Genomic DNA, 63,117 nt, shown 5'->3' on the forward strand with positions numbered 1-63,117 from the left:
AGTACGGAATGACAACAGTGGATCTGAACAATCTTGGGTACACTGACGAACCGTTCGTCCTAGCCAATGATGTGGCACAGGTTATCTATGTGAAGGACATGTCTACCAGACCGAGAAAAAGAAAAGATAAGGAAGCGAATACATCATACGATGAGCCAAAGCGCCACATAGTTCTTTCAGGAAAAAGGGACATTGTGGGAGTGGAGGGCAAGACAGACATGTCTGAAGATTATGAAAAGTTTCATGAAATTCCTCCCTTCAAAGTCAAGGCTGACCCAAGCATCCTGATAAACGATGAAGATTATCCATGGTTACGGCGCAATAAGCGAATGACACAAGCGAAGAAAAAGTGAAGACTTTCTCCCGCAACTATTATGATGATACCATGCCAACTTTGTAACAGACGAGTATGATACCATTGTCCGTTTTGTACACGAAGTGCATCTAGTTTTTGCCGTAACCCTCTCAACTTTCTTGCACATGCTATGTGGATGAAATGATGATACCATGCCAACTTTCAACCTTTTCAGAGTTCATTTGAAATGCTTTTCAATTTTAGGGTCTTATAGCTCAAAATAATTAGTAAATGCATGAAAAATAACAAATGAAGTCAGAAAGGGTTGAAAATTGATGATGTGGCTTTGAATGGTGCATTTTGAACACACAAACAGTCAGGAGTTCAAATAAGTTTAAAAAAATGAAATCCCTTTGTAACAGACGAGTTTCCGTATGAAATCCTGATACTTCGAAAGAGATTGTCCGTTTTGTACACGAAGTGCATCCAGTTTTTGCCGTAACCCTCTCAACTTTCTTGCACATGCTATGTGGATGAAATGATGATACCATGCCAACTTTCAACCTTTTCAGAGTTCATTTGAAATGCTTTTCAATTTTAGGGTCTTATAGCTCAAAATAATCAGTAAATGCATGAAAAATGGTGCATGAAAAATAACAAATAAAATAAATAAGTAATTAGAAACAAAATAATATAAACTTTAATAAAATATATAAGTAGAAACAAAATAAAATAAACTTTAATAACATAAATAAAATTTATGAAACTAAAATTATCAAAGTATTTTCTGTTCAAAACATTATAAGCAACCTCTAGTATTATTGAAACTAAAATTATATAAAATTGATGCAACTAAAATTATCGAAGTATTTTCTGTTCAAAATCATTGAAAGCAAAAATAATTTTCATAAAGAACTTTTTTTGTTAGAAACTTTAATAGCAAAAAGAATTATCATAAAGTAAAATAAATAAGTAATTAGAAACAAAAAAAATAAAATAAATAAGTTTTTTGTTGTAAGTAGAAACAAAACAAAATAAATAAAGCAAAAAAGAAAACAAAAAAACAGGCAAAAATAAAAATTATGCCACCTACTGGGCCACCACGGCCTGAATACGACTAGAAACCCATCCATGGGCCAGGATTCAGGCCCGCCGAAGGCCCCGTAGGCCCACCGGCATGTACAGAGAGGTTAGGCCCGTAAGCCTGCTTTAGAGAGGAGCTCGACAGCTCAGGCGCACCGCACCTTATAAACAGGTGCGGCTCTCTCTCAGCTAGCGAGGTGGGACTAAACTCCCACCACCACGCCACTGTGCAAGGCCATTGGTCCCGGTTGGTGGCACGAACCGGGACCAATTCCACCCTTTGGTCCCGGTTCGTGGCACCAACCGGGACCAATGCCCCCCTTTAGTCCCGGTTGGTGCCACCAACTGGGACCAAGGGGACCAAAGGCCGCCGCTTCCCGCCCTTTGGGCTGCTGAAAAGAGGCCTTTGGTCCCGGTTGGTGGCACCAACCGGGACTAATGCCCACCTTTAGTCCCGGTTGGTGCCACGAACCGGGACTAAAGGCTTTGCTATATAAGTTCACACTTAGGAAATTTTCACTCTCACCTTGCAGTTGCCGCCCCGACGACGCCGACGCCGCCAGGCTGCCCCGACGCCGCCCGCCGCCCCCGCCATCGCCGTCGCCGTCGCCCGTGCCCGTCGTCGTCGTCGCCTGCGCCCTCACCGTCGCCCACCGTTGCCCGCGCCCTCGCCGTCAGCCGCGCCCCTGCCCCGACGCGCGCCGCCCTGGCCCGTCCCCGTCATCGCCGTCGCCCTGCCCCGCCCTTCGCTGCCTTCGCCCCCTACCCCGAGCGCGCGCCCACTGCCCCGTCGCCATCCTCGCCGCCGACCCCGCGGTCCTCCTCACCTTGGTCCGGCCGGCGCCCTCCCTAGCATTTTTTCATATATATGCTTGTTTTTTTCATATATATGCTTGTTTTATATATATGATGATATATATGCTTGTTATCATAATTGTTTTTGTTCATATATATATGTAATGATTTTTTTATAGAATATGATGTTTTTCTCATAGATGATCACATATATGATGTATGCATGGATGTGGATGAAATATGATGTTTTTTTGTTCATAGAACATGATGAAATATGAACAATGCATTAGGCAAAACCTTTACTTTTTTCGAAATTTTCTATTTGAACATTTTTTTATGAATGAGAGGAAAAAGGAAAATAAGAAGAGGAAGAAAGGAGAAGAAGAGGAGAGGAAGAAGAGGAGAAATAAATAAGAAGAGGAAAAAAGAAGAAAAAGAAGAGGAGAAGAAGAAAGGAATAGAAGAGAAGAAAATAGAAAATTCTATTTTTCTTCTTCTCTCCTCTATTCCTTTCTTCTTCTCCTCTTTTTTTCTTCTTTTTTTTCTTCGATCTTCTCCTCTATTCCTTTTCTTCTTCTCCTCTTTTTATTTCTTCTTCGTTTTCTTATGTTTTATCGGGTCTGTCGTCGTCGATATACCCCTCTCCCGATAACTTCAACACGAGGGGGGTCGATATACCCCCTCCCCGATAATATTATTTTCCCATGTACGTATGTCGTCGTTGTCGATATAACCCCCTCCCGATAACTTCAACACGTGGGGGGGGTCGATATACCCCCTCCCCGATAACATTATTTTCCCATGTATGTATGTCGTCGTTGTCGATATATATAACTCCCTCCCAGATAACTTCGACATGATGGACGGTCGATATTTATACCCCCTCTCGACCGTGATAACTTATACCACGGGAGCACCCCCCGGCCCTCTCGCTCGACCAAAACTCTCGAGGACACCCAAACCCTAGAAAAAACGATGTCGGTCTCCTACCCCCTCCCGCCGCGCCCCTACCCTTGAAGCGTTGCCGAGGCCACCCCAAACCCGGAATAAGCTAGGTCTACGTTTGCACTAATATATCCACCTGCTGTCATGTTTGTGTAATAATTGCCATGTTGTAATATTTGCAGAAACAATGGAGCACGGACGAGACGAGCAAGCAGAAGAGGTGTTGGGGGACATAATCTTAGCCGGAGGTGATATCTTGTCGTATCTTAACGACAATGATGGTCTGGAAGAACAGGGTGAAGAAGCAGGCTACGGTGATCGAAGAGTGGAGGAGGAAAGACATGATTATGATGGCTCCGGTGACCCAATGCTGGTGCAAGAAGGAGCCCGTGGTGACGGCTCCGGTGACCGAACAGAGTCCGGCCAGGTAAATATATTAGTTAAGCCTGTGCTGACTAGCTAATTGATGCATTCATTGTTTTGGTATGTACACATATTAATTAACACTCGTCTTTCTTCTTTTTTCTAGCCCTCCGGATCGAGCACAACTTCGGTAAAGAGACGAGGCCCGAAGAGAAAGTTGCGCTCGGATGAAAGGTTTGAGATCACAGCAATCGCGCGCGACGGCCAACCGATTGAACCCATCCGGACAAAGGATGCATTTGCTGCTCAGTGCGGGGTTCTAGTTAGGGACAAGATCCCGATCAGCATCCACCAATGGTATAAGCCTAAGAAGGAAGACCCTGAGGTGTCTTATGTCAATGATATGCAGAAAGATGATCTTTGGACTGAGCTGAAGGCAAATTTCACCCTACCGCCAGAGGAGGATCCGGAGAAGCCAGTTAAAGAGCAATTAATCAAGTCTCATGCTCTTAAGAAGATGGCAGACCTATTCAGGAGGTGGAAGAATGAGCTGAAAACGTTTGTCGACAAAGAAGAGACACCAGAATTCATCGGCCGGTATGAGAAGATCAGAGATCACTGGCCCGCATTTGTGGCCCACAAGACATCGGAAAAGAGTAAGAAGATGTCAGCGACAAACAAGAAGAATGCTGCGAAGAAGAAGCTTCACCATCGCACGGGGTCAGGTGGCTACCTCAAAGCCCGGCCTAAGTGGGCCAAGGCTGAGAATGATCTGCTTGAAAAAGGGATCGAACCACAGACAATGAACTGGACAGACCGTTGCCGGACTTGGTTCTTCGGGGCTGGCGGAACCTTGGACCCTGTATCAGGGAGGTGCGTTTGGACGAACGAGCTTTTGAGAATACCAGTCAAGAAGATTCAGCAATATATCGATGCAGCGCAGGAAGGGACGTTCGTTCCAGACAGAGAGAACGACGAGCTCACAATGGCCCTCGGGAATCCTGAGCACCCTGGACGGACACGAGGCACGCCAGGCTCCGTTCCGTGGAAGGCTGGTTTTCCGGACGCAGGCGGTTACAAAAGCCAGGAGAGGAGGAAAAAATGGAGCAGACCCAAATTCAGAAGCTGCACGAAAGGGTTCAAGCGCTAGAGGAACGAGACGGCAATCGACATGCCGAAACTACCCCCGAAGCTACCCCGCCATCTCAGCGGAGAAGCAGCGTGGCTTCCACCGAGCTGCTTCAGCCGGAGCATGTCTTGACGGCTCCTGCTAGCTACCCCGTGGATGCTATCACGGAGTCTCAACATTGCCACCTTATGGCGGAATGGCAGAACTTCAAAGTCAAGGCGGCTGTTGGCTCTGTTTTACCTCCTGAACCCGGCGCAACCTACCACTGCCGGCCGATTCCAGAAGGATATGCTAGGGTGATGGTGGATGAAATAACGGAGGGATTTGAGGACCTCCAGCTTGACCACCCTACCGGTGAAGGGGAGACTCGGCTGGGTTTAGCTCTGAAGACTCCATGCCTATGGCGGAAGGAGCTCATTAACCTTCCGAACTGGACGCCTCCGGCGAGTAAGGGCACTCCGCCCGCCTCGCCTCCTCCTCCGGCGAGTGATCAGGGCACTCAGCCTCCTTCTCCGGCGCGTGGCGGCACTCCGCCTCCTCCTCCGGCGAGTGATCAGGGCACTCATCAGCCTCCTTCTCCGGCGCGTGGCGGCACTCCGCCTCCTTCTCCGCCCGCGCCGGCGTGCCAGAGCAGCCAGCCTCCTCCTTCTCCGCCTCGTCAGCAAGGGCGGAAGAGACCCGCCGCCGCTCCGGCTGCTCCGGCGCGTCGTAGTCCTTCTCCTCCGCCTCGTAAGCAAGGAAAGAAGACAGCCGCAGCCGCTCCGTCTGCTCTGCCGGCGTCTAGCAGTACAGCTGCCAGAGGCGGGAGGCAATACAGATTCGGTCCTTCTCTGAAGACTCCAGAGAAGTTACCATACGAGAGGACCGAGGAGGAGAACGCGAAGATCGTGCGAGCCGAAGTGAAGAACTTCTTTGAAGGGGTGAAAGCAAAGAAACATCCACCTCCGGAGGAGAAGGTAGATCCGGTGAAAGCGAAGCGCACTCTGGATGCCCTGACAAAACCACCAAAGTCTCCGCCGAAAGGCAACTATGAGCGCATTATTGCAAAGACATTTGTCGAAGCGGAGCGGTCGGGAAGTACTGTCAGTGATCAAAGGTTAAAAGAACGACGAGCTGGGAAAAAAATTGCCCAGCTCGGCGAACAAGCGAACCAATCGTGCCCCCCGCTCAAGGTGTCTAAAGACATCGTCGCTAATGATCCGAGGATGGTGGCCGGTTATAGCAATCTTGGAGATTACCTGCCCGACGATGTACATTATGAAATCATGGAGGTGGACGAACACAAATACCATTACGGGAAGCCTCTCGTCAAAGATGAAAGATCTCTAACAACGATGATGCGAAGATTACATGATTGGTACATGAAAACCTGCAGAGAGTCTGATGGGATGAATACTTTGACGCTGAGAGTTAAACCGGAGCATGACCTCGTTGGAATTGAACTGCTGAATGTTCCATTTGAGGAGTTCTTCCAGTTTTTCAATCAAAAGGCCCTCGATAAAACAACGATCACTTGCTACTGTCTGTAAGTAGTACTACTTCTGTCATTAAGTCTCTCTATATAGGTCAGCTCTTTCATTGCATGTATTTATAATTATCCTCACTATATTATGCAGATTGAAGATCGCCGAATTGAAGAAAAGACAAATCGGTGATATTGGGTTCATTAACACAAATCTCATAGATGCATATACGGTTGAAAAACATGCCAAAGAAGCCGAGGCCAACTTGCTACGATCGTTGGTATTAAATCAAAACAAAGATATAATACTCTTTCCTTACAACTTCAAGTGAGTGTTACTGTCTTGTGCATATTCGGTTTCCCTTATTAGTCCAGGTTATGGTAATGTAATTGATGACTTATGCATGCATGCGCAGCTTCCACTATATTCTCCTAGAGATTAAGCTTGAGCAGGGAGTAGTAACCGTCTTAGACTCGAGACGAAAAGATCCCCAGGACTATGCGGACATGACTCAAATGCTCGAGAAGTAAGTTAAATCGATCATTATCCACCATATCAGCAACTTTGTTCATTTCCTGATATCAAGTAATTGTTTTCTTTGTCTGGCAGGGTTTGGAGAAAATTCACCACAAAAGCTCCGGGACTGCCGAAGAAGCTGCAATTTAGACACCCGAAAGTAAGTACTATAGTAGCATGTTCCGCACATCTCCTAGTGATTCAAGCGCTAGTTTCATCAATACCATTTAGCATGCTTGCTTATCAGTTAGATTGACCTCTATTTCTTGTAAAGTGGTTGTGGCAGGAACAAGGGAATGATTTCTGTGGATACTACGTTTGCGAGTCTATCCGCCACACGACCTGTGAGCGGGGCTACTCTGACGAACAATATGAAGTGCGTAAGCAATAATATTCACAATTTTATTTTATTACCATCATTTGTGTCGAGTTTCATTTATTCATATATATATGTATTGACCCCCTTCTTCAAATTAGATGTTTCGGATGCGGGATGAACTCCTAGCAGAAGATCGTATGCGAGCAATTCAAGAGGAATTGGCGGCATTCTTCCTTGACCACGTGATCGCTGAAAACGGAGAATACTATGTGGACCCTGTGTTCTTACAATTTAATTAGGAGATTATATTGTAAGAGATAATTATTGTATATATGTAGCCGGTAGTGTCAGATAGATATACGAGAACTTGTTGTTCGACCAATCTCTCGGAGAAGGAGAGGTGGTCGATATCACTTCTCTCTGTATGCATATGTTCATGACGATCTTCTGTTTCCTTCATTTGCTTACTAGCTAGCGTGTCTAGTCCTCTCCATACGTATATAGTACGTAGCGTCGACCAAGCACGGAGATAAGAGAGGACACTTCTCTCTATTAATTAGCTAGCTAACACAATATATGAAACACCTAAATTAACCCCCCAAAACCCCCAACCCCCCCCCCTTTCAAAAAAAAAAAACCCCAGCCCCTGAAATGCTGACGCGTGGATGCCTATTGGTCCCGGTTGGTGACACCAACCGGGACAAAAGGCCCTGCCTATTGGTCCCGGTTGGTGGCACCAACCGGGACCAAAGGCCCCCCTGCCTGGGCTGGCAGCAACGGCCACATGGAGGACCTTCTGTCCCGGTTCGTGTAAGAACCGGGACTAAAGGGTTAGGGCTTTAGTAACGACCCTGTAGTCCCGGTTCGAAAACCGGGACAAAAGGCCCTTACAAACCGGGGTAAAAGCCCTTTTTCCTACTAGTGTTTACAAAACCTGAGGTGAGATGTATCGGTATCCTCTTGAGTCATACACATGCTCACTATACCGGTCTCCTCATTACCTTTTTTGTTCTTCTTTCTCATTGAAATGTTCCGGCACATGTGTGTGGCCAGGCGATGATGGATGCAAATTCCACTCTCGAGCAATATAGTCCCTTGTCAAACTTTACGACGCACATGTAAGTTATCGTTATGATCACCTTGTTACAGATGATATTTGAGCAACCCCAAAGCTCATCATATGGTAAGAGGTGACTACGATTTGCTCATGGTCTAAAGAATTAGAACACATGTTAACACTCCGTGTTATAACAATTCACTTCTGATGATATTATCTCAAAGTATAACAAATAAGTTTGGGTCGATTCAATATAATCGTTCTTGTAACTACATACTCTCAGTGTTGCTTTAGGACTATCGTTACACTTAACATTATCCTAACATCCTGAAAACGTTATCACCAACAACACTTGAGCAAGTCTTAGCCGGAAGACTGGGAACCTAATTTTATTGTTTATCATTCCACGCGTCCATACAAATTTTCCACAGAATCGCATATTCCAGGATCATAAAAGTTATAACATAGAATATAAACTCTTAATTATGAACACGAAAAAATAATAATACAATATTATTGCGTCTAGGTCATATTTCCAATGTAAACGCCGCTTGCTGGTAAGACCGACAGGCCTGTCAGTACTCAGTCTTTCAGCATGTCGCTCTGGTACTTGGATGAAAGATTAATAAGAATGGTTCTACGAGCTGACATGTCAAAATTATTAGTTGTGCCAAGGGAAGATCGGCGCCCCTGTTGCAGGAATTTATTTGCACTTGTTGATTTATGTTAGGAATAAAGAAATCAGGATTTCAATTATGTAAGAAAAGTAATTTCATTGTTTCCAAAAGATATATTTCAATTATTTCAAAAAAGGTTGTTTCAAATATTTTCACAAATCTTCCACATTTAAGAAAACGACTTCAGTTATTTCACAATGGTGGACTTCAATTATTTCAAAATAGTGATTTCAATTATTTCACTAGAGTTGGATTCAAAATGATTGGTATTTCACACAAATAATTACATTTTTTTAAAGAGTGGATTTGATTTATAGCAAACAATGATTTGGATTATTTCCTTACTCACAATAAAAAGATAAATTTTGAGCTATATAAAATATGATTGGAACTATGACATTAAAATGAGTTGCAAATGTATTCAACATTTGTCTTATTCTGAAGGTCATGTGGCACGAATTCAAGTTGTGGTACTTGAAGAGAAAGTCATTTTTACTTTATTACATTCAACTGGGTGAAACAGGTAATATATATTCTACTCAAATGGAGATGCTGGTTGGAACGCCCATCCCCATCACCGTTTTGGCGGCCATAGGATCACCGTCCGATGGCCTTAGCTGCACATACGGCACCATGCCCGGACCACACCGGTTTTTCCGCTCGGGGTCCCTGTTCCACTTGTTGACCTGCACCCCGATCTTCAACATGCTCTCCCTGAAGTCCTCGAACGCCTTGTCGATCTTGCCATTCTGTTGCCACGCCGGCTCTTGGTACGTGCCCAAGTACTCCTCGCCCGACGAGTGCGACGAGAGGACGTCCAGTATCGCCATCACCAGGGCGCTCTGGTACTGGGACGGGAATGTGTCCAGCAGCACCTTGTCCGGCGCCTCCATGAACGCGCGCATGCCATCGGGGCCCATCTCTGACGGCATGTTTATGCGGGCTATGGAGGGCCGGTTTGGGACGTACCCACCATATGGGTACTGGCTGAAGTTCACGGCGGCATGATGCGCCGACGCCACCCACATGATGGTGGATAGGGTCTGGACCAAGCTCTCGTGGCAGTCAAGCTGCGGCCACCATGGCTCATCCTTCTTGTCCGCATGGCCTTTGGTGCGCACCTCCTTCCACCAAGCCTGGAGCTCCACGTCGTCGACGATGTCCGCCGCGCATGCGTAGTAGTGCGCCACGTAGTCGGATGCCCACTGCTTGATGGCATCCCAGACCAGCAGGCCATCATTGGCGTATGGGTAATCCTCTATGGCCAGCTCCAGCTTGCCATCCTCTCCTCTGACCGCCATGCCCCTCCGGATGAGGTCCTCTGGCAGCGCCTCCTTATCGAACCGCCACTGCTCGGCGTAGGCGGCCGAGCTGATCTCCATGGAGTACTTCCCCGGTGAGAAGGTGCTCTCGATGATCCCATCGGCGTTGATGAGCAACTTGCGTGCCTGGGCATTGATCTCCATGGTGAACCGGAAGGACGGGGCGAGCAGCCGGTAGATGGGGTGCATCTGGCTAAGCTGCCGGTTCGCCGCGATGATGTACGGCTCGACACAACAGTGTGTCCTGAGCCAATGGCTGACAAGCTGATGGTAGCCAGTGTCGAGGCACACGACATGGGCCTTGGCGAGTTGCCACTGCCAGGACCCGGTGATGCTGGCTTTGTGTCCTGATGCCGGCGTGAAGACCTCACGCCACTGTGGCTTGCTTGCCGACTTGGGCCTCGTCAGCTCGATGGCGATGGGCCGGAGCGTGCCATCGCCGGCTAGGAAGAAGAGCGCACGTGACCCGTACAAGGTCGTGCCCTCGAGCTGGCGCACCTTGTTGACAAATGGAAGGTACAAGTCGTGGTAGTCCAGCATGAACAGCTTCTTCTTAGCCACGGCCTGCATGCATCAATTGTTACTATGATCTGCTCTTCAACCATATCTTTGGTGATATATTGCTAATTCGATCTCACCTCCTCAGCTGTCATGACACCGTTGATCTGCTCTTCAATCACCTCTTTAGTTATCAAGGAGTCCGCCGGGCCGTAGATTTTCTCGTCCAGCTTGCTCACCAGAGGCAATTCCTGCATACATAGTTTTACTCATGCATACTATAGTGTCAAAAAACGTCTTACATTATGGGACGGAGGGAGTAGATGATATCCAATTGGTTCATATAATATATCATTCGATGAGATTTGCTTGTATATGCATGGCACATAAATATGCAGAATTATAGTATGCATGCTAACTCAAACTGAAAAAGACATATAATGAGTTCGATTATTAAAATAATTATTCGATACAGTGACATAATTGAATGGAAAGGCTTTTATCATGAGGAGCTTTTTCAGGCATTTTTGTAAGTTGAGATGGCATGTTTGTTTGGGTGTTGACAGAAGTACATAGGTGGAGATCATCCACTTAGAGAATACGGTGATGGTCCATCAGATATATAATTCGATGGTGCAGTGAAGGCTAGAAACAAGGTACCTACCCTGACTAGTTGGATGCTCAGTGGGTTCACCCCGGCAAGGGTTTCACGCGCAAACTCCTCGTCTCTGAACCAAGCATACTTGTCCCCTGCATTTTTAGGTCGTGTGAGTATATTCACATTTTTTTGAGACTGCGTGAGCACAAATTAATAAGAGTGGCAGATTCGGGGTCCAAAAATTAACAGTGGCAGCTAAAACTAGTAGCAGCACTCGATCCGTACGTACTGTCGTGAATCTCGGGCGTTTCAAACTCGAAGACTCTGCGTATCCCCTCAAGAAACTCTGCCCCTTCCTTCTCAAAGAGAAGAAGCGCCTCCTTCTCGAGAAATTCGGCGATAAATTTGAACTTTCCACCGTCTGGCTGCAGTGGCTGGTTCCTGAACTCGTCGTCGTACATCGCGTTAATGGCCTCCAAGGTGGGGAAACTCTGGCTACTGTGCTTCGACCGCTTCATAATCCTGCATATCCCGTGGAGCAGCGACATGAACAACTTTGTGTTGAACGCTAACTCCTTGCGCTCCGTGAAATTTTCGTCCTCGGGAACATAAATGGATACCCCCTTGGGTGGTATTGTCTCCGACAACGGATCTGCACAATAGATTCCTTCATTCATCTACTGATAGTATATAGTAAAGCGGTTGCGGCTTCGAGGGGCAGTAATACTAATAATACTGTACATTTCCGGCAGTGCGGACGTCCTGTGCGGCAGCGTCGTGGGTAGGGGTGCTCCTTGCCGCCGAGTACAGGCCGATTGGTGCTTTTGTCTTTGCAGGGGTCCCCAAGGTCGTTGTACACATCGTAGTCGTAGATGCGGTCGTATGCCTTGCGTTCGCCGTAGCCGGTGCCACGAAGGGCCACCAGCTCGCTCTCGCGCAGCCTCTCCACGCCCTTGGGAGTCTGCGACGGGAGGTACGAGTTCTGCACCGCGGCACCCGCATGTAAATGGTAAGGTAAGCTAAGCGCTCGCCGCACGTATTTGCTTCCTACCTAGTAGTGTGTATTTGTGAAGTAAATCCGGTCATGGCGAAGTGTAATGAACACCAACCGACCTCGAGAGGGAAGAAACTACGCTTTTCAGGGCTGTACTGTGAGGGGTTGATCCAGGAGTTGCAGTGGAATAATGCAACGGCGGACGACCCAGAGTTCTCCCCGGCTGGGAAGACCTTAATGTCCCCTAACAACATCTCCGTGTAGTGGTAGTTCTTCACTTGCACGGCGCCGATGGGGCCGAACGATGCCGGCACCATGAAGCTAGCATCGTACATGTGCCAGTCCTCCTCCAGGCTCCGTGAGTGCTGGACTTTGCCGGAGACTACATCCCACTCCTGTCCTGTTTCTGCACAGATATAGCCCTGACTTGTTTAAATTTCACCAAGTCTACGGAAAAATACACCAATACCTACAAACGCGTTCACAGAGAGAGAGAGAGAGAGAGAGAGAGAGAGAGAGAGAGAGAGAGATCACGTAATAGAAGGGAGAGGGGAGGTTTCTCACTTGGATCCAATTCGGAGCTAACGAGCTCGAGGTACAACCAATTTTGTGTAAAGAGATTGTGGAAAACATCAAGCGCCTGATCAAGCATATCCTCTTTTAACCAGAAATTTTTCATGTTTACCGTCACAGTGGCCCTCAGCTCGACGGCCTGGTTAAGGTCAAAGTGGAGGTCAGGGCGGGCAACCGTGCTGGTGGCCGGCCCATTGGCTTCGGATAAATTGGTGGTGGTGGTGGTGGTGGAGCTGGTGCTGCTGCTGCCTATTTTTGAGGTGCGGCGAGGGCTGCCCGGTTGCCGGCGAGCCTTTGGAACCAGCGCCGCCCGCCGAGCAAACGGAGCACCATGTGCACCTACGAGAGGCCTTGTTGCCGTTTGCATGATAACCATGCGTACTTTCTGGTGTGCAAGAGATTGTGGAAGGCATGTTGTATTTATAGAGATGGAAGACGTGTGATGTTTGTATGTAGCAGGGGAGCACATATATAGATTTCCTTAAATAAATAGATAAAAAAATTCTGGGCCCCCCCGGACGTGGAGAACATTTCTATGGACGGTAGTAGTAGTATCTTGCATTATTGTGTGCGAATGCACTCATGCAGCATATATATGTAGTCCATGCAAAATGTCGTGTGGTGTGTGTCTCGGATCGATAAGGTCCGTGTGGCCTAGATACGTGAGTGCATGTACGTCCAGTATTGTTCTTTTGGCTGGGTTCCAGCGTCGATGCAGACCTAACAGCTGGAGGCGTGCATTTGGCATGCAGCCCTTGGCATCCCCACAACGACAAGGGAATGCATGTATGGTTCCAAACATTTTGAAGTGCTTGAGCATATCTAGCAGTTCTTTGATAACAATTCCCTATTATGGCCCTCGCAGTATATTTATTGAGATTTGTAGGTATGATGTTGTCCCAGATCCCCAATAAACGCATAACCAATACCAAATTTAACATATGGGTCTCACTTTTCAATGAGATATCTTTCCCCGCCGCTACCATGCGGTCTATCCCCGTTGGCGGGGTGTGAGAGGCCGATGGCCTGGAGGTGAAGTCGGCGCACGAGTCGCGCGGCAACAAGGTGAGCTTGACGCCGATGAATGGAGCTAGTTGGTCTGTATCAATGAGAGAAAGATACACATACGGTTTCAACACAAGTTGAGTTATTTGAAACAAGTTGAATTATATGATCACAGTTATCATAGAAGATAGCGGAAAGCGAGAGCTTTCCTGGAGGCTACCAAACGTATTGGATTATTTTTTCCAAATTGAACTGGACATTTCATTTTGGCAATGAACCAAAATGTGAAAGAATAATACTTGACCATTCAAATTCAAAAAAAAAATCTACTCCCTCCGTTCCTAAACATAAGCCTTTTGGAGATTTTAGAATGTAGATTCACTCACTTTGCTCTGTACGTAGTCCATATAGAAACCTTTAAAAAGACTTATATTTAGAAACGGAGGAAGTGCAAGATAATCTACATTTTGGTGCTCTATGCATTTCCTATTTGATGACTCATAGCGAGCTTTGCGAACAGCGTGTAGCTCAGATGATTATGTTGCTTGTGGTCGAACCAGCGCAGCAGGGTTAAATTAAGTCCAAGACTTGAGATTGGTACTGGCATTTTTCTGGATTTTTTTTAACTTTCTGGCCATGTTCACTTAGTGGGACGGGACATTCGAGTCAACTATGAATATGCATGTGATAGCTTCATCAGTCTCAATATATTATGCCGGCTCAGTATTTTAAAGGTTCTTAAAGATAGTGTGTGCATGCGTCCGTTCCTAGGGGTGAGTGTATGTATAAGTATGTGGACAGCTACCTTTATACAGTGTTAAATAGAAGACACATGGGGATCTTTTTTAGTAGCATGTCAATTGTTTGGTTACGTGTATCTTTTGACCGATCAATCTCTACTCCAGCACACAGAAGATTCCTTCGTTTGGTTTACTTGTCTTCGGTTCTCCGTTAGCCTGTGTTGTATAATGTATAGCACATTAGATATTTGATTTGATGAAAGACAAGATTTTTTTTTTGAGGTCAGCAAGCGGTGGCCATTTGTGGTCTGTACATTTTTTTTCAAAAAAAATTTAGATATAAAAGATCATGAAGTACAAAGCACCTCAAGCATAATAATAATTACATCCAAATTTCTAGACCACAAAACGGTAACTATCACCGCATGAACGAGCCATTGTCGCCGCTTCCCTACCGGAGCTGGTTTGGCCTTGTCAATGACAACCAGGAAGTCTTCGTACACACGTTCCTAAGAACTAGCGCCCTGGGGATGCAGTCGTCGTCATTGAACCCTTGAGTATATCCGAAGCAAATGACCCAAAATCTCACCGCCGTGAACACATGATGAGAAGACCTAACCTCGCCGCCCCAAGGAGACAAAAAGAATCTATGCTAGAGCTCCGTCGACTACGTCTAGATGGACGAACTCGATGTGAACGGAGTCTGGATGGAAAACTCGAAGAAGTTCTGCTCTCCGCCCAAGCGCCACACTTGTGAGGACTAAAAAACCGTAACATATACTACTAGCCCGAGCGAACGCATCAACATTCCCCTCCCTACCACCAGCCGCTAATACAGTAGGCAGAGGGGAGGCGAATCCACGGACGCACCATTGATGCTTTGAGGGGAATGTTTTCCCTAACCGCCAAATGGTAGGGGAGAAAACCAGCGACTGGGACTCGATCGGGTGTTAACACGTCTATATGAGTTACAGATCAAAAGGATTGGTCCCTCATGTAGATGATGGTTCACACTACTATTGAAATTGCATTTATCTTGTTGTACTTTTCACAGTTGGTTATGTACACTAAGCTTACATTATACTAAAAAATATTTTCAACACTTGCTTGTCGTTATGTTTCTCTTTTCTTATTTCTATATTGCCTTCTATCTTTTCTTGCAATTTTCCAGTGCATTATTGGATGTTTGTCTGCTTTCCTCAATACCTAGTTTTCTTTTTTCCTTTTTTGTGTTTAAAAAATTAGTTTTTTCCCTTTAGTTCCTTTCAAGTCTAAACAGCTCGAGCCTGGAGGTACATGGAAGAATGTTTCACTTTCTGCCTGTTGTACGTAGTGGACAAATATTTGGACAAACCGACCTCCTGCCCTACAATGAAAGCAGCCTTGCCTCTCCCCCACTGCTAAGGGAATGCAGTGTTTCAAACATCTCGGATTACCTTATATTTATTAAGGGCCGGTCCTGAGAATTCAGGGGCCCGGGGCCAAACTCTAACTTGGGGGCCCTTTAATGTAGACATCAAAATCATGGTTAACATATGCATAGGTGAAATATTACCAATAAACACTAAAAATGAAGAGGCCGGGGTACACTCCCTTTTTGAAATACAACACTGAAAATGCAAAATTAAATAAGTATATATGTATATATTACCATGAAATTTTCTCTTAAATGGGACGCAATACGCAAACCGAAAACCTTGTAGATAATAGTTCTGCAGCATCAAAACCATGACATTGATCATTAAGTTGAACAAACAAGTATATATAGAATTCGACACAATTTACTAGTTGATCTTGCTTCATTAGACATTGTCCTATACTCTATCGTGGAACACAACTACGTAAACTCTTCGTCTTCATTCAGATTTAGTAGGCGTTCTATCCACCACCACATTTTTGTCATGTACTGATTTTGGTAATTTTTGAATGTCCACTGTCGCATATACTCTGCCTCCATGTCCTCTGTCATTCCTTTTGCTGCTGCTGCCATCGGTGATACCACCACGTCCCCCGCGTACACGGTTGACGAGGGAGCAGGCCTTCGAAACCCCGCCTCTCTACATCCTTTATGGGAGAGGGGCAATTAGTTTTTTCAAGAGTGTCTCCTACGCAACTGCTTGCCACCGTTCGTCTGCGTTCTCTACTTCCGCGTCACCTTCTTTATCACCATGTCCACCACCAACGAAGTTGACCGTCTCGCCGCCGAGAAACTTGAAGCCAAAATGAAGGCTGCCTAAGAGATCATTGCCACCGCTGCGGCTTCTGCCTAGCCTACTGGAAGATATAGTACGTTTATCCCTCGCCTATTTATTTCTGTCATAGCAGTGTTAGGTATGTGCGCGTAGTACGTGCTTATCTAGATCGTAATCAGCATGTGTGATCAATTCTGTCAATGCCATGCTTATGATTTATTCATGGATTAAATTAATAAAAATATTGCTAATATACTCAGCAAGAAAAAGAAAAGAACATATACGCGGCACCAGCAAAGAAAAAGGGAAGAGACTGAGAAAGAGCAAACATGTCTGGGCGTCTTGTAAAGTTGTAATATCGTCTCGTTTGAAAAAGATATTTGCAGCGGCCTGGACCTGATCCCCCAAAATGCAACACACGGCGCACAGAAATACAGATGCAGCGTGTGGTCTCTCCGGCGCGTGGGCTGAAATGGAAACATTATATCGCTCAAAAAGGGAATAAAGTAGTGCATATTGTCCATGATGAAAAATGGCTTTTGGCACGATACAGGGTCGATGCAGACCCAGCACCTGGAGGCACGCATATATGGCCCAGGTTGTACGACGTACTCCCTCCTTACCTGGCATGCAGCCGTCGGCATCCCCACTGCGAAAGGGAATCCACGCATAGTTCCAAACATTTTAGATTGCATGAGCATCCATAACAGTTCCTCGATAGCACTTTTCTAAAATGGTTATGGGGGTTCTTCTAATAAATTTATTATTAGTTTTTGTAGGTGTCGTACTGTGGCAGATCCTCGGTAAAGACATCAATCCACCATACTGGGCTTATCATACAGGTGGCACTTTCCAATATCATGTGTTTCTCTCTAGACCACGGCGGAGAACACTTGAGGCGCCGGCGTGTCGACGGTGATGACAGCGTAGACTACGGCCAGGGTGGTAGTGGGGAGCATCGGCGACCATGCGATAACATCGCATGTATTAGAGAAAGAATTAGGAGAAGCCAAAACTCCCTCCATATTGAGGGAGTTGTGTTGTTTTAGTGGGGCATGCCAATAAAATATTGGGGATTGGGGATCCATTGGAGCAAATTTCTTGGCATAACTCCCCCAATATCTGGGTTTACTGGGGGTTTAGGATCCGTTGAAGATACTTGTATCGCCTCACTTTTTGTTTCATATATCTATGTCATTATAAAGATACACATCGTAGTACAAAGCCTCTGCTTAGGGCATCACCATCACCGCCAAACATCGTCGCATGACCTGATCAGCTGGTGCAAGCCATCTATTTACCGCAATGGGCTAGAAAGCAGGGCACAAGCATGACACAGAAATGGATATGGGCTGAGCTCGAGCAAAGTGGAAGGCGAAGGCCACCAGCGGCTATAAGAAGGTGTTTCCATGGCAGATCTGTGATCCACGGAAAACAGGGGACTAGCTATGGCGTAGTTGCGGCTACCAACTGGCACGCGCACCACTGCGCACTACCACACCGGGGGAGCTCTAACAGAAACCACCCCATGTGCAGGGGAAATCCATGGAACCCCCCCCCCCCCCACCCCCCAGTGTGGGAGGCCAATAGCTATGAGGTGAAGTCTACATTCGAGTCGTGCCTGCTGGGGGAGCGGTATGAGTCCTTGTCGTCCCCCCACCCCCCTTCTCTAAAGTAGCTGTATGGTTGTTGTGTGATCACATGGTTATTTTAAACAAAGAAACTGAACACAAGCTATTGGAGTTGCTTAAATTTATACAAGCTATCATGTAAAGTTATTTGGTCAGAATCAATAAGAGCAACATATACCTTTGTTGACAAAGGGGATATATTAATATCATGAAGATATCAATTACACCCAGCATCTACACCAACAAAATGCCATCTAGACATTAAGGATGCACACAACGTTCTAAAAGAAAAAGAGAAAGAAGAATAGATAAATAAAAGCACCGCCACAGTGGTTAATCACTCACAACAGCAACACACAAACCACCCCCAAACACAGCACCCGAACTATATACGAGGTTCTGCAAAACCGACGCCTCCAACAAGGGAACAGTGCAGCACCGTTGTCGCTCGGCCAACTGATCTTGGGTTTTCATCCTGAAGATAGTCCGAGTTCTCAAAACAATGCCTTCGACAAGGCCATTGTCAGGTACAATCAATGAATGTCAGACCTTGGGCTTTCACCGTGAGAAGTGAGAACCGGCACTTGGGGAGTACCACCAACATGAAGTCCTCCAGTGTTGTCGCCCCCACTTTCCAAGGCCGCTACTGCAAGTCACGAAGCACCAGGCTCACATGATTATGTGTCGAAGATGGACAGGAACACAGCCCCGCATGCCATGCTCGAGCAACAGCCTATGAAGCAACTTCATCGCATCCAAGACACCTCTCTGTCCCATCTTCATGTCCTCCAATCTCAGCCACCATGACATTCCCCTTCTCTGTCCTTACCACAAAAATCTAGAGGAAGGCATGTCCCATAGTATAGACATAAAGCTGAGCTTCGCGTCGCGCCCTCTTGAAGCCGACAGACAAATGTATGCACGCACACACAACCGGAACCCCTCCGATCCAGAAATCCACGGGCATTCACCAAACCAATTAGATCTCCCCTGGAAACTTCCGGAACTCGTCGACGGCCAGATCGATGAGGATTGATACCAGGAATATCGATGAATTGACCTGAGAAGAAAAACTAGGGCCACGCCACCGCCGGGCTGCCGATGAGAAGTTGCGCCTCCGCGCTGCCCTGACAGGACCTCATCGCCGCCCCGCCCATGCGACCACCTCGGCAGCACCACCACCAGCACCCGGATCCGCCACTCTGGCTTCGATGCTCCGCCTCCTAAGCCGCGTCGTCTAGGGCCGTAGCGCCGCGCAGCGTTGGAGTGCTCCCCGCGCGAGAGGTCTCAATGTGAGAAGGCATCCCCGCAAGCACCGTCGGCCAAGCAGGCTTTGCCTACCGGCGTCCTACAGCAGCGGTAGGGGAGAGGATGGAGAAGATGGCGGCGGCGGCTAGGGTCCCCCCCCCCCCGAGCCCCCCCCCCCCCCCCCCCTGCGGGAGCAAGATATACCTGCAGTCTCAACACAAGTAGAGTTATCTGTAACAAGGCACTTGTCAAGTGCTATCTACGATCACAATTATCTTAGATGATGGCACGATAAGGAAAGCTATAGCAGAGACCAAGAGCTTTTGTGGAGGCTGTCAAAAGTATTGAATTTTGATTGAAATTGTAGTGTGAGAATTTGTTTTAGCAACGAACTAAAATGTCAAAGAATAATAATTGACTGTTGAAAATTGATTAAAAAACTCTACAAGTTAATCTACATTTGGTGCTCTATATTTTTTTTGTTAGATTATTCTTGGGGAGGTTTTCGAGTAGCATATCAAGGGTTTGATTACATGTGACTTTTGACCAACATCTTTTTGAATATTACACCTTTTATATCTATGTGAGGTGTACTTGTATACTCCTTTACATCTTCATCTGTCTCATATATGCAAAAATGACCATATATAAGGGTTTGATTATGTCACATCCAGATGTGAGATAATACCTCACATCTAGGTTGCCCTTTGTTTGTTTTTCGTCTATTTTTTCTTTGTTGAGCGACATTTTTTTTTTGCCTGTTGTGTCAGTTCAAACCTTAAAAATCCCAAAAATGTGTTGGTGCTTGGGATCAAACACAAGAGTAACTGCACTTGACATGATTAAACCTCGTGGCTATTAATCGACCGGAACCTAATGAAGTCATCAGCAGTGACAGACGTGAGACTATATTTTGAAACTTCAAAACATGAGTTTTTTTACAAGAAACCTAGTACATTTTAAAATGTGAAACTTTTTTAATAATTCAAATAATTTTTAAAAACTAGAACTTTTTTTGAAAACGTAAACCTTTTTGAATCTTTGAATAATTTTTTAGCATCAACCCTTTTTAAAATATGAACATCTTTTGTACATAACTACTTTTTAAAAAAAAATAGGAACATTTTTTCATTTGGAAACGATCAAATTTCACATCCCCTGTTCCCGAGCTTAACAAGGAAGTTAGCCGCGGTCAACCACATGACACTAGGCAACAGTCACACCAAACACACACACACGCCCAGGTATGGAGTTGCCGCGCCGGCATGAACCATAACATCCCACGACACAGATGCCTTGTAGCTCCTGGTGCTCGTATTTCTTCCTGATTTATTTTAGGATACTCGGCGATGCGCGTTCAGTGTGAGGAGACGTTCCTGTTGACTACGAGAGGCACCTTTAGTGACTTCATCAATCTCAAGATGATATACCGGCTCAGTCTCTCAAAGATGCTCATAGGGGTAGGGTGTGCGTGCGTTGACCTGAACGATTGTGACGCCGAATGCAACTAACAACCATCATAGTGGAAGAGAAACAATATTGTCTCGCAGTCCCCAATCTCAAAAGAGCTATGCAGTTCAGTTACGAGAAATATAATTGGCTAGTTCTTACTTCATCATGGGTGAATTGGCTGAAAAGCGTTTGGTGTGGTAAGTTGTGAAATTTTTCTTGTTGGATTACTCGTTGCTGAAGTTGGTAGGCTAACATCGGCTGGTCTTTGGAGACCAACGGTGAATAAATTTATCGCAGAAAAAAAAAACAGTAGACGGGATCCACCCAGCTCGCTTCATCTGGGCCTGAACTGGGCCGGATGTGTGGATCTTCCGGAAGGAAACTGCTGAGACCGACTCGAGAACCCACGGACGCCAGCCGCCGCCCGTCCCACATCCCACCGGCGGCGACTCGGGGTTCCAGCCGTCAGCACGCAGCCGTCGACTGTGTGACGGTGGAGCCACAGGGGTGGTGGTAATAAGGGCGATCCCACGCCAGGCGCCACATCGGGCCTGGATCGATGAGCCGCCGTTCCTCGCCAGCGCCGCTGGATGACGGCGACCTCCTGGAGGAGATCCTGCTCCGCCTGCCTCCTAAGCCGTCGTCCCTCCGCAGCGCCTCCCTTGTCTGCAAGCGCTGGCGTGGCATCCTCGCCGACCGTCGATTCGTCCAACGCTTCCGCAAGCACCACCGGAAGCCTCCTCTGTTGGGCTACTTCGTCAAAAAATATAAAGGGGCTAGCTTCACTTCGATGTCAGACTTCACCCTCATTACGAGCTCCATCCCTCGTCTTCGCCACCTCAACCTCGTCTACTGCCGCCACGGTGTTGCCCTTTTTCTTGATGCACTCTGCGAGATCCTCGTGTGGAACCCCATCACCAATGTCCAGTGCCACGTGGCTTTTCCGCGGGGGCTCAACCATGACCCGGTTTGCCGTGTCGAGACTGCCGCGGTGCTCTGCTCCGCCTCTGACAATCTTCTGGTGCAGGGCGAATTTATGCTAGTATTAGTTGGGTACTATCCTAACCAAGCAAAGGCATTCACATGTCTCTACCAATCCAAGTCTGGTTTATGGGGAGAAATTATGTCAACACCGGCTCGATGTTCAGTTTACAGGAACAGGACCAGCGTCCACGTTGGAAATACACTTTGTTGGTTGCTTTATACCACCGAAATTTTTCAGTTTGATTTTGAAAGGCAGACATTTGCCGTGATTGAAAAGCCGTCAGGCGCCTATGCTGGCGTCAACTGCTGGCATTTTCAGCCTTTACAAACAGAGGATGGTGGCCTTGGCCTAGCCGTTTGCTCAAAAACCATAAACATTCAACTTTGGGCGAGGAAATCCAACTGCGATGACATCGTTTCGTGGGTGCTACAGAAAACCATTCAATTAGATGACCAAATTTCACATCCGGTGTTCCTGACTAAAGCAAGATGTGTTGTGATGATGGGGTATGACGAGGACACAAATGTGATCTTCCTATGTTTCGAATCTTGTCATTACTTCATGCTCCAGCTTGACTCAATGCAGTTTAGGCATATTGGTACCGAAACAGACTGGTGTTACAAAATGTGTTATCCATATAGAAATTTCTATACTAAAGGTAATACAAGTTCTCTTCATTGCATACATAACAAAGTCCGGTCAATTATTTTGCTAAGAGTCATTCATAGTACTTTTGATAACTGTTTGAATTGATATCGTTGTTCTTCACAAGGGTTAACTGGACATTTAAAAATAAGTGAAGTTGCTTGTTTCTTTGTCTGGATGGTGATGATATTGACAATTTAATTTTACTATATCATTATTTGTTACCAAAGTAGTTAATGGTATAATAACAACAAATAGATAGAACTGTAGCTATTGATATCGAATTGCTTGTTTCTTTGTCTCGATTGTCATGACGTTGAGTTGCTTGGCCATCACTATCTGTGTAAAATTGTTGATACCATTATGTCCTTGTATTTATCCAATATTTGAAGTAGTCTTTTGATTCCCACTTCAAAATCTGAAAGTGTGTTACGTTTATTTAATAAAAGTTTTTCTCGTGGAATAGTTACTCGATTGGCACACTTTGTACTCCGTAGTATTTATCTTGGTTGACCCTACTAATAACCAATTTTGACATTCGAGGATCGTGCAACAGTTGATTTTCGTGCTTAACCTGTACGGCTAGTTGTCTAGATCTTGTCATGCTTAATTATTTCTCTATCTTGATCTTTGTTCTGCTTTTCTTCGAACAGAGGCGCCACAAGAAGATGAAGGTCTTGGATCAAAGAAGTGACCCCTGCTACACTGCTGATGCTACAGACTGGTCTGTTTGGCGTATGCGGCAGGAGGAACTGTCTTAGGGAAGCAAGTACAATAGTATGGTATTTATAGGGTGAGTTTTGAGTCAGTGGCAGGTTTTGTACCGGTTTAGGATGTTAGACGTAACTAGACCAGATGCTGCTATGATGTACTGCATCTGAACTGTTTGTTACAGTCCTGGTATCTTTTATTTGAAAAGAGTTGCTTCTAGTGTTGCCGACTTAGCGCACATCTGCAAGTTGCTAATAGTTATGTTATTTGCTTTCATTTGCAAATACTGTTCTGGTTACCAATGTGGAGTTCCTCTTTAAAATGAGTTGCTAATTTGAGGACACAATCCCACTACGTACTTTGACGACCATGGATGTAACAAGGTCGCATGGACAGTGAAAATCGCAAAATTTGACACTGCTGTACACTAGACAACCTGATCCTCTCTCTGTTCGATGGACAAGGAATTTTAAATGCAATACAAATCTGATGAACATTTTAGACACTTGTTGTTTCCGTTCAGGTGATCATTGGCATCAAACCGTTTAAAGAGAGAACCTCAATGCTGCTACAAGGAATGGCAATTGGTAACCCAGTTCGGTACTTTCAAGAGTTCAGCTTCTTATTCCAACGTGAATTGCATCTACACTGTTTATTTGGAACCACACATTGATACAATAGATACAAGAATTGCTGTGTTCTTGAAAATTATTGAGCTAGTTTGTATGTTCATCAGGTCTGTATTGCATTTAAAATTATTCTGCTGCCGGTAGCGGACCCTGATGGGAAGTGAGGGCAGCTCAAGGCACGACCCATCGATGGCCGGCCGGTGATGGCAGGGGCATTCCGGGGCCTCCTGGCCTTACATCTGGTGAGGTCAGATCGGTCGTGACAGTGACCCTGGTCCCCGGTGGAGTGGTGGGGTGGCTGCCGGTGACCTTCCCCTGCGTGAATCTTGCCGGCTGGGCCCCCTTCCTGGGCTCGTTCTGGGGTGGAAGAAGGGGTCTACTTCCCTGCACCGGTCGGTGGCATACTTGTGCCGCGGCTGGGGCCCTGGTGGTAGGAGTCCCCAGGTGCTCGTGGGTGGAGCTCGCGAGTTGGGTGTAGGCTGGCTGCCATGGCCGTGCGGCCAGCGTTGTGGCTGCTGTTCGGCGTGCGATGGCAATGTTGTGTTTGTGTTCGTCGACAGCGGTGTAGGCCGACAGCGGTGGCGGGCGTCGTCTCCTTCGTAGCGATGCCATTGCGGCTGCTCTATCCTTCGTGTTGCACGGGGGGAAAACCATCATCCTTTGGATTGGGAGGTGGTGGTATTTTGATGGCGTACCCTTCCTGGAGGTGCCGCATTGGAGTCCATGGTTCCTCAAGTGCGGCTTCATCTCTGCGCCGTGACTCGGTCATGGTGGAGCACTACGACAACTTCAAGCAGTGCTTTTATTGCATACCTTTAGATTCTTTGGACTGGATTGCGGGGTGTAGTTGTTCCGCACCATTGTATCCTGCCTTAGGTGTGTGTGGCTTGGTGCTGTGTTCTATGCTTTGGGTTCTATGGTCGTTAACTTATCTATAAAGCAGGGAGATAGAACTTTTCTGTAAACTCAAATTTTTACAACTGGTGTACATTAGACAACTTGATTCCTCCTTGGCTGGATGGACATGGAAATTTTTACAACTGGTGTACATTAGACAACTTGTATTGTGTTTCATGTACTTATTTAACTATGCACAGTTCGAATTATTCAAGGTACTATATCCTTCATTTGCACTACAAAGAGTTTTATGGGTAAATAGTATGGAAAGACCTTGCTCATACTACTAAAGTTTGTTACTTTTTTTAAGACTGTCACCGTGGGAGCACTCCCCCACCTGAATTTGTTCTCGTTTCAAAAGGAAATTTGATCAGATTTGTATGGAAACTGAATCAAAAACCAAACAAAGTGACCCGTTTTATCAGGAAAACAGGGCCAAAAATCTGCACAAGCAAGTTAGCCTCGGTCGACCAGACGACACTGGGAAACAGTCGCACCAAACACACACACACACGGGTACGGAGCTGCCACTCTGACGTCCCCCGCTCCTGCACTAGCTTTAACGTCGCACGGCACGAACGCCTTTTAGCTCTTGCTACATGAGACGGCCTCTTGCAGACCACGACCGTCGCGCCAAACATCCGGGGCCACCACCCCGAAATACCAGCCAGGCCAACCCCAAAGATCTCGTCGACTGCACAAACAAGGTGGTGTGCCGGAGTTGGAGTCTAGCTAGTCATGAGGAAGACGCACTATTCCGAGATCTCTTTGTTGAAGACCGCTCTACTAGGCCTATTCAACTAGCTGCTGAATTATATATGCTTTATTATGAAAACATGCATCTTACCGAGTTCTGTGAAACTCTTCCTTGTGCCTTTCATCAGGAAACTTGTCTGAAGGCGTTTCATTCAACCATCGGTCCGGAGAGAAATGAAGAATTATCCACCTGGCAAAACTGCATCTGGGCACACAAGATGGGTATTTTTTTTATCCTTCAAGACTTTTGCTGGCGGCATATTTTGTTATATCCACCAACACGCCCAACATCGTTGTTAATGAGTTTAAGACCATGATGCAGGACGTCCAAGTGAAGGAAGAGCAGCTACGTTCCGTGAATGATTGCTCGCTATCCTTAACAAATTCTACTGTCGAGGGTATACTGTCAAGGAGTATATTCTGATTGATGGTTGTTCTTGCAATTGATTTATGTCTCCCTCATGCTAACATCTAATTTGGTACGTGTGTTATCGGAGTTTTAGGCTTGAAACCATTTCGTACTTGGTTGTTGGAGGGATATGAAACAACCCTCTCTACGGGAGCGCAATTCAGCGCTTGGGCGACAACCTCCAGGACTGCAGCGCGAGCCCCCTCTTGGCTCCCGATGATGATGGTGGTCTGTGTATAGAAACAAATTGATCGATTCTTAAGAAAACATTATCTCTTCATCATTGTTTCATTTTAGTTCTTTCATTCTCTGATATCCACGAAAATGTCCCCGTAATTTTTATTTAACCCCTCGGGTTATCCAAGCTTTACGGTCAGCCCTCTGGCTTACTGTATTTTACATTCTAGTCTGTATTCCTTTGATATTTCGCCAGATACTACACTTGGGAAAAAACCATCTTTTCAAATCTAACTTGACACGGTTAGTACCAAAAATTGGCAAAAGTTTCATAGTAGAAAAAAATAGACCGAGTGCCATATATGGAATAAAAATTATTTGAGGGCCAAATAGAGAACCATATTTCTATCTACGGCCAAATAAGAAACTCTCTCTTCTGTTTATTTATATGTGCCCCCATCCCCCTCTTCTTGTCGTATGAACCCTAACTTCACGGATGGATGGATCTGGGTTGATGATGGATCCAACACCACGGATACTAGCGGGTGAGTCTCAATCAAAACCATGGATCTTGAATCTTGTGTTATTAATCAAGGGAGAATTTTTAATCCGTGTGCAGATCGAAGATGGTTCGCTTGGATGAACCGCCGCCAATCCTCATCAACGATGCATCCGCTGGAAGATGAGGACCTCCTCCAAGAGATCCTCCTCCGTCTCCCTCCTCAGCCATCCTCCCTCCCCCGTGCCTCCCTTGTCTGCACACGCTGGCACCGCATCCTCTCTGACCCCAAGTTCCCCCACCGCTTTCGCAAGCACCACCAGAAACCTCCTCTGCTCGGCTTCTTTTTGGTTGTGCCCTTGGGCAACCGCACCTTTACTCCCATCCTGGATAGGCCTGACCGCATCCCAGCAACGCGATTTGCTCTTCCACAGGGCCACGACCTCCCCCAAGACCAATGGCACTTCATGGGATGCCGCCACGGCCTCACTGTCCTAATCAACGCGTGGCAACGCCAGATTGTCATGTGGAATCCTCTCACTGGACAACTGCGGCGTGTGACATTTCCACAGTCGATCAGGTACAAACATGAGATATTTTGTCATGCTACGGTGCTCTGCGCTGACCCCGAAGATGGGCATGTGCACGGCGATTGCTTCTTGAGCCCTTTTAAATTGGTTATGGTCAGTGTCAGAGACAGGGAAACATGTGCTTGTGTTTATGACTCAACATCTGGTGTATGGGGCAATATTTTATCGATTGTGACTATGAGTACAAATATTTTCATAAGGCACAACATCCTGGTCGAAAATGCAATTTACTTTCATGGAGGTGAGATCCTTGCCTTTGATCTGGAAAAGCAGAGTCTTGGTGTGATTGACATGCCAAGTGATGTGGATCTTCGTGACTTCGGGACTTCTCAGCTCTTACGGATGGAAGATGGTGGACTTGGACTCGTTGTTTTGTCATTTTTAACCATTCAATTATGGCAGAGAAAGTCAGATTGTGGAGTTGTCAGATGGGTGTTGCTACAGAAAACCATTGAATTGGAGGATCATCTCGTTCCACGTAGAATGGGCCATGATTGCATAATTGTAATGGTACTGATAGCGGGGTATGATGAGGAGAAAATTTTGATTGTACTATCTACGACGGGTGGCAACTTCATGCTCCAGGTTGGGTCAATGAAGACCAGAAATATTTGTGAAGGAAATCTCATAAGTGATGAGACCTTTTATCCCTACACAAATTTCTATACTACAGGTAATATCTACATTGCACAAGCAACAAATATCCTATCTGTTTTCTTTGTCTGAGTATCATATCAATTTCTTTAGGGTCATAAAGGGGCACATGATTGTTGTATTACTGTTCCCGTAGTTAAAAATTGAATAGGTATATAAGTACAAAATTTAGTTGTTTGTTTTTTTTGCCGGTCCAGTGATCTTACAATGATAGAATTACTTAGTTTACTACTAGGATGTGTTCATTATTTCCACTAAACATTATCAATTTTAGCATATTTGTTTGGTACAAAAACTATATCAACACCACCCCAGAGATAAAATGTACTAATACTACCAGTCCTACACCATGATTTCCGGGTGTTCACATACATAGTATGAATTAATTGACGCAACCACCTAAGGCTTATGCGCCACCAACATTAGAACCTTCAGTTAAACAAATAGAAGGTAGTGTGACACATGTATCAAAAGTTTCCCTTTTCTCACATTTAACCCATGGACATTTCAGTTCAACTGATACCTTACAACATTTAATTTACAGTCTGAGGAACGGGTATGTTGGCGCTAGTTTCCTATCTACAGAATACACCATCTCAGCTGGCTTCAGAGTCACAAAATGCACCATCAGGCAAGCAGGCAACAAGGTGTTGGCAAATAAGCATGTAGGTACCTACCAAGAGTACAAGACCTCGGAGAAGGATTCGGCTTGCAAAAGAAATTTTGGGAAGTTTACCATTGGTGCACAACTATGATAATGCTTTCTCACATTCCCTATCAGATTCATATAGAATTAATGCAATGGAATGAGCTTTTAAAAGTGTCTTGATACTTCTTTTTTGTTTTGAGTGTGTATACATTGTGCCATATTATAGATGCGAGTACTTAATTCAAGAATTGATTTATACATTTTCAAGTCAGTCTAATTCTAGATCTACCATCGCAATTTTCTTGTTCTGAATTGCATTAAAATTTGCTCTTTGAGTTTAGGATTACCATTTCCAACACTTGTGTTAAGTAAGTTTTTCAAGAAAGATCACCTTGCAGATAGTATAGAAAAAACACCTTGCAAGTAAGATCTTCTTATACATACCATTTTAACATCTTCCAGAAGAACACTTCAATTACAAGTGCATAACTTTCGTATTTAAGTTCAAAACTCCTTGACCTGGACATAAGCCAACACCGTGTGGTAGCGGTGGATAAGTTGGTGGGCAACGCATGGCTAGTGTTTGTTTGCATGGGTTATGTGCAACAGGTCATAACCATGTCTCCTCCAATCTCGGTCACCTTGCCATGTGCAAAAGGCCTTATGCACCTTTCTTGATGGACATGGAATATTAAATAACAATACAAATATATTGTACATTTTAGAGGCTTGTTGTTTCGGTTCAGGTGATCATTGGCTTCAATCCGATCGAAGCGAGAACCTTGTTACTACTGTAACGAAAGCAATGGCATTAGGTAACCCACTTTGTTACTATTGAGGGTTCGGTTGCTTATCCCGATGTGTAGTGCATCAAAACTATTTATTTTGGAATAAAACACTGCTATAATAGGCACACAAGAATTGTAGTGTTCTTGAAAAGTATTGAGCTAGTCTGTATGTTCATCAAGTTCCTGTACTTGCGTAACTCTGCACAATTTGAATTATTCCAGGTACTAAACTTGATGTGCACCTCAAAGAGTTTTCTGGGTCGGTAATACTATATAGAAAGACACTTATAGTCGAAAGCTCTTAGTTTGCCGTATGTATGTATCTACAATTTATCTTTCCTTCAGAAAAACAATGGTTGAGTCATTTGGTGCATTTCAACTTTCTCCTGCATGGACTAAAATCAACGACCACACTTGACAAACCGTGGTTAGTATAAGTTCCAGAAAACAATCCAATGTGTCAGAGTTGGAGTTTGTGGTAATCATGCATGAGGAAGACACACTATTTGGAGATCTCACTGCTGAAGCCCGCTCTACCAGGGCTATTCAGCTAGCAAATGATTTGATATGCTTTATGAAAACACGCATCTTAATGATGTTCTGTGAAACTTTGTCTTGTGCCTTTCATTTTAAACTTATTTTTGTGTCTTTAAACCACCGGGTCAGAAAAAAAAACACTTTCAACCTAGGAAAAATGCATTTGTAGTTTTAGACACACATGATGGGTTTCTGTCCTTTCAAGACTTTTGCTCATGTTGTACCATGTTTTGTAATGTCCACCAGTATGCCAAACATGGTTTTTGCGGTGCAGGACATATAGGTGAAGGGAGAGCAGCTATGTTTCATTTATGACTTCCTCGTATCGATTGCAACTGGGGGTATGCTTGTGGGCACTGTCAAGGAGAATACTACAACTGGTACAATTTAATTTTTGGTTGTTCTTGTAGTTGATTGATGTGACAATTACTCATGCTGATTTATAATTTGATAAGTGCGCTGATGGAGCTTTAGGCTTGAAAGAATTTCAGAAATACTTGGTTTTCTTTTGCGAGGCAGAACTACTTGGTCGTTGAAGGGATGCCCTCTTGGCTCCTGACAACGACAATGGCCTATTAGAAACAAATGGATCGATTTGTAACACAAAGAGGGAGTGGATTGGAAACCTCATCTTGTCATTATTGTTTCATTATAGTCCTTTCATTCCTTTTTATCCACAAAATTGGCCCCATAGTTTCCATTTTCAGCCCTCCGGTTATCCAAACTTTACAGTTCAGCCCTCTAGCTTACTGCATTCTATTGGTCACACAAATGCACTAAGGGCAAAAACGTATTTCCAAGTCACACTCAACACAGTTAGTATCCAAAAACGGGAACGAGATCCTCTGACTTAGATCAATCTATTGCCGAGGGAAGTAGTACGCGTTGCATCGTCCGTTGGCGATCTGACGACTCGCTGTGAGGTGCGCTCTTTCCTTCTCTCCCGTTCGTGTCCACACGAACACAAGCAGCCCATCCGGCCCAACACGACGACACCCATCGATTCATCGCCTGAGCTCTCGTCTCGTTAAAAAAAAGGAACTCTCGCCTTGCCTTAGAGTTCGCCGGCGGGGAGGAGCCGCCTAGCCGTGGAGGCGGCAGACAGCCGCCGCTTCGTCCAGGTGACAGGCCGCCTAGCAGTGGAGGTAGCGGAGCCAGCAGCTGCCTCGTCCAGGGCGCGATGCATCGGAGCCATCGAGCTGCGGAGCCGGCGCCGTCGACGCCGCCGAGCTGCCGAGGCCACGAAGCCAACCTCGTCAAGGCTTCTGCGGGGCATCTGCTCTGCTGCTTGTATTGTGTCCTGATGTACGAATGTTTCCAGAGTAAAAAGAGAGAAGCTACAGCAGCATTTTGAATGAATGTTATGATTGAATTACTCTTCTAGTTTGTACTTCTACATTTGCAGAATGTGTCCGACTTGAGTGGTACTTGTACATGTGCACAGTTGAACAGATTTGTATGGAAAATGTTCCTGCTTTCTTGAATGTTTGTTATGGCTGAAGAATTATTCCAGTAATTAAACAGAGTGTGTGTGCAAAATCGGACAGAACTGATAGAAATGCACTGAATTGAACTGTTGTGATATAAGGTTGTCAATTTGAAAGCATATAGCAGGTGTTGTTATTTAGAGAGGATAGCACCTGCTATTGACAATTTGTGAGCATGTCCTTCCAAGAATAAAATGATTTGCAAGTCATGTGCCTGCTTTGGCTGCTGAATGTAAATGAGCATGCATACAAAAATTGCAGGTGCATTGAACAAAATAGATGCCAACCCAGGGAGTATATCTCTGAAATGCATGAAAAAACTGATTGATCAACTAGAACCTAAACTGAACTGAATGGCCAAATTTCACAAAACCATGCTTGTTTGTGCTCTCATTCAAGTAAAGAGCACATGGTTGCCCAAAAACAGTAGCACTTCACCACGACCCAGTAAATAGATCATCTGTAATTGGTCCCTGGAAATTAAATTAAATAAGTAAGTATTTATAAGAATAATTGCCATCCCCTAAATTTCTAGACTAATTATATGGGCAAGATTACCATCAAAAGTTGAGTAAAGCTAAGTTTGTCCTTGTAATCTTGAGACTCCTTCATATTGTCCTTGTAAACTATAACATCTGCAACTTGTCCAACACCACTACATGCCTCTTCCCCAACCTCTTGTTTCTTCTAATGAAAGAAAATTTGAGGGTTATGAGAATTAATGGGCAGAATATTAACACTTGAAAGACAATAGTTATTTAGAAACATACCTCTTCCTTGAACTGTGATGTAGTTTTGTTTTCTCTCTTTTTCCTAGCCTTGTGCTTCATCTCAAGCCAATTTCTTTTTTGTTTTGCACTTTTTGTTTTGATATCCTTTTTCTTTAGGCGTGCATTAGCCAACAAGTCATTTGGTGGGCTAGCATTTTTGGGAATAGTACATGGGTGCCCTGATGTGCTTGTGCATGCACTAATTTTTTCTTCAATCTGCTTACCAAGGATGTCAAGTGTGCTATCTACTAACATGATGCATTCTTGAAAGTTGGCTGCTCGATGTGCCAAATTTTGAAATTTGAGGGACATATATCGGTAGCCAAGAATGGCATCCATATTTGGATTTGCGATTATATTTCTTCCCATGTTGTCTTGTACAGTTCCGCTTCGTGCTTCTCGTGACCATCGCTTTAACACATAATGTGCCGGTAGTGACTTGATACTCATCAAATCAAGAATTTTCAGGGCATGGCCACATAATATCCCAATTCTATCAAACTGCCGGCAGCTGCACTCAACTGTTTTCTTCAAAGGATCGCCGATAACTTTATACTCCTCCTCATAGGTAAAATCTCCAACAAGATATTCATTACAATCATCCAATTCTTTGGCACAAGCTGATAAAGATATTTCATATTCGCCTTGAAAATCTTCAAATATACATGGTGTATACAACTTGCTAGCTTGCACCAATATAAGTGGTGGTCTCTTCATAAATAATTTAGGCAACTTTTTCCTTGATTCAAATTCTGAATTCAGTTCATTATTTCTTTTACCTTGCACAACCCTTTCAAAATGCTTAAAGAACCGGATGATATCAAAATCAGATTTTAAATGGATTTTCAAGTCGTTGTTCAAACTCTCACTCAATTGTGTACCTCTCATTCCTAATGTGAAGATGTCCTTCATATAACATTCAATCCATTTTTCTTTTAAATTATATATACTATCCAACCAGGTTTGCTTACTCACCTTTTTCCTCATGAGGTCAAACTTCTGTTCAAATTCCGCAATGTCTTCATACTCAAACATGCACGCGCTAAAATCAAATAGAATACTTGTTTCTTCATCCTCCTCTTCATTCTTCTCTTCATTTTTCTCTTTCGTCTTCCCTTTCTTCTTCCCCATTTTTTCTCTTTTTTCTTCTCTTCATTCAGCTCTTCATCCTTCTCTTCATGTAGATGTTTGACAACATTTTGCATAATGTGAAAGGTGCATAATCCATGCCATGCTTCTGTAAACACTTCCCCAACTGCCTTTCCCATTGCAACATCTTGATCGGTACAGAATGTTTTAGGCCCCTTTCCTTTATGAGCTATTAGAAAGGCCTCAAACAACCACTTGAAGGATGCAAATGTTTCATCATACATGAGAGCGGCACCAAAAACTACAGTTTCTCTAAAATGGTTGAAATCGACAAACACACCAAAGGGTCTGCTCTCCTTATTTGTTCCAAAAGTAGTGTCAAAACTGACAACATCACCAAAATGTGCATAGTCCATGATCATCTTTGCATCAGCCCAAAATATGTTTGATATTTGTTCTTCACAATCCATTTGCAATGCATATTGGAATGACGGGTTTTCATCAATTTTGTCTTGAAAATATTTAAGCATGCTACCATCTTGACCATATGCCATTTCTCGTTGGCGCTTGGTATGCAAGTAGTTCTTGTGATCACGGAGGGTATAATTAAGATTGAGTGATCCACCAACTTGACGACTAGCCAATTCATGTGCAGCTTTTGGCCCAATTCCTGCATCATCGGCCGTTTTAATTTCAAATGCTTGCAACTATGAAATTTTCCTTTGTGATACCATTAGGTGTAAGGTTTCTGGCAGGTGTAGTGTGTGATTGTGTTCCAAAACCAACTTAGACACTTTCAGATTTTCCTTCTTTCGATCCATTTTAAGATTCATGTAGACTTGATAATCGGTTCTAGTTTCAGCTCGAGGGCATTTTGTTAAATAATCCCTTTTATCTTGTGTTCAATGACCCTCATTTGCGCAAACAAATCTACAAGATGTGTGTTGGGAAACGTAGTAATTTCAAAAAAATTCCTACGCACACGCAAGATCATGGTGATGCATAGCAACGGGAGGAGAGAGTGTTGTCCACGTACCCTCGTAGACCGAAAGCGGAAGCGTTAGCACAACGCGGTTGATGTAGTCGTACGTCTTCACGATCCGACCGATCAAGTACCGAACGCACGGCACCTCCGAGTTCAGCACACGTTCAGCCCGATGACGTCCCTCGAACTCCGATCCAGCCGAGTGTTAAGGGAGAGTTTCGTCAGCACGACGGCGTGGTGACGATGATGATGTTCTACCGACCCAGGGCTTCACCTAAGCACCGCTACAGTATTATCAAGGTGGATTATGGTGGAGGGGGGCACCGCACACGGCTAAAAGATCAAATCAATTGTTGTGTCTCTAGGGTGCCCCCTGCCCCCGTATATAAAGGAGCAAGGGGGGGAGGTGCGGCCGGCCAGGAGGAGGCGCGCCAGGAGGAGTCCTACTCCCACCGGGAGTAGGACTCCCTCCCTTCCTTGTTGGATTAGGAGAAGGGGGGAAAGAGGAGGAAGAGAGGAAGGAAAAAGGGGGGGCGCCGGCCCTCTCTCCTTGTCCTATTTGGACTAGAGGGGGAGGGGCGCGCGGCCCTGCCCTAGCCGCCTCTCCTCTTCTCCACTATGGCCCATTAAGCCCCCGGGGGATTCCGGTAACCCCTCGGTACTCCGGTAAAATCCCGATTTCACCCGGAACACTTCCGATATCCAAATATAGGCTTTCAATATATCAATCTTCATGTCTCGACCATTTCGAGACACCTCGTCATGTCCGTGATCACATCCGGGACTCCAAACAACCTTCGGTACATCAAAACTCATAAACTCATAATATAACCGTCATCGAAACTTTAAGCGTGCGGACCATACGGGTTCGAGAACTATGCAGACATGACCGAGACACGTCTCCGGTCAATAACCAATAGCGGAACCTGGATGCTCATATTGGCTCCCACATATTCTACGAAGATCTTTATCGGCCAGACCGCATAACAACATACGTTGTTCACTTTGTCATCGGTATGTTACTTGCCAGAGATTCGATCGTCGGTATTTTAATACCTAGTTCAATCTCGTTATCGGCAAGTCTCTTTACTCGTTCCGTAATACATCATCCCGCAACTAACTCATTAGTTGTAATGCTTGCAAGGCTTAAGTGATGTGCATTACCGAGTGGGCCTAGAGATACCTCTCCGACAATCGGAGTGACAAATCCTAATCTCGAAATACGCCAACCCAACAAGTATCTTCGGAGACACCTGTAGAACACCTTTATAATCACCCAGTTACGTTGTGACGTTTGGTAGCACACAAAGTGTTCCTCCGGTAAACGGGAGTTGCATAATCTCATAGTCATAGGAACATGTATAAGTCATGAAGAAAGCAATAGCAACATACTAAACGATCGAGTGCTAAGCTAACGGAATGGGTCAAGTCAATCACATCATTCTCCTAATGATGTGATCCCGTTAATCAAATGACAACTCATGTCAATGGCTAGGAAACATAATCATCTTTGATCAACGAGCTAGTCAAGTAGAGGCATACTAGTGACACTCTGTTTGTCTATGTATTCACACAAGTATTATGTTTCCGGTTAATACAATTCTAGCATGAATAATAAACATTTATCATGATATAAGGGAATAAATAATAACTTTATTATTGCCTCTAGGGCATATTTCCTTCAATGTGACCTTGCCATTTGTTGGCCTTTTGTTTGTGTACCTTTTTCTGACCTCAAATCCTTTTTGTCCAATGTAGGTAAGCCAAAATGCCCAAGCGTCATTTGAATCTCTGAATTCCATGCCAACATGAGGTACCAAACTAGGCAATACAACTCTGTAATGTAAAAGCAACATGAACATTAGACTTGTGGAAGTGCATAGAAAATGTTGGGGCTAATAGTACTGGAAAATGATTTCTATAAGAGAATAAGCAAAGAGTAGCGACAATTGGGATAGGAAAATTACTTATTGAAATTAGAATCATGCTGCACTGTATTAGCCTCTTCTTCCATCTCAGTTGCTTCTTCCATCAGAAAAAGGGATGTCTAATTAGAGCTCAGCAGGCCGCTTCTTCCATCAGAAAAGGGATGCCTGATCACAGTTCAAGAGGTTGCTTCTTCCATCAGAAAATGGATATTTGAAATAATCTGATGGTGAAAGTCAGTGTTTTATTCACGTGTTAGATGTCAGAGGAAGGACTATGGAGACTTACTGAGATTGACGAGCAGAGCAGCCGTTCCCGTTGGGCGTCGGGGAACTCCTTCCAATCAACTTGTAGGTTGCTTCTTCCAATCAATTAGAAAAGGGAAATTTGATCAATTTCTATAGTAATCTGATGGTGAAAGTTCAATCAATTTCAGAGTTTCATTTTTTTTAGAACGAAGGCTCAAGAAGAGCCCGGCTTTGAATTAACAAAGCCATCAACCGGCCAGGATTACAAGAACACCAACTAACAAGAAAAGCAAAAAGAGAAACAAGCGGCTGATACAAGGAGCAAAGCGAAATAGACTCTAAGGCAGCAGCGATAGCAAGCACGCCATGCTGCCGCCATCACCCTACAGGACGACCTACACCAACCGGACAAGCTACGGACTTGGGAGGATGCACCACCGCGCAAGCTTCGTGATCGTAGCCAAACTCGAAGACAGAACAGACACTCCTCTGGAACTGCCACTGCAAAGGGCCCCTGCCCTCTCATCCTGGCTCGAAGGATGCCGCACCGGCAGGCGGCAGCTCGGTTCACCCTAGAACCCAGAGGAAGACGTCCAAGCTGCGCATGAGGAAGGAACTAGGAGCAGACCTGCTAGCACAGAGCACACCATCCGAGCACCGTCGTCGTCCGCGGTTAAGCCACACCGAAGGGCTAGAGCTGTCGGCCACAGTCACAGCAACATGGGTAACAGTGATGAGCCACCGAAAAAAGGCAGTGAAGCGCCGAGCCAAGCTGCCACCCGCCACCATCACACCCACAACCCGACTCTCTCGCCGCCCCTGCGATCCCCGGACTGCGCCTCCAAGAAGGAACACGACACGGATGTGTCGTCGCCGCCCGAAACAGGGGACCTAGGCTTTCACCTAGCAGGGAACGGAAGGAGGGGAAGAAGGATCCTCACCACAGCCTCCAAGGAGGGGAACGACGCCCATGGCGTCGCCTGCGATGTGGCTGCGCCGGCCAGGGGTTTCCCCCGGATCCAACCCCACTCGACGAGATCCGCACTGCCGGCGCCCGGGAAGAACGGCCAAAGCCACTAGGACCCGGATCCGGCGATGGAAGGAGCAGATCGGGGCGGAGAGGATGAGATGCATCTGGCGGCCGCAACCGCGCAGGGGAGGCCGCACACCGGCGCCCGTGGACCGACGCCTCCTCGCCCCTCGCGAGACCGAGGGAGGCGCCTCACTAGCTCCGGCCGGAATGGCCCGCCGCCCGGGCCACCCGGCGCTCTCCGCCCGGGGCCGCCGCCCCGGATGCCGAGGCCCCCCACGCGATGTGGAGCCGCCAGATCCCCCGCCGCCACCTTCATCGGTGTCGAGCGCACGCCGGCGCACACCTTTGGCGGCGGCGGAGGGGAAGGGGAGGGGGGGAGGAGGGGTGCGGCGGCGGCGGTTAGGGTTTCCCCCGAGTTTCATTCATGTGTTAGATTTAAGAGAAAGGGGACTTACTGAGATTGACGAGTCGTGCACAGCAGCAGTCCCAGCCAGCCGCCGGATCACCTTCCGATTAACTTTGTCGCCGTTTTGTACTCCTCGCTGCTGCTGGCGCCCTTTTTCTGTGGCATCTCGCGCCTTTTTCCCTGGCTTCCCTCGCTAGAGTCAGACTGAGCCGCGTGGGCCGTTATTTCTGAGCGGGAAGGATACCGCAGGCGGTGAACGAGAGAGAAGGAAAGAGCACACCTCACAGCGAGTCGTCAGATCACCAACAGACGGCGCAAGGCGTACTACTTCCCTCGGCAGTAGATCGATCTAAGTCAGAGGATCTCGTTCCCAAAATCGATGGAAGTGCCATAGTATATAGGAAATAAATGGACGAGTGTCATGTATATGAAAGAACAATAATTTGAGGAACACTTTGGGAAACCTGAAAAAAAAGTGACACTCTAATCGCAAACAGAAAAGACCATCCTACCCCTTTGTGGCATTAGAGCATCTCCAGCCGCGCCCCCGACAGGCCCCCCAGGCGACTTTTTCGGCGCCGGCGCCGAAAAAACGCTCCAGTCACGCCCCCAGAACGCAGAAATCCGCCGGCTCGGCCTGTTTTTGGGCCCGGCGATCGCAGGCCGAACCCGGCGCACTGGGACGCTCGGGAGCTCCGGCGCAAGGGAAAAGCACGTCTGGCCCACACCGTCAGGCGAAAAGTCAAGTCTTTCTTCCAGATTCGCCTCCCAACCCCCCGAGCGCTCGGCCGCCAACCGGCTGAACCCGGCGCCGCCCACCGCCCGCCACCGCTAGATAGCCCATCCCGGCCGGAAAAAGAGCACATGTGTGGCCGAGGCAGCCCCTCCACCAGCAGTTGGGCGATTTTTCTGGCGTTTCTGGCTGCGGAGGGGCAGTGTAGCGGCGGGTACGCGCCCACCGCGTCCGCAAGGTGTTCGGCGATTTGCCTGCCTCGGCAATGGACTCGGACGACGAGGAAGCGCTCGCCGCGCTGCTGGAGGAGGAAGCCGAGGCCGACGTCCAGGAAGAGGAACATCTCATGGTCCTCGCCGCCCTCGCCGGCCTGTTGGCGAGCAATGAAATTAAAAGCCGCGGTGAGGTGGCTCGGCGCCGGGGCGGATGAAAGCAAAGAACCGGCATCGTCTCGAAGGCTACTGCATGCTCTACTCCGACTACTTCGCCGACGTTCCACTTTACGGCGACAAAACATTTCGGCGCCGTTATCGGATGAGCCGAAAGCTTTTGCTCAGGATTGTGAATTCCATCCGGGAGTTCGACAGCTACTTCAAGTGCAAGAAGGACTGCACCGGCAAACTTGGATTCACCTCGATTCAGAAGTGCACGACAGCGATGAGGATGCTTGCATACGGAGCTCCCAGTGATTCACTCGACGACTATGGGCGCATGACCGAGTCCACCATCATTGAGTGTTTCTGCAAGTCCTATCGGGCAGTGGCGGCAGTGTTTGGACCGCAATACTTGCGAGCACCCAATGCAGAAGACACTGCTCGGATCCTAGCACATAATGCAGCAAGAGGATTTCCTGGGATGCTTGGAAGCATCGACTGCATGCATTGAAAATGGAAGAACTGCCCATTTGCTTGGCAGGGGATGTACAAAGGCGCCAAAGGCGGTTGCAGTGTGGTACTTGAGGCGGTGGCCACACAGGACCTCTGGATTTGGCACTCCTTCTTTGGTATGCCAGGAACTCACAATGACATCAACGTGCTGCAGTGCTCCCCTGTCTTTGCCAAGCTTGTTGAAGGTCATTCTCCTCCGGTGAACTTCGAGGTCAATGGGCGGCACTACAACAAGGGGTACTACCTAGCTGATGGCATCTATCCCAGATGGTCTATATTTGTGAAGACTATCTCAAACGCTGTGCCAGGAGGCAAGAAGTCCCACTTTGCCAAGGTGCAGGAGGCTTGCAGGAAGGATGTCGAGCGGGCATTTGGTGTGCTCCAATCTCGATTTGCTGTTGTCCGGTACCCTGCTCAGACCTGGTCGAAAGATCAAATGTGGGAGATCATGACTTGCTATGTCATCTTGCACAACATGATCATCGAGAGCGAGCAGGAAGAGCTAGTGTTTGACACTGAACCATACTACAGGTAGGGTCCTCTGGCCGAAGTTGATCACCAGCTACCGGCAACCTGGACTGCCTACCTCAGTATGTGTCAGGAGATCCGAGACCCACAAGTGCATCATCAACTGCAGCAGGATCTGGTGGAGCACCTATGGAGGATCAAGGGCGACGCATAGCTCGACGTGTGATGAGTTTTTATTTGTTGAACTATATAATTTGTATTGAACTATTTGTTGTTGCACTATTTAGTTTAATTATTTGATTTTCTGTGATGAACTATGTGATAAAAAATTATTTATGTTGAGAATTCAACGCCGAACTACACTGAACCACGCCGAATATGTGCCGTTTCTCGCTGATATTAGGCCATTTTTCTGTTTATCCGAGCCGAAAAGCGGCCGAAATTGGCCGATATCGGCGCCTAGGGGCGACGGCTGGATGCCCAACCGCCTCCCGCGCTGATTCTACCCCAGGCAGCGATTTTTATGTCTTCTTGGGGCCAATGGCTAGAGATGCTCTTAGTATTCTTTACATTGGAAACGAAAAAAAGGAAAAAGAAAACCCGTACCCGTCCCCCGCTGCCCGGACGCGCCGGCGGCGGTCGCCCTCCTCGCCCCTACCGGCGCCCGGCCGGCCGCCTTTCGCTCCGACCTCCCACCGCCCCACGCGCCTGCTCCCTCTGCCCCTCCCCCCGGCCTGCCTCGCGTCCGCCATCTGCACCAGCACCCGCGCGGGGCCGATCCCGCCGTCCGCAGGAGCGCGTCGCCGGTGCCCGCGCCGGCGGAGCTCGGGGAGGCCGCGTCCAGGAGCAGAGAGGCGGCGTTGGGCGTAGTTTCGCGCAGGGATCCCCGCGGCCTTAGCTACTGTCAGAAAGAGAAAGCTCCAGATTTTGCTCAGATGAGCCGGCGCCGGCGCCGCCATTCCTCGCCCGCGCCGGCGCTCCCGCTGGAGGACGAGGACCTCCTACAGGAGATCCTCCTCCGCCTCCCTCGTCTGCAAGCGCTGCGCTGGCGCGGTGTCCTCTCCGACGCCCGCTTCCTCGGCCGGTACCGCAGGCACCACCGAAGGCCCCCACTCCTCCGCTTCAAGAAGCCCGACCGCATCCCCCCGGCGCGCTTCGCCGTGCCCAAAAGCTGCGCCCTTCATGGCCGCTGGCAATTCCTCGGCTACCGCCACGGCCTTGCCGGCATGCTCAATGTGTGTCGGCGCGAGGTCGTCGAGTCGGATCCCCTCGCCGGCCAGCAGCACCGCGTGCCTTTTCCACCGGGGATCTGCAACTCCAAGGGGGAGGGTTTGTGGATATGGCACGCCGCGGTGCTGTGGGCTGATGCTGATGTCAAATGTGGTTGTTCTGGCTACGTTTTTTGGCGACTTAGTGCTCCTACTTGAGTCAATGCGGTTCAGACGAATTTCTGAAAGAAATGGCTGGGATAATACCATCCATTATGCCTACAGAAACTTCTATACTGCAGGTAATACATCTGTACCTTGTGCGTAACATGATTCATCCAAACACCATCAGTATGTGCTTCTGTATTAATGTGTATGCGATTAAGGGCTTCAGTATTTTCTTTTCTGAACTATGTTAAAGGATTATTGCCATTCTTTCTTCCACTTGGCAATAGATTTGGCTTCATTTATTGGCCTTGTCACAAAAACCGTAACGTTCCTTGAATTTTCATTGGTTTATTTGCCTCATTTTGCTTGTTGGCAGAGGAGTTGGGTGGAAATGGTTGGATCTGAAACTCTGAGCACGTGAGATCTGCTAATGTGCTATGTTGGTTGACCAGGTGAGGTGAAAATTTATGATTTTACCGTGTGTATTTTTTTTTGCTTGGTTACTTAATTTATAAGATGATGTAGTGCAAGAATATGATTAATTTCTGAACTGTTTATTTCTTAACATTTCCAAAAAGCATACCTTTGAGTAACATACCAGATGTTTCTTTGTTGTATTCCTTGAGCCTCTCATGTGCACATGATACACCAAGTGAATCTCAAATAATTGGAAAATCTTGGAGGTTCAGTTTTTTGCCTCTGATCGCAGACATTTGAGTCACTGACTGCGATCATGTGTAGCAAAAAAAAAAAACTTGACAGAATGTCAGTGTTACATTGTGAAGGTGTGCCTGTAGAACTAATTGTTCTTCGATCACTAGGATGATGTTTGTTTTGTGTTGTTTCAATAATTTTTTTTATTTGACGAGAAACATTCATAATAGGGGTGTCCCCTGTGCATGAGTGTATGATCGGCAAGTTGTGGAGCATGGTGGGGGAATCGGCCTTTGAACTGGGCCCCTTAAGCTAATATACCTTAGAGTGTCAATCATTTGTATTTTCAGAATGCTGTTGTATAACAGAATCAATGTTTCATGGCAGTATGCTGAAGCACGCTGCCTATCGCATGAATCGTATGCTCATGGTTATGCATCCTTTTCAGCATACTGCCTCTCACATGATTCGTATGCTCATGGTTATGAATGCTTTCTCATTCAGATATGTGTGAGTGAAGATTTTCCTCTTATATGACAAGTAGTGTATAATAAATCCAATCTGACAAAAAGTACGGTACCTGGGTGAGGGACCCCCTAAGACCAGTTTGTATCTTTGGAGGGATATCAAGGCATTTATTATATATATGTTCTGCATGCACTGTTCTATCGTTTTGGCTTTTGGGTGCTGCGTAGTGTTGCCTGCGTTGGTCTTCCGTTTGTAAAACCACTTTTTAAAATCTCTCCAGATCCTTGTTCGTGCTCAGTTACGCCCATCCTGATCCTTGTTCTCTTTTGCTTGAAACAGGGACGCCATGTGAGGAACAGGGGATATTGGGAAGGTCTTTAGATCAGAGAACTTTCCTCGGACAGCCTATCTTAGAGTATGTGCGAACTTTTGTTTTGAGCCAGTCATAAGTTTGTTGGGTACTACTGGATTAGGATGTTAGGTGCTCCTCTGCCCTGCTTTTGAGAACCCTTGTATGCTTATGTTCGAAAAGGCCTATCTGTATGTTCAGAGTCCAATCTACCTGTGTTGCGACACATCCTCTCCTTCTGCTAGTTGTGTTCTAGTTAGCAATATGCAGCTCTTCGTTGGAACATACAAACTGGTAGTGCCGTTCTTCTTCAACACGGCAACTCTGCTCACCGTTCCTCATCCACAGTGCTTCCTCTGCCGCGCACATAAAGCTAGTAGGTGATCTGACTGCAGTGCAGTAACCCTGTATGTAGGCACCCAGCATCTAGTGCCCTCAACTATTCCTTGTTTATTCCAGGCACCATCTAAACCAGTAGTCATGCATGCACTTTGTACCATTCCTCCACTCACCTTGCCTTTATGTATCCCCCCTGCCTGCTCCAGTTACCAATGCTTGGCATTAACATTAGTAGTAGAATTATCATTGCTCTCTCACATATAAAGCTAGTGACAAGGCACCTGATAATGCTCTCTCACATCACCACATGCATAGGAATTGTCCCACATGCACCTGATAATGCTCTCACATGTAGTATATATTATGTATACTACAGGACAGATAGGATCAAGTCTGCTGCCTGGATAGTTAGAGCCCACCACCTAAGACCAGTGACAAGATACCTCTCTGGTTTGTGCAGAATCAATGGGGTGGATTGAGCTGCTGAAGCCGGTGGCGGCCATGATTGCCTTCGACACGCTCTTTGCGGTGATGACAGTGCTTGTGAAGAAGGCGCTCGATGGCGGCCTCAACCCCGTCGTTCTTATCGCTCTTCGGCAGCTTGTCGGTGCAGCTTTCCTGGCGCCGATTGCCTACTTCAAAGAAAGGTTTGTGGAGAAGATCTTAGCCTTCAGAGTTCAGTTGCTGAATTGTTTTTGTATAATGTTTAGCACCTGGAAACTCATGCTGATGATATGCTGCTACATGCATGATCCTCTCCTCTGCATGTTTATCTGAAAAGCTCCCGCTAAGCTGATGTTGCACTGCATGATGTTTTCAGAACCTTGAGAAGTATCTCTTCCTTTGTGTTCTAAATGTTTAGTTGTTGTATACTACTGTATATTTCAGTATCTAGAAAATTGCCGCTGAAATTTCTCCTAATTATTTTTAGTTGATTTCAGGAATGCAAGACCAAGATTCACAAAGGAGATCTTTGCCTACTTGTTCATGAGTGCGCTACTTGGGTAATGTTTTTGTTCTTTTGGAGAATCCTAATTGGGTAATGGTACTTCTGTCTAGGTTCAATGGAGGAGACAATTCAAAAGAGTGCTGTAAATTAATAGTGTTTTCCTTTTTTTTTGTCCGAATGTGCGTATAACTGTATACAGGGCACTATTCGCTCAGTATCTGTTCTTCTTGGGCTTGAGCTACACCACTGCAACACTGGCTGCAACTGTCTCCAATATGACCCCAATCTTCACCTTCCTGATCGCCGTCCCTCTTCGGTCAGTTTCTTAATAATTGACATATAGCTTCAAGTCACAAACTGTTCATCCAGACTGAAACTAGTTACACAGGTCGGAGACAGTAGATGTGAGGAGCAAGGCGGGTCTGGCGAAGATTGCAGGAACACTAGCGTCTGTCAGTGGTGCGATACTGCTGAGCCTGTACAAGGGTGCTGCCCTGACTCACACAGCATCTTCGACCCAAGAACACGGTGAAAATGGCACAACGGGCAACAGTGGCAGCAAGGGAAGATGGTTGCTGGGCTCGGCGTTGCTGCTGCTGAACTGCATCACGTTCTCATTATGGATGCTGCTGCAAGGGAAGCTCACCAAGAAGTACCCTGCAGTCATCTCCAGCACTGCATTCATGGCCTTGATCAGCTCACTGCAAGCAGGGGCACTGGCAGTCACCACCCAAAGGCACCTCTCAGTTTGGCTGCTCCGAGGAAGCATACAGATTGCAACCGTTCTTTTCGCGGTACGTAAGATATAGCTCAGATACCACCAACCTGTCAAGAATGAATAAAATCTTCTGTTATCTATAAAAAGATCACCAAGTAATCTTTTATTTTTTCGAGTACAGCTATTTGATCCCACTTGTCTGGACAAAATGGTTTAACAGTCTAGCAGTCTTGCTTATATTATCCTATATGTTTGGGGTTGGATTTGGTAATGTAAGGAGACCTTACAATTCTTCATGACTCTGATAGTTATGAACACATGGCCCCACGAATTTCCGACACAAAGAATTGTAAATTCAGTTAGAACAGGAATTTCCGACACAAAGAATGGTTCAGGTTCAGCGTAATGTACACTGAAACTTTGCACTTTTGCTTTACAGGGAGTGGGAGTATCGGGGATAGGGTATGTGCTGATGACCTGGTGCATCGAGAAGAGAGGGCCGGTGTTCACTGCAGGCTTCTTGCCTCTCATTCAGATCATTGCTGGAGTCCTTGATCTCCTCGTCCTTCATGAACAGCTTTACGTGGGAAGGTATTGGCTTTTACTGAAGTTTAGGAGAGAAACTGCATGACAGAGAAATGTGCAAAATAAGAATAAACTCTATTTAGTTGTTCGGTAGCACATCATGTGAAATATCATGCATATTAAATTAGCCTTTTACTTTCTCAAAGTCTAGTACAGATCATATGTCCAATTAGATAGAAAAAATCTCTGAAATAAAATTCTGATCCAGATATCGTTGTACACTTTTACTATGACTTATCTCACCTACAAGGACTAAGAATTGACATGTTTCATAAATGTTGCAAGTGTAAAAATACCTATCAACATCGACTCTCACCAACGGACTAACAATTGACATATTGCTAAGTTGCATACAGAACTATCGGCCAAACAACAACTTTGCTTTTAAGACATAGAACTTCGGCAAAACAACAGAAAAGTCACACTTTTGTTTCTCTTTTTGTCCTTGAAGTGTGGTAGGTGCTGCTCTTGTCATTGGAGGCCTCTATCTTCTGCTCTGGGGGAAGAGCAAGGAAGCATCGTCAGCTGCCATTTTATCAGAGAAAGGACTGGAAGAAGATAAGGAGACACAGGAAAATTTGTGAAGTATAGAAAGGGCATTCTTAGTAGTTAGTGGGGATGTCAAGAATGACCCTAAATGTTCCATCTATCTGCCCTGGCCCATGCTCTATGTACGTTGCTACAACTTTGAATAAGTCAGTGTCATATTTGTGATCATTGTGCACTTTACTTTCTGGTAGTGTGGTGCCTGGTGAGGTTGCCTTCCTTGCCTGGTATTCAACAGTGTACCAAATGATTACAGAAAACACTCGTTGGTGGGTTTTACCGCCTTCATTGGAATGCAAAACTAGCCCTAATTTGTCATTGAAAATGACAGTTGGGCAGGAGCAAAATCACACTAACAAGCGCAAAGGTGAATGGTCAGTAGTGGTGTTTGAGTTGAGCAATTCACTGCATCTTGTCATAGTATTGCTGACTCAAGGATAGCATTGCTGGTTGACATATACCAGGTCACCTTTTTTACTAATGGCAAGTATTAGGTTCTTTTGGAAGTTTTCTTTATGTTAGGAAGTGAGACGACTAGTCCACATACATAAAAAGGAGTTTCTGCAGTCTCAGTGCTTCCATCTTTTCTCCACTTTCTTGGCATCTTATGTAATTTTGGTCGGGGCACCAGAAAAGGTAAGGGGCTGAATCAGGACATATATTTTACTTTCACGTTTGCACTACCAATTTGATTCGTACTGTCTACTGATATGCCATTTTATAGATTATTATTAAAAATCTTCAGTAGTACTAGTAAGTTGTCACAAGAGTAGCAAAGGAAATAATTTATTATGTTGATAGCATATTAGCATTTACTTTTTTGCCCCCCTTGCATGAATGACCGCCGTCACTTTTGGTCAGTGAGTAGCATTGCAGGGCTATATATATATATATATATATATATAATCAGACAGTTGATGAGCGTATCAGTCATCTTGTAGCGGCAATCTTACAATGTGGGTGCAGGAGTGGAAGCTGGTGATGGGAATGCTGGCCTTCGACCTCATCTCTGCTGTGATGACGGCGCTGGTGAAGAAGGCTCTGGAGCAAGGGCTGAACCGCCTGGTCCTCGTCACGCTCCGGCAGCTGGTCGCCACCATCTTTCTTGCCCCAATAGCCTTTTTCAAAGAACGGTATGCAAACACATGCATCCTTGTACATACAATCTGCGTTCATTCCCTGGGTGACTGAAACTGCATAGCGCCATGGCATTCCTGCAGGAGCACGAGGCCCAAGCTCACACTGGAGGTCCTGGCGTACCTCTTCTTCAGCGCCGTGTTTGGCGCGGCGCTCTCGCAGTACACCTTCTTCTACGGCCTGCAGTACACCACCGCCACCTTCGCCATAACCTTCATCAACCTCTCTCCTGTGCTCACCTTCCTCATCGCCGTCGTGATGAGGATGGAGCCGCTCAAGTTGAAGAGCATGGCGGGAGCCGCAAAGATCACCGGGACGCTCACGTCGCTGGCCGGCCTGCTGCTGCTGAGTCTCTACAAGGGTGTGCCGCTGACGGACCAGGCTGCCACTGACGCACCTAGCCCAGCTGCTCTTCACCATGCAGCACCCTCCGACAGCAGTGGCAACCGGAGCTGGATGCTGGGCACCATGGCGTTGCTGTTCAACTGCCTGTGCTTCTCCTTCTGGCTGCTGCTGCAGACAAAGCTGACCAAGAAGTACCCGGCCATCTACTCCAGCACCGCCATCATGTTCTTCATCAGCACTCTGCAGGGCGGGGCGGTGACGTTGGCGATGGAGAGACACGTGTCGCCGTGGATGCTGACCAGCAAGCTGGAGATCGTTACCGTCTTGTATGCAGTAAGCTAATTAAACATCACCATCATCTTCTTCATCTCCTTGACTTGTACCACCTTCACAAAGAGAAGAGAACAGGAACTGCTTATCCAAAAGGGGCAACTACTTATAAAAGCCATTGCTTTAGCTTGCAGCTAACACTAGTCTTCTATGCAATCAATACACCCCAGCTACTTGACCAACTTGAACAACTGAAACCAAAAATAGTTGTGAAAATATACAATGAAATTGCACATGCAGGGGATAGTCGGATCTGGAGCTGGGTACCTGATAATGACGTGGTGTGTGGAGAAGAAGGGTCCGGTCTTCACCGCAGCCTTCATCCCCATGATGCAGATCATGGTAGCCATCATCGATTTCTTCTTCCTCCATGAACAAATCTACCTTGGAAGGTAATACATATATAGTTCCTCTCAGTTTCATGCCGAAGTTTCATGTATACATTGTTGTTGCTGCTGGAGATAAACAAAGTTAATTGTTTCCGCAATCGAGTTTTAATGACAAAATTTATTTCTGCTTGTTAATCATCGGCGTGCATGTACAGCGTGCTAGGATCTGTACTGATGATACTGGGGCTCTATCTTTTGCTGTGGGGAAAGAAGAGGGATGAATCATCTGTATCTTGTACCACTACCACTGACAAGCAAGTCGACGAACAAGCTGACGACAAGCCGTGAAACTGCAGAGATTACATCCTTTGATTCGGTCATTGCACTGCAACACATAATATGTAGTTTTTCTTCCCATTTTACTTGCCGCTGGATGCAGCTAGCTATATATGTTATATATAAGGTTGTTCCTAGCTGGTACTGTTGACATATGTCCAAGCTACTGAAATAATGGGATTTAGTAACTGAGCAGAGAGCTCATTTACCATACAGCTGCGCCAATGCCCTTCGGTAGCTGCATATGGGAAAATTATATGCGATTACTGTTCAAATGGTACTTCTTACTTCTCAAACACTTTGTAGTTTTGAACATTTTCTTACGTAGTACCGATGCCTTGTAATTTCGTCTGCATTTCATGGAAATATTCTTGGTGATATTATTTTGCTTATGATTTGTCGGCAAAGACAGCAAAGTAATAACGACTTTATTTACTGTTATATTACTTCTCCAACAGCAATAAGGAACATATTCTTTAAAAAAATGAATAAGAAACTTATTGTGCCGTAGCTAATTAGCATATTGTGCTTGTGCTGGCGAGTTGAGGCTGAGCTATGCAATTCTGGTGCTGCTGACGTAGCTAACTAGCCATCAGTTAAAGTACACTTTTTATCTTTTATATATAGACAGATTGTGTCCTCAGATTGCAGTAGTGGAACACATCATAATATTTATTTATTTTCTTGTCATTTTCCTACTGGTGGAGCTAGCTATATATATGATGTAGATAAAGTTGTTCCTAGCTGATACTTGTTCTCTCCTGTCCCTCATTTATCACAGATTTTGAAACTTACAGTAATCTTAGAATGTATCATTTGGTTGATAGAGACAACAAAGTTATGAAGACTTTATGGACGTGGAGTTTCTACACCCAGGAGCAAACGCTCTTGATGTGAACAGTGAAATAAACAAAATCCATAAAGTTCTGAATTTTTGTGTGGCATACTTTCATAAATGTTTGTTGTGCATGCAATATTTTATCGCAAAATCACAGTGGTGGAAGGCGTGGTAAAAAAAGTCAATGCTCTGGAAATGTTACTTACAAAAGCATTTTGAAGCTCTGATTATGTTTTTTTGGCACGACTTCCACCAATGTGATTTCATGATGAATTTTTGCATGCACAACAAACATTTGCGAAAATATGTCACAAAAAACATTCAATTTGTTTTGATTTTTTTTCCTATTTTACTGTTCATACCAAGAGCATTTGCTCCTGGGTGTAGAAAGGTACTTTCGAGACTTTATTGTTTATTTGTTGTTTTATTATTCTATGAAAATCAATTTAAAAACTTATTCTATCATAAGAATGACAAGAAATATATTCTGCTGTACATATCATACAATGACAAAGCCTGCTGAGCAAAGCAATTTGGGTGCTGCTGACGTATCCATCCTAACTAAAGTGTATTTCCTAATCGTGTCCTCAGATCCCACCAGAGTTCAAGTCCTAGACTGATATTGGTGTTCGCATTTTTCTGTATTTATTCCAGGCTTTCCGGCGATGTGCGTTTAGTGGGAGAAGACGTTTCTGTCGACCGCGAAGGCGTCTGTGGCAATTTCATCAATCCAAGATGATGTGCCACTCAGTCACTCGAAGGTGCTTAGGCCAACTCCAACGCTAGACCCTATCCAGCCGTGTCTGTTTTCGCCTAAACGGACAGAAGCGACGTCTCAACGCGTGACCCCATCCGCAAAAAAATGTCCGTTAGGTTTCGGGGTCCACCCATTTCCAGCGCGAACTTGCGCATGGTTTGCATCCATGCGGACATCGAACGGACGCGCATGCACCCGCTCCTCGTCTTCTTCGCGCCCGCGTGTCGGCCGCCCACCTACCTCCCACCGCCCACATTTATGGGCACGAGTGGACGACCCACCTGCCAGCCACCCATGGAAGCCATGGACCGGCCAGTCCACGCTTCCACTCCCATCCTAGCGTGCCTCCTCGAGCCCTGACACCAAACCCTAGTTCATCCTCGCCGCTCCTCCTCCTTGTCTCGCCCATCTTCTTGCCGGCCACCATGGTCTGGTGGAACTCCGGCCGCAAGAGGAGGCACGCCCACGAAGCCGGGTCCTCCTCCGGTCGTCGACGCCCCTCCCGTGGAGCGATGTCCACATCCCAAACAACTGACATCTCTCCGCGGATCGGGTGTCGATCCCACCGGTCTCAGCCAGCGGCCGCGCACGACATGAGGAGATCGGCCAGCGCCGCGCCCGCCTGCCACCGGACCTACACTACGACCGTAGGTATGCCGTAGATTCACCGCCGTGGGATACGTGGCTCCGCAACGAGCACAACCTATGGTGGCAATCTGTTTACCGCCGGTCGTCCTCCGAGCCTGCGGTGGCCGCGTCCTGTCTGCCTTGCGCATGCTCTGAGCCTGCCCTAGCCGCACGGGCGTACGCCATTCCGCGGCCTCACATCGACGCCATCTCCATCCCCATCCCCGTCCCCGCCACGTCGTTACCGTTTTGTATGCAGTAAGTTAAACATCACCATCATCTTCTTCATTTCCTTTACTTGTACCACCTTCACAAAGAGAAGAAAAAAGGAACTTATCCAAAAGGGGCAAGTACTTATAAAAGCCATTGCTTTAGTTTGCAACTAACACTAGTCCATGCAATCAATACACGCCAGCTACTTTGACCAACTAGAACAACTGAAACCCAAAGTGGTGGTGAAAATAATAATAGTAATTAAGTACTTAACTGGTTAATCATACAATGAAATTACATGTGCAGGGGATAGTCGGATCTGGAGCTGGGTACCTGATAATGACGTGGTGTGTGGAGAAGAAGGGCCCGGTCTTCACCGCAGCCTTCATCCCCATGATGCAGATCATGGTAGCCATCATCGATTTCTTCTTCCTCCATGAACAAATCTACCTTGGAAGGTAAAAAATATATAGTCCTTCTCAGTTTCATGCCTCCCTGTCCTTTTGTGATGATCATTGTCATTGCCGAAGTTTCATGTATACATTGTTGCCAACTGAATTGTTGTTGCTGCTGGAGATAATCAAAGTTAATTGTTCCACAGTCGAGTTTTAATGAAAATATATACATATTTATGCCTGTTGATTATCGTTACATCGGCATGCATGTACAGCGTGCTAGGATCTGTACTGATGATACTGGGGCTCTATCTTGTGCTCTGGGGAAAGAAGAGGGATGAAGCATCTGTTTCTTGTACCACAATCACTACCAAGCAAGTCGACGAACCAGCTGACGACAAGCCGTGAAACTGTAGAGAGATAACACCCTTGGATTCGGTTACTGCAATGCAACATATAATATGTAGTTTTTCTTCCCATTTTACTTAACCACTGGATGCAGCTAGCTATATATGCTATATATATAAGGTTGTTCCTATCTGGTACTGCTGGCTTATGTCCAAGCTACTGAAATAGTGGGATTTAGTCAATGAGCAGAGAGCTCATTTAGCATACAGCTGCCAATGCTCTTTGGTAGCTGCATACGGGAAAATTATAAGCGATTACGGGTCGAATGGCACTTCTTCCTTCTCAGGAACTTTGTAATCTTGGACATTTTCTTTCTTAGTACCGATGCCTTGCAATTTCGTTTGCATTTCATCGAAAATTTCTCGGCGATCTTATTTTGCCTATGATTTCTTCGCGAAGATAGCAAAAGGTAATAACGGCTTTATTTACCGTTATATTACTTCTCCAGGAACACATATTTTTTTTTAGAAAAAATGAATAAGAAACATATTCTGCTGGCATATTGTGCTGGTGCTGGCGAGTTGAGGGTGACGTAGCTAACTAGCCATCATGTATGTGGACAGATTATGTCCTCAGATGGTAGTAGTGGAACACATACTAATATGTTATTTTCTTCTCATTTTTCTCACTTTGCGATTTTGACAATATATTCTTCCGTAGTAATATCGACACGTTGCAATTTTGTTCATATTTTCTCAAACTCTCCGTAGTCTTAAAAATGAATGATTTGGTTGGCAGAGACAATAAAGTTATTAATTATGACTTTATTCGTTGTTATATTATTCTGTCAAAAGCAATTGAACAACATATGCCCTCATTAGAATGACAAAGTAGATAAATAAACAAGCAAAAAATATATTCTGATGTCTAGTTGAGGCCGCTGAGCTAAGCAATTTGGATGCTGCTGACATAAGCAATTCCGATGTCTAGTTGAGGCCTCTTTCTTTTGTTGTATGTAGACGGATTGTGTCCTCAGATCAACGCAACATAAATATTTGCTATTGCTGCACACTGCTACACTTGTCAAGTAAAATATTACTAATATAACTAATGTGCCAGGCAGTGGACCAGCTGAGTTGCAACACAGGCCTTTTCAAACATAAAACACACAAGGGTTCTTGCAAGTGGAGCACCTGATCCAGTTACATGTATATAGTAAAATCTAAATCTATTGCCCGATAAACTTGCCATTGACTCCAAAAGTTTTTCTATTGGAAAATAAGTGCGTCTCATGATCTTCGCAATCTTCACACGGCATATCAGTTGCATGCAAGACACAGCGAGCATCAGGATGGAGATAATTAAGCTTGGTAAGATCTGGACACAATTGGATGAATGGACAATGAGTTGCATAGCAGAGAATCAAATACCACTACGCACACTAAAAAAGTTAAAAATGATGCAACTATCCACAACGGACAACTTAACGGTACCCCCAAATAGTTAATAGATTGGGATCTTCATTGTTTCATACCAGAATGAGAAAGCATGCATAACCCACAGGCATGCCCGTGTAACTATCGTGACTCATAATTGAAATCGCTCGCAAAATTCATTCTATCACACAATATCATACAGTAATATTCTAAAGGTACTAAATAATAACAACCCCCTATCCCTCCAATTTAGTTCTTCTCAACACGGACTGTGCACTCATGTCAGGGTACGCCCTCCCTCATCATAGCATGCAACACTAGCCAAATAGCAGTGCGCTACTCCAGAGTGAAAAGCACAGCTCGAGGCATCAGCGTGGAGATAATACTGTTACGAGCATGAACATGAAGCTAAATTTTCCTTTCTTCCTTTTATTGTCATGTTTCAAATTTATTTATTTGACCCTATGTCTACAAATCATGGAGGGCCTATAGCTTGAATCATATGTTCAAAATGAGATGAAATGAGACGTAGGGAAGTACCATCATCACCCCCACCCCCCTAGATAGTCAAGAAGAATATTTGTCCTCTATAGTAACACACATAAGCACCTTCTATTATGACCACAAATAAAAACAAATTATGTTAAAAAAAATCATCCAAAGGACAATAGGCAAACCTTATATGATCATCCTTGAGTGCAGGGAATGTGGGTGACCAAATCATCATAAAAGGTTGAATTTGATGCCTAAAACTTTGAGCTTCAGCTGTCATCTCATATGCTTTATGCAGCGTCCTGCACTTAATATCCAAGTATAGAATGAAATTTCCCATTTGCAAGAACACGAACTCAGCGTTGGCCCCAACTTGGCTAATCCTCACATCAGTGTTATGCGCAACCGCAAGAATGTGATCTAACATGCTCGAATAGGGATACATCCCACGCAAATAAATGGTGTCCACCAGCAACCAATTATCTCCCATGTGGAGCCAGATGTCAAGTTGAAACTCCTCAGCATGAACGAGTTATACACCAGAATCATCATCAGCCCGTGACAACATGACTGCTTCATGAAACCCCACCCCTAGTGGGTACTGAATTTTTGAGAAACTTGCGGTCTTCAGATCGAAGACAAGAACGTAGCTTCCGGAACAAATATATGCTTTACTGTCGACCAACACAAGTTTCGTGCTCCGTGGTATACCATGGACCTCTGTCGTGCCCGAGGCATGCATGCACCACACACCATCTTGTAACATGTTTACGCGCACCATGGCTTTCTCGTGGGTAGACTCCATCCATAAGTAGCACAAGTTGTCGCTTTTTTCTCTAAAGAAAGTTGCTCTGGAGTTGGTGGCATGGGAGTGGTGGGAAGATGGTCATGCTGCTCTGGACGCACAATAATGGCCTATGCACTGCAAATGGGTATTCAATTTTCCCAGTGTCGTACTTGTGCAAGGTAACAAAGACGTTGCCGCCCCAGCAGTCCACGATGGAGAGCCCTATGCTGTGGTACTTGTAGGTGTTGAACTGGAAGCTCGCTCGGTGGGTGACATCGGCGAACTCCGACGTCTGCGGCATCGGCGTCGGCACGAAGCGTGGGCTCTGCTCCAAACAATTGCTTAGGTAGAAACCGAGGAGGCGCGGCGGGTGGAGCTTGCGGAAGCGGCGGAGGAAGACAGGGTCGGAGGCTTGCCGGAGCCATTGCCTGCAGACCGTGGCGGTGCGGACGAGGGTGGTGAGAAAGTCGACGCGTAGGAGGATCTCGCCGAGGAGGTTGTCATCGTCGAGCACCCGGGTTATGGCACCCGACACCGCCGTCACGGAATCTCGCCGCCTCTTGCTACCCCCAGAAGGCGCGTCGGGAACATAATCAACTCTCGAACAACTACACCCACGAAAAGAATCCAATAAATTGGCTGATGCTTCCAACAAATCTGGTTGGCAAAATACCCAACATATGCAAACGGCTGAAAATTATAAGCTGACTGGTACGTACCCTGTGCTAATCTCATCAGGATCCATCATCTGTCGATCTCCTCTAGCTACTCTCCACTGTCGCGGCAAGTAGCAGACCTAACTAGGGTTTAATACTAGTTACGATTCCTTTCTCTCCGGCCACCGTACGTAGCGGTGGAGAGAGTAAAGTTTGGAGTCGTGTTTCACCTTGACACCAACGAAACAAAAATCGTGTCGGCGTACGTGCAGCCGGACAAAAATTGGCCTAATATAAGTCTAGCAGGACTTTACACAAGAAAGCCCAGCTAACATTGCAAGCACAAACAGCAGCTTCATTGGCATCGGACTGGAAAACAAATCGAAGTTTATTTTCCTGCGATTCCAGAATAAGACGGAGAGACGGAACGAAAGGGCTATATTTACTTCTCGTGATCTCGTGTCGTAGCCAAAATGTACAACCTCCATCGGGACGGATCGGAACTTTTTTCCACCTATTCTCGTCCCTCGACAATGGCTGGCGGTGGCGGCAGTGCCGCCGCCAGATCGCGGACACAACCTGCAAGAGGGCGGCAGCAGACGACAGCCTCGCTGCCGTTGGACGTGCTGCTGGACATCGCGACGCGCACCGACCCGGCCACCTACGTGCGCTGTGCCGCCACTTGCGTGGACATGCGCTGCCGCGTCAAGGAACACATCAGCCTCTGTGGCCCCCTCCGCCTCCAGCACGGCGACCGCTTCGTGCTCCCCCTCCTGCGCGGCCACCTGATCCGCGGGCATCAGTACGACGACCGCGGGCGCTATCCCAAGAAGGAGCTGTTCCTAGTGGACACCGCCGCTGCGGACGACACCACAATGCACAGGGCCACCACCATCAGCAGCTTCCCGCTCGCGTCGCGCGATGGCCTCGTCCTCTTCCGCGTTGACAAAGAGCTCCGCGTTTGCGACCAGGCCACGGGCAGCACCCACACCCTGCCACCTGAACCAGCCTTCCCTGTGCGTGTGAGCCGTGGGGCGGCTAGAGAGATAAGTTATGTCTTGCTCGTCGGCGGCCATAACGATGATGGTACGATCGCCGCTGGCTCGCATTTTCAAGTGGTCATGGCATATCTAGACGTGTCACAGCACCGCCGCTGCCTACAGCTCCAAACTTTCTCGTCGGAGCATGGCACGTGGGGCCACTACACTGAGATCCGGGCTCACAACCTGCAGGGCAGCCGCTTGGCAGGAGGCCTCGGCAGGACCCTAATCGTCGGTGGTGCTATGCACTGGTTGTGCACGACCAACACCGGGGCCTATGTCCTCAAGCTCCATGTCAAAACGGCACACGTGTCGGCGATGCTGCTCCCCGATAGCTTTCCTCGGGGTGGGTCACACTGTCAGTTATTGGACCAATGTTGGCGGCAGGCGGGAGCCCGATTGTACTCCTTGCGTGTGTCCTGTGTTTTGGCTTTCGTTTGTGAATTTCCTCGGGGTGAATTTTCCGACGGCGACGAGACATGGACGCGCGGCTGCTGTGCGGCTGTGCCCAGTGCGCAGCGCCGCCACCGCACAACACAGGAGGAGAAAATAAGATTGTTTGGGGTTTGGGTGTTCGTTTCGGTCGTTGCGGCTGAGGCAAAGCGTAACTGGAAGCCTCCAGAAGCTGGGTTGGGCCAAAAGAATTCAAATTGGGCCGAAAAATTCAGCCGACAAAGACTTCTACCGGGCCCAAGCGAGATGGCGATTCGATTTTCTCGGCCGAAAATCAAAACCGTGCGTGTATCCACAAGATATTGGCTTGGGTGCAGTCGAAGCAAACGGCCAAATGGCAACAACAACCACATGTGGTGATCGAGATGAAGACACACTTGCAATTCCTTGACAAAGCAAGCGCGAGCAGGCCACCACCGAGGGGAGTCCAGCCTAATGTACTGTGGTTTGCCGAGAGAAGCGGCACTATGCTCATCAATTCATGCTGGGTTTTTTTCTGGCTCGACCTCCGGTCCATGAAGATTGTGAGGTGGTTCTGGGATCGTGAGATCCTGTGCACGAACGAGAATATCGGGTATGAGATGAATTTGGCGGATTGGGTTCCAACATTCGGTAGCACTTTGTGATTCATTCATTTTCATTTCTGTTTCCAGTCTCGGCTTCAGTTTGTGATTGTTCAACAACTATGGATCACTAGTAGAAAACAGGGCTTTCGTTCGGGCATGGCAAGCCCATTAGTCCCGGTTCAGTCACGAACCGGGACCCATGGGGCATTCGTCCCGGTTCGTGAGCCCAGGGGGCCGGCCGGGGCCTCGTGGGCATTGGTCCCGGTTCGTATGGAACCATTTGTCCCGGTTCGAGCCACGAACCGGAACTAATGGTTCTCGCTCCTGGCCCACAACCATTGGTCCTGGTTCTTGGCATGAACCGGGACAGAAGGCCCGGCTTTAGTACCGGTTCATGCCATGAACCGGGACCAATGAGGTGCCTATATATACCCCTCGCCCGCGAGCAGAGCACTCCAGTGCTCTGTTTTTCTCTGGCCGGCGAGGGGAGGGCTTTGTGGTGCTCTAACTCACCTCCTATGCACATGAGGTGTTCGATGAAATGCCCGAGCCACACTAGTTAAGCTTTGTCCTCTCGAAGCTCGACCTCAAAGCTCCATTTTCCTCGAGATTTGTCTAGGTTTAGCGGCCCGACACGTCCCATTCCCGTCTTCACCGCCGTCGACCGCCCGCGCCGATCTCGTCGCCGGCACCACCGTGGTGAGCCTCTTGTTCTTATCTTCTTTTTGAAAGAAAAAAATTCTTACTTTAGATAGATACTTGTCTAATTTTCTTACTATTTTATTCCTTCTTATTACATAGTGCGATGGTTTTGGTATCCGCCCCCGTCGGCCCTCGTCCTGTCTATGATTCGGATGTGGTATATATTATCTTTTTATAACTATTTGATTCATTTATTGTTTATGACAAATATACCGACCAGCGTGACATAGATTTTATTTATCTAGGAGGTGGTTGAACCGGAAATTCTAACCGACCCTATTGTCGAGAGGTTAAATTTAGTTGAAGAAGAAAACAATTACTTGAAGGAAAAAATAAAAAAAATTGAGGAGGAGAAGATGATATTGGAGTTGCATGTTGCGGATGTTGTCGATGATCACAAGATCAAGATGGATGCAATGCGCTTGAAGATTAGAAAGATTAGAAAATATGCCATTCATACCGAGGCTTGGTATCATTATGCCGTTGGATCAATTGTTACCTTGGTTCCGATTATGATCGCATTTGTTTTCGCATTGAAATGCTTTACATAGTTTCAATGTATGGTTTAATTAATTAGATGCTCTGGAGAGCTATATATATGTTGTTAGATGAGAACTATGTATGTACTTTGGTTCTAATGTGATGATGAACTTCTATTAATTTGGTCACTTAATTATCTATTCATGATGTTCTGTAATGGTTTTTGACACACTTAATTATATATAATGCACGCAGATGAACCGGCAATGGATGTACGGTGACAGACACACCTCCGAGTACATTAAGGGCGTGCATGATTTTCTCGAAGTGGCTGAGGCAAACAAGCAGAATGGTTTTATGTGTTGTCCATGCCTTATATGTGGGAATACGAAGTCTTACTCTGACCGGAAAATCCTTCACGCCCACCTGCTTTACAAGGGTTTCATGCCACACTATAATGTTTGGACGAGGCACGGAGAAATGGGGGTTATGACGGAATACGGCGAAGAAGAAGAGGATGATGACAACTATGTGCCCCCTGAATACGGTGATGCTGCAACGGGGGAAGCTACTGAAGATCAAGAGGAACCAGACGATGTGCCCAATGATGCTGCAAGGGGGGAAGCTGCTGAAGATCAAGAGGAACCAGTGCCCGATGATGATGATCTCCGCCGGGTCATAGTCGATGCAAGGACGCAATGCGAAAGTCAAAAGGAGAAGCTGAAGTTTGATCGCATGTTAGAGGATCACAAAAAAGGGTTGTACCCTAATTGCGAAGATGGCAACACAAAGCTCGGTACCGTACTGGAATTGCTGCAGTGGAAGGCAGAGAATGATGTGCCTGACAAAGGATTTGAGAAGCTATTGAAAATATTGAAGAAGAAGCTTCCAAAAGATAACGAATCGCCCGACAGTACATACGCAGCAAAGAAGGTCGTATGTCCTCTAGGATTGGAGGTGCAGAAGATACATGCATGCCCTAATGACTGCATCCTCTACCGCGGTGCGTACAAGGATCTGAACGCATGCCCGGTATGCGGTGCATTGCGGTATAAGATCAGACGAGATGACCCTGGTGATGTTGACGGCGAGCCCCCCAGGAAGAGGGTTCCTGCGAAGGTGATGTGGTATGCTCCTATAATACCACGGTTGAAACGTCTGTTCAGAAACGAAGAGCATGCCAAGTTGATGCGATGGCACAGTGAGGACCGGAAGAAAGACGGGAAGTTGAGAGCACCCGCTGACGGGTCGCAGTGGAGAAAAATCAAGAGAAAGTACTGGGTTGAGTTTGCAGCTGACCCAAGGAACGTATGGTTTGGTTTAAGCGCGGATGGCATTAATCCTTTCGGGGAGCAGAGCAGCAATCACAGCACCTGGCCCATGACTCTATGTATGTATAACCTTCCTCCTTGGATGTGCATGAAGCGGAAGTTCATTATGATGCCAGTTCTCATCCAAGGCCCTAAGCAACCCGACAACGACATTGATGTGTACCTAAGGCCATTAGTTGAAGAACTTTTACAGCTGTGGAATGGAAACGGTGTACGTACGTGAGATGAGCACAAACAGGAGGAATTTAACCTGCACGCGTTGCTGTTTGTAACCATCAACGATTGGCCCGCTCTCAGTAACCTTTCAGGACAGACAAACAAGGGATACCACGCATGCACGCACTGTTTACATGACACTGAAAGTATATACCTGGACAAAAGCAGGAAGAATGTGTACCTGGGCCATCGCCGATTTCTTCCGACCAACCATCAATGTCGAAAGAAAGGCAAGCATTTCAAAGGCGAGGCAGATCACTGGAAGAAGCCCGCCATGCGTACCGGTGATCACATACTTGCTATGGTCAATGATTTACACGTAATCTTTGGAAAGGGTCCCGGCGGACTAGCTGTTCCGAATGACGCTGAGGGACACGCACCCATGTGGAAGAAGAAATCTATATTTTGGGACCTACCCTACTGGAAAGAGCTAGAGGTCCGCTCTTCAATCGACGTGATGCACGTGACGAAGAACCTTTGCGTGAACCTGCTAGGCTTCTTGGGTGTGTATGGGAAGACAAAAGATACACCTGAGGCACGGGAAGACCTGCAACGTTTGCACGAAAAAGACGGCATGCCTCCGAAGCAGTATGAAGGTCCTGCCAGCTACGCTCTTACGAAAGAAGAGAAAGAAATCTTCTTTGAATGCCTCCTCAGTATGAAGGTCCTGACTGGCTTCTCGTCGAATATAAAGGGAATAATAAATATGCCAGAGAAAAAGTTCCAGAACCTAAAGTCTCATGACTGCCACGTGATTATGACGCAACTGCTTCCGGTTGCATTGAGGGGGCTTCTACCGGAAAACGTCCGATTAGCCATTGTGAAGCTATGTGCATTCCTCAATGCAATCTCTCAGAAGGTGATCGATCCAGAAATCATACCAAGGCTAAGGAGTGATGTGGCGCAATGTCTTGTCAGTTTCGAGCTGGTGTTCCCACCATCCTTCTTCAATATCATGACGCACGTCCTAGTTCATCTAGTCGACGAGATTGTCATTCTGGGGCCCGTATTTCTACACAATATGTTCCCCTTTGAGAGGTTCATGGGAGTCCTAAAGAAATATGTCCGTAACCGCGCTAGCCCAGAAGGAAGCATCTCCATGGGCCATCAAATAGAGGATGTCATTGGGTTTTGTGTTGACTTCATTCCTGGCCTTAAGAAGATAGGTCTCCCTAAATCGCGGTATGAGGGGAGACTGACTGGAAAAGGCACGCTTGGAGGGGGGGACTCAATAATATGCAGGGACGGATTTCTTGGTCTGAAGCACACTACACAGTTCTACAGAACTCTACCTTGGTGACCCCGTATGTCGATGAACACAAGAACAGTCTGCGCTCCAAACACCCGGAGCAGTGTGACGACTGGATTACATGTGAACACATCAGGACTTTCAGCAGTTGGTTGGAAACACGTCTCAGAGGTGACACCACTGTTTGTGATGAGTTGTACTCGTTGTCCAGGGGACCATCTTCGACTGTATTGACTTACAAAGGATACGAGATAAATGGGAATACATTTTACACGATCGCCCAAGATCAAAAGAGCACCAACCAAAACAGCGGTGTCCGCTTTGATGCAGCAACCGAGAGGGGAAAGGACACATATTATGGTTACATAATGGACATTGGGAACTTGACTACGGACATGATTTTAAGGTCCCTTTGTTTAAGTGCAAATGGGTCAATCTGTCAGGAGGCGGGGTACAGGTAGACCTACAGTACGGAATGACAACAGTGGATCTGAACAATCTTGGGTACACTGACGAACCGTTCGTCCTAGCCAATGATGTGGCACAGGTTATCTATGTGAAGGACATGTCTACCCAGACCGAGGAAAAGAAAAGATAAGGAAGCGAATACATCATACGATGAGCCAAAGCGCCACATAGTTCTTTCAGGAAAAAGGGACATTGTGGGAGTGGAGGGCAAGACAGACATGTCTGAAGATTATGAAAAGTTTCATGAAATTCCTCCCTTCAAAGTCAAGGCTGACCCAAGCATCCTGATAAACGATGAAGATTATCCATGGTTACGGTGCAATAAGCAATTGACACAAGCGAAGAAAAAGTGAAGACTTTCTCCCGCAACTATTATGATGATACCATGCCAACTTTGTAATAGACGAGTATGATACCATTGTCCGTTTTGTACAAGAAGTGCATCTAGTTTTTGCCGTAACCCTCTCAACTTTCTTGCACATGCTATGTGGATGAAATGATGATACCATGCCAACTTTCAACCTTTTCAGAGTTTATTTGAAATGCTTTATAAGCCCTGAGTGCAGAGAGGTTAGGCTCGTAAGCCTGCTTTAGAGAGGAGCTCGACAGCTCAGGCGCACCGCACCTTATAAACAGGTGCGGCTCTCTCTTAGCTAGCGAGGTGGGACTAAACTCACCACCACGCCGCTGTGCAAGGCCATTGGTCCCGGTTGGTGGCACGAACCGGGACCAATTCCACCCTTTGGTCCCTGTTGGTGCCACGAACCGGTACTAATGAGGCTGTGGCCCCACGAGCACCTTTAGTACCTGTTCGTGGCACGAACCGGTACTAGAGTTTCTTACTAGCTAAGCAGTTTTTTAGTCCCACCTCGCTAGCTGAGAGGCACTAGGAGCGGTTTATAAGCCCTGAGTGCAGAGACGATGAAGAAGAGGCGCAATGCTCACGTTGCTTAGCTTCAAGCCTTGAGGAATAAGGTAGACTGCATCGAGCTATGTGCAGTGCAGTCTACACTATTCCGAAAGGCTTGAAGCAAATCAACGCGCATTGCGCCTCTTTTTTATTTTTAATCATTAAAAGCAAAAAGAATTTTCATAAAGAACTTTTTTTATAGAAACTTTAATAGCAGAAAGAATTATCAAAAAGTAAAATAAATAAGTAATTAGAAACAAAATAAAATAAAATAAATAAGTTTTTTGTGGTAAGTAGAAACAAAACAAAATAAATATAGCAAAAAAGAAAACAAAAAAATAAATACAGCAAAAAGAATTTTCATAAAGAACTAATGGCACTAATAGAAAGTTTATATTTTTTCTAAAACTAATGGCACTAACAGACAGTTTATAATTTTGCTGACCTAAAAGCAAAAAGAATTAAAAAATAAAGCAAAAAACAAAAGAAAATAAATAATGCAAAAAACAGAACCAAAAAATAGGATTTTTTTTAAAAAAAAACTGCCACCTATTGGGCCACCACGGCCTGAATATGACTAGAAACCCAACCTGGGCCAAGATTCAGGCCCGCAGAAGGCCCAATAGGCCAACAGACAGCACAGTGTGACATTAGGCCCGTAAGCCTGCATTTCAGAGGAGCTCGAGAGGGCAGCCGCAGTGGGGCTTATAAACCACTCCGAGCCCCTCAACTAGCGAGGTGGGACTAAACTTTTGGCCGCGGGCAGCGCAAGGCCTTTGGTCCCGGTTGGTGCCACCAACCGGGACCAATGCCCCCCCTTTAGTCCCGGTTGGTGCCAC

The 63,117-nt window shown here is 46.2% G+C and overlaps 7 protein-coding genes across 9 annotated transcripts; 5 read left to right on the forward strand and 2 right to left on the reverse strand.

Annotated features, from left to right (window-relative positions):
- Positions 1 to 9,110: 9,110 nt before the first annotated feature.
- LOC123142935 (lipoxygenase 2.2, chloroplastic) lies at positions 9,111 to 13,013 on the reverse strand. Its single transcript, XM_044561651.1, has 7 exons — positions 12,619 to 13,013; positions 12,174 to 12,460; positions 11,802 to 12,042; positions 11,350 to 11,712; positions 11,127 to 11,212; positions 10,603 to 10,713; positions 9,111 to 10,528 (listed from the first exon to the last, which is right to left on the reverse strand). Exons 1-7 carry the CDS (start codon positions 13,001 to 13,003, stop codon positions 9,182 to 9,184), a joined length of 2,820 nt encoding a protein of 939 aa, XP_044417586.1. The 5' UTR covers positions 13,004 to 13,013; the 3' UTR covers positions 9,111 to 9,181.
- Positions 13,014 to 21,269: 8,256 nt separating this feature from the next.
- On the forward strand, positions 21,270 to 23,449 carry LOC123140683 (F-box/kelch-repeat protein At3g23880-like). The gene is made up of 2 exons (XM_044559968.1): positions 21,270 to 22,538; positions 23,179 to 23,449. The coding sequence occupies exons 1-2, from the start codon at positions 21,455 to 21,457 to the stop codon at positions 23,217 to 23,219; spliced, it is 1,125 nt and encodes a 374-aa protein (XP_044415903.1). The 5' UTR covers positions 21,270 to 21,454; the 3' UTR covers positions 23,220 to 23,449.
- Positions 23,450 to 26,633: 3,184 nt separating this feature from the next.
- On the forward strand, positions 26,634 to 28,723 carry LOC123140684 (putative F-box/kelch-repeat protein At3g17280). Its single transcript, XM_044559969.1, has 2 exons — positions 26,634 to 27,866; positions 28,392 to 28,723. Exons 1-2 carry the CDS (start codon positions 26,669 to 26,671, stop codon positions 28,394 to 28,396), a joined length of 1,203 nt encoding a protein of 400 aa, XP_044415904.1. The 5' UTR covers positions 26,634 to 26,668; the 3' UTR covers positions 28,397 to 28,723.
- Positions 28,724 to 40,415: 11,692 nt separating this feature from the next.
- LOC123142937 (WAT1-related protein At3g30340) lies at positions 40,416 to 46,008 on the forward strand. Of its 2 annotated transcripts, XM_044561654.1 has the most exons (9): positions 40,416 to 41,363; positions 41,606 to 41,681; positions 42,691 to 42,766; positions 43,500 to 43,686; positions 43,981 to 44,043; positions 44,188 to 44,304; positions 44,377 to 44,782; positions 45,146 to 45,297; positions 45,743 to 46,008. In XM_044561654.1, exons 4-9 carry the CDS (start codon positions 43,505 to 43,507, stop codon positions 45,873 to 45,875), a joined length of 1,053 nt encoding a protein of 350 aa, XP_044417589.1. In that variant the 5' UTR covers positions 40,416 to 41,363; positions 41,606 to 41,681; positions 42,691 to 42,766; positions 43,500 to 43,504; the 3' UTR covers positions 45,876 to 46,008. The 2 variants fall into 2 exon arrangements, with proteins under 2 accessions (XP_044417589.1, XP_044417590.1); XM_044561655.1 differs by lacking the exons at positions 40,416 to 41,363; positions 41,606 to 41,681; positions 42,691 to 42,766 and having other exon boundaries at positions 42,786 to 43,686.
- LOC123142936 (WAT1-related protein At3g30340) lies at positions 45,746 to 48,527 on the forward strand. Of its 2 annotated transcripts, XM_044561653.1 has the most exons (5): positions 45,746 to 45,962; positions 46,804 to 46,970; positions 47,058 to 47,652; positions 47,890 to 48,041; positions 48,194 to 48,527. In XM_044561653.1, the coding sequence occupies exons 1-5, from the start codon at positions 45,954 to 45,956 to the stop codon at positions 48,324 to 48,326; spliced, it is 1,056 nt and encodes a 351-aa protein (XP_044417588.1). In that variant the 5' UTR covers positions 45,746 to 45,953; the 3' UTR covers positions 48,327 to 48,527. The 2 variants fall into 2 exon arrangements, with proteins under 2 accessions (XP_044417588.1, XP_044417587.1); XM_044561652.1 differs by lacking the exon at positions 45,746 to 45,962 and having other exon boundaries at positions 46,314 to 46,970.
- A 4,541-nt stretch (positions 48,528 to 53,068) lies between these two features.
- LOC123140685 (uncharacterized) lies at positions 53,069 to 54,987 on the reverse strand. The gene is made up of 2 exons (XM_044559970.1): positions 54,927 to 54,987; positions 53,069 to 54,815 (listed from the first exon to the last, which is right to left on the reverse strand). Exons 1-2 carry the CDS (start codon positions 54,953 to 54,955, stop codon positions 54,257 to 54,259), a joined length of 588 nt encoding a protein of 195 aa, XP_044415905.1. The 5' UTR covers positions 54,956 to 54,987; the 3' UTR covers positions 53,069 to 54,256.
- Positions 54,988 to 55,221: 234 nt separating this feature from the next.
- LOC123142292 (uncharacterized) lies at positions 55,222 to 57,053 on the forward strand. Its single transcript, XM_044561273.1, has 2 exons — positions 55,222 to 56,261; positions 57,010 to 57,053. The coding sequence occupies exons 1-2, from the start codon at positions 55,337 to 55,339 to the stop codon at positions 57,051 to 57,053; spliced, it is 969 nt and encodes a 322-aa protein (XP_044417208.1). The 5' UTR covers positions 55,222 to 55,336.
- The last annotated feature ends 6,064 nt before the right edge of the window (positions 57,054 to 63,117 follow it).

Source organism: Triticum aestivum, chromosome 6D, assembly GCF_018294505.1.
Source record: "Triticum aestivum cultivar Chinese Spring chromosome 6D, IWGSC CS RefSeq v2.1, whole genome shotgun sequence".
In the NCBI taxonomy this organism is placed as follows: Eukaryota; Viridiplantae; Streptophyta; class Magnoliopsida; order Poales; family Poaceae; genus Triticum; species Triticum aestivum.

What these genes read in the sequence shown, in the direction of transcription:
- LOC123142937 (XM_044561654.1), top strand. Translation starts at nt 43,505, where the DNA reads ATGGGGTGGATTGAGCTGCTGAAGCCGGTGGCGGCCATGATTGCCTTC. An exon ending in CTGATCGCCGTCCCTCTTCG is followed by an intron (nt 44,305 to 44,376) that starts GTCAGTTTCTTA and finishes CTAGTTACACAG; the next exon opens with GTCGGAGACAGTAGATGTGA. An exon ending in TTGCAACCGTTCTTTTCGCG is followed by an intron (nt 44,783 to 45,145) that starts GTACGTAAGATA and finishes TTTGCTTTACAG; the next exon opens with GGAGTGGGAGTATCGGGGAT.
- LOC123140683 (XM_044559968.1), top strand. Translation starts at nt 21,455, where the DNA reads ATGAGCCGCCGTTCCTCGCCAGCGCCGCTGGATGACGGCGACCTCCTG. An exon ending in TAGAAATTTCTATACTAAAG is followed by an intron (nt 22,539 to 23,178) that starts GTAATACAAGTT and finishes TTCTTCGAACAG; the next exon opens with AGGCGCCACAAGAAGATGAA.
- LOC123140684 (XM_044559969.1), top strand. Translation starts at nt 26,669, where the DNA reads ATGGATCTTGAATCTTGTGTTATTAATCAAGGGAGAATTTTTAATCCG.
- LOC123140685 (XM_044559970.1), bottom strand. Translation starts at nt 54,955, where the DNA reads ATGATGGATCCTGATGAGATTAGCACAGG. An exon ending in CCTGATGAGATTAGCACAGG is followed by an intron (nt 54,816 to 54,926) that starts GTACGTACCAGT and finishes TCGTGGGTGTAG; the next exon opens with TTGTTCGAGAGTTGATTATG.
- LOC123142936 (XM_044561652.1), top strand. Translation starts at nt 46,792, where the DNA reads ATGTGGGTGCAGGAGTGGAAGCTGGTGATGGGAATGCTGGCCTTCGAC. An exon ending in ATAGCCTTTTTCAAAGAACG is followed by an intron (nt 46,971 to 47,057) that starts GTATGCAAACAC and finishes GCATTCCTGCAG; the next exon opens with GAGCACGAGGCCCAAGCTCA. An exon ending in TCGTTACCGTCTTGTATGCA is followed by an intron (nt 47,653 to 47,889) that starts GTAAGCTAATTA and finishes TTGCACATGCAG; the next exon opens with GGGATAGTCGGATCTGGAGC.
- LOC123142292 (XM_044561273.1), top strand. Translation starts at nt 55,337, where the DNA reads ATGTACAACCTCCATCGGGACGGATCGGAACTTTTTTCCACCTATTCT. An exon ending in TCCTCGGGGTGGGTCACACT is followed by an intron (nt 56,262 to 57,009) that starts GTCAGTTATTGG and finishes TTCTGTTTCCAG; the next exon opens with TCTCGGCTTCAGTTTGTGAT.
- LOC123142935 (XM_044561651.1), bottom strand. Translation starts at nt 13,003, where the DNA reads ATGGTTATCATGCAAACGGCAACAAGGCCTCTCGTAGGTGCACATGGT. An exon ending in GTAGTTTCTTCCCTCTCGAG is followed by an intron (nt 12,043 to 12,173) that starts GTCGGTTGGTGT and finishes GCCGCGGTGCAG; the next exon opens with AACTCGTACCTCCCGTCGCA. An exon ending in TGAGCATCCAACTAGTCAGG is followed by an intron (nt 10,714 to 11,126) that starts GTAGGTACCTTG and finishes CTATGTATGCAG; the next exon opens with GAATTGCCTCTGGTGAGCAA.